Below are 72,089 nucleotides of genomic sequence, written 5' to 3'. Positions count from 1 at the left end.
GAATACTAAAACAAGTTCCCCTTTTTGGTAAGGTTTGGCGTCCTATGCAATGGATGCTTGTGTTTTGGATAACAGACCTACTTTTTTCTGAAATGTGTAACTCAAACAAAACAAATACACCAAAACACAAATGTACAGTAACCTGATCACTATCCTAACCTACTTGGACACTGAATGAAATGTATCATTTGATTTCTAACCTGTGCTTTACCTGCTTTTCACAGGATATAGTCTGATAGAGCAGTGTTTTTCAACCACACTAGTGTGCCGTGAGATACTGTCTGGTGTGCCGTGGGAGATTATCTAATTTCACCTATTTGGGTTAAAAATATTTTTTGCAAACCAGTAATTATAGTCTGCAAGTGTTGTTGTTGAGTGTCCGTGCTGTCGGGGGCTCGGCAGAGTAACCGTGTAATACTCTTCAATATCAGTTGGTGGCAGCCGGTAGCTAATTGCTTTGTAGATGTCGGAAACAGCGGGAGGCAGCGTGCAGGTAAAAAGGTATCTAATGCTTAAACCAAAAATAAACAAAAGGTGAGTGCCCCTAAGAAAAGGCATTGAAGCGTAGGGAAACTAACGAAACTAAAACTGAACTGGCTACAAAGTAAACAAAAACAGAATGCTGGACGACAGCAAAGACTTACTGAGGAGCAAAGACGGCGTCCACAATGTGATGACAATCACATGACAAAGAAGGATAAAAACAACTGAAATATTCTTGATTGCTAAAACAAAGTAGATGCAGGAAATATCGCTCAAAGGAATTACATGAAACTGCTACAGGAAAATACCTAAAAAAGAGAAAAAGCCACCAAAATAGGAGCGCAAGACAAGAACTAAAACACTACACACAGGAAAACAGCAAAAACCTAAAAATAAGTCAGGGAGTGATGATACAGGTGGTGACAGTACACCTACTTTGAGAGAAGAGCTATATTGATGCATGGTTGGTTATGGTTTAAAGTCATATCCAACAATTGCGAGAACGACTTTTTACTGTCAACTGAGTTTCGTTTTTTAATGATTTCTGCTGGTGGTGTGCCTCCGCATTTTTTCAACGCAAAAAATGTGCCTTGGCTCCAAAAAGGTTGAACAACACTGTGATAGAGAACATTACAACGTTGTTGTTTGTTTTTCCTGACTAGAATATTTGTCGGACTAGTTCCTTTTGTTACCCAGCGTTACTCAGTCAAGCAGAAGAATACTGTTGTTGTTTTTTTGTATTTTAGCTGATACGCTTGTTCAGTTTATGACAACATGTTTTATTATTGAACGTACCACGTTTCACTACGTCAAGCACTCGTATTTTTCTCCCATCAGAGAGTGATGAGATTATTCCCCTAACAAGGCAGCACATTCAGGCTGATCTGTTCCGCATCAGGTTGTCCGATGACTCCAGTGCTGTCGTTTAAGCCCCCTGAGTTATTATTAGCTTCCTCAGTACTCCTTTTTAAGGCACAGTTTTAAGGAATAAGGCCATTTACAGAGCAGAGTGGGATCAAGGGTTACTGTAGGGTTACTTTTTTCCACTTTGGTAAACCCTATTGCTGTTGAGCAGAGTAATCTCTGTGCCTAATTAGAGGATTTATCAGACATGTGACTGAAAACAGACTCTCCTTGCTGGAGACGATGAACACCTTCAGTTAGTCAGGATAATAAATAGAAACATTTGATTGAATACATTCATTTTACAGAAACAGTCAAAGTCGGATGATTGTACAAATTGATATTGTAGATCTTTAATCTTTTTGAATATCCTTAGAACAACCAATGAATGTAAATTTAACTTCTTCCTTTAGATTGATCAGTTTATAAAATAACTTCACCTAAATGTACCACAGAGTCCTGGATTTGTGCTTTAGTCTCAGGTAAGCACTGGACTGTAGAAACCTGGGACGAGAGTCTCTTTCCATTAGGAGGTAAACATGTTTCTGGGCCTCATCGAAGCATGTTAGACTTGGTTTGTCCAAGGATTCCTTGATCTCCTCTCTGATGCGATGGTCAACATTGATCTGTGTAGGAAATGAGAGATCATTTATTTCTAATGATGACAAAATACTGTTGCAACGCTGCATAAACGAGCATCAAAACATTGCACATTTGCATAATTGATTGCAATAGAAGAGAGGAATAACGTTGTAGAAGAGATACAAATTGAGGTTTTTTTAAAGGTAGGTATGATTAGAACTGCAAATGAACTTTCTTTTTTTAATTCTTAGTTAAGTACGGATTTTCATAGTCCGATCAGAATTTTGCCCATAGTCGACTATCAGTTGAATTTTTAAGAGAGACATAAACAGATTGTGAGGATTGTAGTGAATACTCACTGGTCCCCAGGTGTCAGTATAACATCACATTATGTAAATCTAGTCGCTATAAGGGAATTTCTCTCAGAAACTCAAAAATAATACGGTCTTTCATCAAAGTCAGAGATCCTATTTGCCACATTTTTCAGTTAAAAAAGGCTAAACCACATTTCCAAGGTTTCTCGCTGTTCCCATTGGGTTGAGTTTTTTCTTGCCCTGATGTGGGATCTGAGCCGAGGATGTTGTTGTGGATTGAGCAGCCCTTTGAGACATTTGTCATTAAGGGGTATATAAGAAAACTTTGATTGATTGATAAATAAACAAGGTAGAACATGGATTGTTGCTGTAGAAGCACTTAAGTCCCATCTTAAAACTAATTTGTATACTCTAGCCTTTAAATAGACCCCCTTTTTAGACCAGTTGATCTGCCGCTTCTTTTCTTTTCTGCTCTGCACCCCTCTCCCTTGTGGTCCGGTGGCCATGGATGAAGTGCTGGCTGTCCAGAGTCGGGACCCGGGGTGGACCGCTCGCCTGTGCATCGGTTGGGGACATCTCTGCTCTGCTGACCCTTCTCCGCTCGGGATGGTCTCCTGCTGGCCCAACTATGGACTGGACTCTCACTATTATGTTAGATCCACTATGGACTGGACTTTCACAATACTATGCTAGACCCACTCGACGTCCATTGCACCGGTCTCCCCTAGAGGGGGGGTCGGGTGGGGGGGGCACCCACATCTGCGGTCCTCTCCGAGGTTTCTCATTGTCATCCCACTGGGTTGAGTTTTTCCTTGCCCTGATGTGGGGTCTGAACAGAGGATGTCGTTGTGGCTTGTGCAGCCCTTTGAGACACTTGTGATTTGGGCTATATAAGTAAACATTGATTGATTGATTGTTTTGTGCGATCTCCGGCTCTAGCGTTGCGCCTATAAGACATCAATCAATCAATCAACCAACCAATCAATCAATCAATGTTTACTTATATAGCCCTAAATCACGAGTGTCTCAAAGGGCTGCACAAGCCACAACGACATCTTTGGCTCAGATCCCACATAAGAGCAAGGAAAAACTCAACCCAATGGGATAACAATGAGAAACCTTGGAGGGGACCGCAGATGTGGGGGACCCCCCACCCCCCTCCATGGGCGACTGGTGCAATGGACGTCGAATGGATCTAGCATAATATTGTGAGAGTCTAGTCCATAGTGGATCTAACATAATAGTGAGAGTCCAAGCCATAGTGGGGCCAGCAGGAGACCATCCCGAGCGGAGACATCAAACTTGACTAAATAAAGAAAGTGATAGTCGAAACAAAATTTCTGTATGTGAACATGCGGAAAGATCAATCATTACCTTTATAGCAGAGAGCGACACCTGCAGGCACCCGCAGTGTCCTATTTCTTGTGAGTTCCACCGATGCCTCCCAGCCACAGGCGCAATATGGCACTGAGCGTAGAGATGTCCGATAATGGCTTTTTTGCCGATATCTGATATTCCGATATTGTCCAACTCTTAATTACCGATTCCGATATCAACCGATACCGATATATACAGTCGTGGAATTAACACATTATTATGCCTAATTTTGTTGTGATGCCCCGCTGGATGCATTAAACAATGTAACAAGGTTTTCCAAAATAAATCAACTCAAGTTATGGAAAAAAATGCCAACATGGCACTGCCATATTTATTATTGAAGTCACAAAGTGCATTATTTTTTTTAACATGCCTCAAAACAGCAGCTTGGAATTTGGGACATGCTCTCCCTGAGAGAGCATGAGGAGGTTGAGGAGGGCGGGGTTGAGGTGGGGGTCGGGGGGGGGGGCGGGGGTAGCGGGCGTGTATATTGTAGCTTCCCGGTAGAGATAGTGCTGCAAGGGGTTCTGGGTATTTGTGCTGTTGTGTTTATGTTGTGTTACGGTGCCGATGCTGGTGTGGGTTCACAGTGTGGCGCATATTTGTAACAGTGTTAAAGTTGTTTATATGTCCACCCTCAGTGTGACCTGTATGGCTGTTGACCAAGTATGCCTTGCATTCACTTGTGTGTGTGAAAAGCCGTAGATATTATGTGATTGGGCCGGCACGCAAAGGCAGTACTTTTAAGGCACGCCCCCAATATTGTTGTCTGGGTGGAAATCGGGAGAAATTCGGAGAATGGTTGCCCCGGGAGATTTTCGGGAGGTGCACTGAAATTTGGGAGTCTCCCGGGAAAATCGTGAGGGTTGGCAAGTATGACTGGGAGATGCAACTGCTCTGTACTTCTCCCTACGTCCGTGTACCACTCCGTACAGCGGCGTTTTTAAAAGTCATACATTTTACTTTTTGAAACCGATACCGATAATTTCCGATATTACATTTTAAAGCATTCATTGGCCGATAATATCGGTAGTCCGATATTATCGGACATCTCTAGTTGCAATCAATATAATATTGAACAAAATCGATCAATCCTCCCAACACATGCTGAACGTGAGGGGCCTCAGGCAGGGAGGTTTCTTGTTTGACAATTCGACTGCGAGTTTGATAGTCGAATCAGGCTTCTCCGAATCAAATTGTCGAATTTTGGACTATTTGAAGACATCCCTATTGTTTTCTTTAAATTTGAATTAATTTTGTTTGGCATTAATAAATGCCAGAGTATCACGTTTAATTAAAAATACTAAAGGGTTGTGACCATCACTAACATACCAAATCTGTTGCCTGGCTCCTTAGCATTAATGATGGGGTTGTCCTGCCACGTGTCCTGGGCACGACGTTAAAGTGCATCCGGCAGTGGAGGCTCCTCTACGGGGTCTTGGGGCACTTGGAGGTTAACCCCTTTACTACTGTTACCCCAGGTGGCCCTTGGCAAAGGCCTAGTACCTGACTGCCCCCTAGCCAGGGATACGGTGAAGACCTCAATGGCGGAACAGGCGGAAGACGGTAGATTTAAGAGGTTAACCCCTTTACTACTGTTACCCCAGGTGGCCCTTGCCAAAGGCTTAGTACCTGACTGCCCCCGAGCCAGGGATACGGTGAAGACCTCAACGGCGGAGCAGGCGGAAGACGGTAGATTTAAGAACTACCACAGCGGCTGCAATGGCGGATGAAGGCTGCAGCAGAAAAGGGTCCCCAGTCGTCTTGGACTCCATGCCACTGGACCCTGACCCGAATCTGTCAAGGATCGTGTGGTGACTGTCTGTGCACCAATCTCCCCACGTTAAACAAAGTCACCCACAGGCAGGAGGATCGTCATACTCGTTCGAGTGACCGCCGATGATGATGATGGGGTTGGGACGTTGCACAGATTTATTTTTAGCTTAACAGTGAGGAAATATTTCTATCTCGTTCTGTAAACCAGCGGCAGCTTTCCGTATTTGCAGTCTGGACTCGAAGGTTTGTGGGTCTCCTCTCTGCTATGACTGACTACTTACTTACCGTTCTGCAAGCTTCTGGTCAGAGGCTTGCAGAACGGTTCTTCTGGTCGAGCTCACTGTCCCATGGGAGGGGGGGTTAGAGGCTGCTTATGAGCGGAAGCGAGCCAAGTACTCTGACCTGGCAGCAGAGTGCAGGGAGGCTGGCTGGAAAGCGGTCATCTGCCCTGTGGAAGTGGGGTGTAGGGGGTTCCTCAAGTGCCCGCCTACTCCGAGACATTGGATTGGATGCACAGGAAAGCCATGAAAGAGCTGGCCGAGGAGGCGGACAAAGGCAGCTTTTGGCTGTGACTAAGGAGGAAGCATAAGAGTTGGGGGGCAAACACCTAGGACATCAGCAGGGGGTGGCAGGGAGACATCCCTGCCATCGCTCCGCCACCATGAGACGTTCTGGGGTTAAAGGAGCGAAACGTTAATGAATGGTGGTCCCCAGTTGATGACCCGTTTATGCCCACAGAGGTGTTCGGTGAGGTGTCACAGCACACCTGTCAAAAGGCACTGGAGGAGGTGCGTCAGGCAGCAATGCCCAGCAGGAATTCCAACACCTGTATCTTGATATGAACCCGACCACCAAACTGACCTCTTTGCAGGCTGTCGGTTGGATGAACTCCTTGTAGATCTCCCTGACTTTCCACTGCAGGTTATCCGACGAGGCAGTTGCCCTGAAGTTCTCACAAGCGAGCCAGAAGTCAATGTTTTCGTCACTGAACTCAGACTGTAGATATGAACGGAAGGCTGCTAAATACACTGCAAGGAGAAAATATTGAATCAATATTCATATATGCTGTACATAAACACATAAATGTGTGTTTTCATCATGTGATATTACTTTACCTTTATCTTGGAGCAAATTTTCAAGGGTTGGCTGACATTTATGATCAGGCTGCGAGCTATGGTAAAGAGTACATTTAAAAAAACATTCACTTCAAATATATGGGTCAGCTGCACCTACAGTACCTTTTTTTTGCAGAGTATTTTTCACGACTCATCTTCAGGTACTGGGTGTACTTCTTACGCCATTTATGCTTCGGAACAACATCAGTCCTACGAAGAAAATTACATTTAAAAATGATGTACAGTCGTGGTCAAAAGTTTACATACACTTGTAAAGAACATAATGTCATGGCTGTCCTGAGTTTCCAATAATTTCTACAACTTTTATTTTTTTGTGATAGAGTTATTGGAGCACATACTTGTTCGTCACAAAAAAAAACATTCATGAAGTTTGGTTCTTTTATGAATTTATTATGGGTCGACTGAAAATGTGAGCAAATCTGCTGGGTCAAAAGTATACATACAGCAATGTTAATATTTGCTTACATGTCCCTTGGCAAGTTTCACTGCAATAAGGCGATTTTGGTCGCCATCCACAAGCTTCTGCTTGAATTTTTGACTACTCCTCTTGACAACATTGGTGCAGTTCAGCTAAATATGTTGGTTTTCTGACATGGACTTGTTTCTTCAGCATTGTCCACACGTTTAAGTCAGGACTTTGGGAAGGCCATACTAAAACCTTAATTCTAGCCTGATTTAGCCATTCCTTTTGTTACGTGTGGGTCGCGTCTTACTGCAGGGTTTGTTCCCTCGGGATGCAGACGGACCACTCCGGACAAAGGGTGCAGGTAAGAAGATGATTTATTTTCCATTAATCAGTCAAAACAAGAATAAACAGAAAAGCGGGCCGACAGCATGGTAAGCTATGGCGAAGCTTAGCGCAGGAACAAGAATCAAGAATCACAGGAATAACCAAACGTAAATTGTTGCATAAAGCAAAGAATGAAGCCAGACCGAGTGTGGCGAGCGACGTGAATAAATACCTCTCTGATTAGTGGTCGACAGCAGGTGAGCGTGCCGACCACTAACCAGAGGCAGGTGAACCCAGTTAATCCCCATGGAAACCAAAACAATCCCAGCGGTGCACAAAACAGTAACTAAGGAAGTCCAAAACTAACAGAACATTACTAAACAAAACATGATCCGGGCCACGGATCATGACACCTTTACCACTTTTGTTTGGGGTAATTGTCCTGTTGGAACACCCGACTGTGCCCAAGACCTAACCTCCGGGCTGATGATTGTAGGTTGTCCTGAAGAATTTCCATTGTCCCATTTACTCTCTGTAAAGCACCAGTTCCATTAGCAGCAAAACAGATCCAGAGCAGAATACTACCACCACCATGCTTGACGGTAGGTATGGTGTTCCTGGGATTAAAGGCCTCACCTTATCTGCTCCAAACGTATTGCTGGGTATTGTGGCCAAACAGCTCAATTTTCATTTCATCTGACTACATAACTTTCCTCCAGAAGGTCTTATCTTTGTCCATGTGATGTCAGATGAAACAAAAATGTAGCTGTTTGGCCACAAAACCCAGCAATATGTTTGGAGGAGAAAAGGTGAGGCCTTTAATCCCAGGAACACCATTCCTACTCCTGCTGCCAAAGGAACTGGTGCTTTACAGAGAGTAAATGGGACAATGAAAAAGGAGGATTACCTCCAAATTCTTCAAGACAACCTAAAATCATCAGCCCGGAGGTTGGGTCTTGGGCACAGTTGGGTGTTCCAACAGGACAATGACCCCAAACACACGTCAAAAGTGGTAAAGGAAAGGCTAAATCAGGCTAGAATTAAGGTTTTAGAATGGCCTTCCCAAAGTCCTGACTTAAATGTGTGGACAATGCTAGTCCATGTCAGAAAACCAACAAATTTAGCTGAACTGCACCAATTTTGTCAAGAGGAGTGGTCAAAAAAAATTCCACCAGAAGGTTGTGGATGGCTACCAAAAGCGCCTTGTTGCAGTGAAACTTGCCAAGGGACATGTAAGCAAATATTAACATTGCTTATGTATACTTTTGACCCAGCACATTTGCTCACATTTTCAGTAGACCCATAATAAATTCATAAAAGAACCAAACTTCATGAAAGTATGTGCACCAATCACTCTATCACAAAAAAAAAGAGTTGTACAAATGATTGGAAACTCAAGACAGCCATGACATTATGTCCTTCACAAGTGTATGTAAACTTTTGACCACGACTGTATACTCATGAGTAATGTAATTTTCTTTTAGTGGAATACACCATTAAAGAATAATGCTCAAAATGATTATATTTGCTGTCTTACCTTCTTGACCGCTTTAACTGTCCTAATAGATCCTTTATCTGTAAGAGATCAATCTTGAGGACTTTTGAACGTCTTAACATCCTCAGTGTAGTGTCAAGACTTCCCCTGTTTGGCTGTGTTCTTCAAACAGAACAGACCACTTGTATGCCTGCCTTTAAACCTGTGTGAATGTTATTGCAACTATAGGAAGGTGAGACAACGGTGACGGGAAGGGCGTGCTGACACAGGTTTACACATGCCTTTTGGATAAGCAACTGCCTACTGCCTGACATATTAGAGTTGTCTCACTTCTGTAGAACTCCCGTGTGATGTAAGTTAGTTTTTGATTTTCTTGTTTAAGAACTATACACAGTATACTCATAGACGCACATGTATACATAAAATATATGACATTTTTCAATGAGACATAAGTGACACTGAATGACGGAACAAGATAACAATGGTTAAAAGGGGTCTTGTTACACAACAATCCCTAGAAAAAAATATGGAATAACCATACTTGGAGGATGTTCATTCAGTTGTTTAATTATGTTGAAACAAACATAACAGACATGACACAAAACTATGTCTCAGAATCCTGCTCGGAAATCCCAGGTTTAGTAGTGCCAGCAAGCTTTTTTGTGATTTAGGGATAAACACTTTCCACGCCACCCTGAGAAAACTGATGTTTAAATGTATATGTAGACTGCAGGGGTCCAAGAGTGATCTTATTATACAGATAACCAATCCTAAGTGTAGTTCTGTTAGGTACCAATTGTATATATGGAAACACTGGTATCTGTGCCTTTAATAGAATGTGTAGACGCATTTATTAAAGTATATATATATATATATATATATATATATATATATATATATATATATATATATATATATATATATATATATATATATATATATATATATATATATATATATATATATATATATGTTAGATCAGGAAAAAACAGAAGAGGCTATATCATCCCTACAAGCCTGTTTTGCAGTTTTATTAGATTTTATAAAAATCCCCTGACGAGCAGGGAAACCTGTGAAACAGGCTTGTAGGGATGATATAGCCGCTTGTGTTTTTTCTTGACCTACGTATATTCCGCTCTCTCTCTCTCTCTCTATATATATATATATATATATATATATATATATATATATATATAGTCGAGGTTTCTGTGGTTTATCTGTTGTACAGTGCTCAATACGCGGAATATACGTTGGGTCGGGAAAAAACACAAGCAGCTATATCATCCCTACAAGCCTGTTTCGCAGGTTTCCCTGCTCGTCAGGGGATTTTTATAAAATCAAATACAACTGCAAAACAGGCTTGTAGGGATGATATAGCCGCTTGTGTTTTTTCTTGACCTACGTATATTCCGCTCTCTCTCTCTATATATATGTATATATATATATATATATATATATATATATATATATATATATATATATATATATATATATATATATATATATATATATATATAGTCAAGGTTTCTGTGGTTTATCCGTTATACAGTGCTCAATACGCGGAATATACGTTAGGTCGGGAAAAAATACAAGCAGCTATATCATCCCTACAAGCCGGTTTCGCAGGTTTCCCTGCTCGTCAGGGGATTTTTATAAAATCAAATACAACTGCAAAACAGGCTTGTAGGGATGATATAGCCGCTTGTGTTTTTTCTTGACCTACGTATATTCCGCTCTCTCTCTCTATATATATGTATATATATATGTATATATATATATATATATATATATATATATATATATATATATATATATATATATATATATATATATATATATATATATATAGTCAAGGTTTCTGTGGTTTATCCGTTATACAGTGCTCAATACGCGGAATATACGTTAGATCGGGAAAAAATACAAGCAGCTATATCATCCCTACAAGCCTGTTTTGCAGGTTTCCCTGCTCGTCAGGGGATTTTTATAAAATCAAATACAACTGCAAAACAGGCTTGTAGGGATGATATAGCTGCTTGTGTTTTTTCCTGACCTAACGTATATATATATATATATATATATATATATATATATACATATATATATATATATATATATATATATATATATATATATATATATATATATATATATATATATATATATATGTATATATATATATATATATATATATATATATACAAACCCCGTTTCCATATGAGTTGGGAAATTGTGTTAGATGTAAATATAAACGGAATACACTGATTTGCAAATCCTTTTCAACCCATATTCAGTTGAATGCACTACAAAGACAAGATATTTGATGTTCAAACTCATAAACTTTTTTTTTTTTTTGCAAATAATAATGAACTTAGAATTTCATGGCTGCAACACGTGCCAAAGTAGTTGGGAAAGGGCATGTTCACCACTGTGTTACATGGCATTTCCTTTTAACAACACACAGTAAACGTTTGGGAACTGAGGAGACACATTTTTTAAGCTTCTCAGGTGGAATTCTTTCCCATTCTTGCTTGATGTACAGCTTAAGTTGTTCAACAGTCCGGGGGTCTCCGTTGTGCTATTTTAGGCTTCATAATGCGCCACACATTTTCAATGGGAGACAGGTCTGGACTACAGGCAGGCCAGTCTAGTACCCGCACTCTTTTACTATGAAGCCACGTTGATGTAACACGTGGCTTGACATTGTCTTGCTGAAATAAGCAGGGGCGTCCATGATAACGTTGCTTGGATGGCAACATATGTTGCTCCAAAACCTGTATGTACCTTTCAGCATTAATGGCGCCTTCACAGATGTGTAAGTTACCCGTGTCTTTGGCACTAATACACCCCCATACCATCACACATGCTGGCTTTTCAATTTTGCGCCTTTTACAATCCGGATGGTTCTTTTCCTCTTTGGTCCGGAGGACACGACGTCCACAGTTTTCAAAAACAATTTGAAATGTGGACTTGTCAGACCACAGAACACTTTTCCACTTTGTATCAGTCCTTCTTAGATGAGCTCAGGCCCTGCGAAGCCGACGGCGTTTCTGGGTGTTGTTGATAAACGGTTTTCGCCTTGCATAGGAGAGTTTTAACTTGCACTTACAGATGTAGCGACCAACTGTAGTTACTGACAGTGGGTTTCTGAAGTGTTCCTGAGCCCATGTGGTGATATCCTTTACACACTGATGTCGCTTGTTGATGCAGTACAGCCTGAAGGTCACGGGCTTAGCTGCTTACGTGCAGTGATTTCTCCAGATTCTCTGAACCTTTTGATGATATTACGGACCGTAGATGGTGAAATCCCTAAATTCCTCGCAATAGCTGGTTGAGAAAGGTTTTTCTTAAACTGTTCAACAATTTGCTCACGCATTTTTTGTCAAAGTGGTGACCCTCGCCCCATCCTTGTTTGTGAATGACTGAGCATTTCATGGAATCTACTTTTATTCCCAAGCATGGCACCCACCTGTTCCCAATTTGCCTGTTCACCTGTGGGATGTTCCAAATAAGTGTTTGATGAGCATTCCTCAACTTTATCAGTATTTATTGCCACCTTTCCCAACTTCTTTGTCACGTGTTGCTGGCATCAAATTCTAAAGTTAATGATTATTTGCACAAAAAAAATGTTTATCAGTTTGAACATCAAATATGTTGTCTTTGTAGCATATTCAACTGAATATGGGTTGAAAATGATTTGCAAATCATTGTATTCCGTTTATATTTACATCTAACACAATTTCCCAACTCATATGGAAACGGGGTTTGTATATATATATATATATATATATATATATATATATATATATATATATATATATATATATATATATATATATATATTTTATTTTTTTTATTTTTTTTTTGTCTTTATTGCTGCTTTTATTTATTAGATGCCTTATACTGAATATGCTCAAGCACTGTTTTTTAATATTATGTGATAATGCCTTTTATACTGTATTTTGTTTGTTTTATGTACTGTATGTGATTGTATGTCTACTTGGACATTGGAGTCTGCAATAAAGCTTGATTGCCTATACTCATTTCAAATGGTAACTTTCTGGCGGTGGCGTGGCTCGGGTGGAAGAGCGGCCGTACCAGAAACTTGAGGGTTCCAGGTTTTATCTCCGTTTCCACCATCCCAGTCACTGCCGTTGTGTACTTGGGCAAGACACTTTATCCACCTGCTCCCAGTGCCGCCCACACTGGTTTAAATGTAAACTTAGATGACTTAGATATTGGGTTTCACTATGTAAAGTGCTTTGAGTCACTAGAGAAAAGCGCTATATAAATATAATTCATTTTACTTCACTTTAAGAAACACTAAACAATGTGGTAGTCAGTAACAGTTAAATTTTTAGATCAAGCAGAGTGACAAAAAAATGATGGAATCACTCAATTTTGAGGAAAAAATTGCACCTAGTGATTACACTAGGTCACCTACTCAGTGGCCTAGTGGTTAGAGTGTCCGCCCTGACATCGGTAGGTTGTGAGTTCAAACCCCGGCCGAGTCATACCAAAGACTATAAAAATGGGACCCACTACCTCCCAGCATCAAGGGTTGGAATTAAGGGTTAAATCACCAAAAAATATTTCCGGGCGCAGCCACCGCAGCTGCCCACTGCTCCCCTCACCTCCCAGGGGGTGAACAAGGGGATGGGTCAAATGCAGAGGACACATTTCACCACATCTATTTTGTGTGTGACTATCATTAGTACTTTAACTTTAACTTAATTTCCAAAGATAACACCTGCTTCATTAGTCTGCAGTTAAAAATGAGTGTTCACACGTTGGAGAGCTGTTGTACCAGGTGGATTGACATTCAATCGATCAATGAAAGTTTATTTACATAACCCTTAATCACAAATGCGTCAAAGGGCTTCAAAAACCACATCGACATCCTCGACTATGATCTCACATCCCAGCAAGAAAACACTCAACCAAATGGGAACAATGAGAAATAGAACGCATAAATAATTATCTCAGCATCACTGGTGGACAAAATGGGACATATTTTAGCGATATGAGTAGTTAGGGTGAAAGCCGTCCCTCCTCAGCAAGCAGTTTTCCCCAGAAAGAGCGCCAATTATCAATAAACGTTAGTCCCTGTGTTGTACAACATTTGCCAGCCACCTGTTAAGCGAGACTCATCTGCTATATCACTCATCATTGCCTCTTGCAGGCAGGGGGCCCGAGACAACTACTTGATGCCGAGCCATCTTTCTGGCGAGATTACAAGTCCTTGCTATGTTCCTTTTAGTAATCTCTGACCGTCTCATCCCAGTGTCATTAGAGCCGACGTGTACAACTATGTTCGAGTAGCTAGTAGTGCGATTAGCCTGTTGTACCTGTTTGCAAGGCCTATTGTGAGTCAGCTCCATAGGATTAGCTTCAATGTCGGGTGCTCCGGCCCAGGGAATACACTTAATTGTAGCTGGTTTGCTAAGCTGCATGTTCCAGGTGATGGAGTCCACTATATCTAAGGTGTGGTGTCCGGTTGACTGGGGTGTAGGACTAGCTAAAGAACTAAATGTATTATCTGTCCTAACCGGTTCACAGACGCTAGCTAGCTGAAAGTGAAGCAGTGAAACAGAGAGAGTGGGTGCTTTGTAAGTTTGATAAGACTACTAAATGTGTTAGAGAAGGAATAAGAAAGCTGAAAAACAATTAGAAGCACACATATAGAAATATAGTATTAAGCTTTGAATGGCTACAACACATGAAATGGCAATTGAAACAAAGGAGAGGATGCTCATACTTCATCAAGAAGGTAAATCATTATGCAATGTTGCAAAAGATGTTGATTGTTCACAGCCAGTTGTTTAAAAAAATCTGGACCAAGTACAAAAACAAGGTGAGGTTGTAAAAGGAAAGGATACTGGTAGACCAAGGAAAACATCAACGCGTCAAGACTGACATATGTCTTGAAAACAAAAAATGCAGAGCAAAACATCTGTGACCGACCAGTAAGGAACCACCAAACGGAAATGGTATTTAAATACAGAAAAGCTAAATGAAAGGCGTCATTAACGCAAAGTGATGACGCTGGAACTTTTGATCGGTGCTGTTCCAATTAGATTTTTGAAGACAATTGCCTTAAGAAAACATGCTAATTTCCACTGATTTCCACAGTCATTGATGATGTGGGGCTCAGGATCTTTTTGTATGGAGTTTGCATGTTCTCCCCGGGACTGCGTGGGTTCTCTCCGGGTGCTGCGGGTTCCTCCCACCTCCAAAGACATGCACCTGGGGATAGGTTGATTGGCAACACTAAATTAGCCCTAGTGTGTGAATGTGGGTGTGAATGTTGTCTGTCTATCTGTGTTGGCCCTGTGATGAGGTGGCGACTTATCCAGGATATACCCCGCCTTCCGCCCGAATACAGCACCCCCCACATCCCCGAAAGGGACAAGTGGTAGAAAATGGATGGATAGATAGATAGATAGATAGATAGATAGATAGATAGATAGATAGATATTGTGACGTATGGGCCCAAACCCACCTCCCAGGGACAGTTCTGTTAAGTTTCAGACACAGTTTTCAGTTCTGAAAACAGGTAAACTTAAATTCCTCCCGATTGGGGCTTCCCTTTAAACAAATGATCTAATTTTTCGTGCCTTGATCAGGTCTCGTAAATTGCCTGCAACACAGAGCAGCGAAATCTCTGATCAGCACAAAGTTCAATAAATCCCAGCATTCAATGAATCCAACATATTACACCTTTAGCAGACTAATCTACATTTCAGTGGCGCAACACACTAACCGCCCAATGACAATGATGGGCGCAGACCTTTCTCAGCAGGGAGCCAGCCACACAATGAGTCATACACTGAGGTGCTATTTAAGCCAACACAGTGATTGCCAACCTGACACAGCTGCCTTGGGGCAGGTGGCCACACCTCAACCTGATTGAGAAGAGAATTAGGGATGTATTTGCCTTCAATGACCAGACCCAGAGGTTGGCGTAGTTTGACCGCCTGGTGCATACTCTCACTGTGATGGCTGGCCCTCTGCCACATTGGTATTGCTGGGTATTGTGGCCTAACAGCTCAATTTGTGTTTCATCTGACATCACATGGACAAAGATAAGTCCTTCTGGAGGAAAGTCATGTGGTCAGATGAGACCAAAAGTGAGCTGTTTGGCCACAATACCCAGCAATATGTTTGGAGGAGAAAAGGTGAGGCCTTTAATCACATGAACACCACACCTACCGTCAAGCATGGTGGTGGTAGTATTATGCTCTGGGCCTGTTTTCCTGCCAAAGGAACTGGTGCTTTACAGAGAGTAAATTGGACAATTAAAAAGGAGGATTGCCTCCAAATTCTTCAGGACAAGCTAAAATCATCAGCCCGGAAGTTGGGTCTTGGTCACAGTTGGGTGTTCCAACAGGACAATGACCCCAAAGACACGTCAAAAGTGTTAAAGGAATGGCTAAATCGGGCTAGAATTCATGTTTTAGAACGGCCTTCCCAAAGTCGTGACCTACACGTGTGAACAATGCCGAAGAGACAAGTCCATGTCAGAAAACAAACAAATTTAGCTGAATTGCACCAATTTTGTCAAGAGGAGTGGTCAAAAATTCAACCAGAAGCTTGTGGATGGCTACCAAAAGTGCCTTATTGCAGTGAAACTTGCCAAGGGACATGTAACCAAATATTAACATTGCTGTATGTATACTTTTGACCCAGCAGATTTGGTCACATTTTCAGTAGACCCATAATAAATTCATAAAAGAAGCAAACTTCATGAATGTTTTTTGTGACCAACAAGTATGTGCTCCAATCACTCTAAAACAAAAAAATAAGAGTTGTAGAAATTACTGGAAACTCAAGACAGCCATGATGTTCTTTACAAGTGTATGTGGGACGGCGTGGCGAAGTTGGTAGAGTGGCTTTGCCAGCAATCAGAGTGTTGCTGGTTACTGGGGTTCAATTCCCACCTTCTACCTTCCTAGTCACGTCCGTTGTGTCCTTGGGCAAGACACTTCACCCTTTGCCTCTGATGGCTGCTGGTTAGCTCCTTGCATGGCAGCTCCTGCCATCAGTGTGTGAATGGGTAAATGTGGAAATACTGTCAAAGCGCTTTGAGTACCTTGAAGGTAGAAAAGTGCTATACAAGTATAACCCATTTATCATTTATGTAAAGTTCTGACCGCGACTGTGTATATATATATATATATATATATATATATATATATATATATATATATATATATATATATACACATATGTATACATATATATAAACATACATATAAATATATATACATATATATATATATATATTTATGTGTATATATATATATATATACATACACATATATATATATATATATACACACATATATAAATAAATAAATATATTTACAGTATATATATGTGTGTATATAAATATATATATTAGTGTGTGTGTATATATATATATTGAGCAACCTGACCTAATACAACAGTATAGAATGTAGAGGACAGTTTTAGTCTACTTAGAAAATAAAAAATATCCAAATAGCCCCTGAATCCTTAGATTTTCCAATATGTGTTCTGCTGCGAAAAAAGTTTGGACACCCCTCATCTACTGTGTTTAATATCAGCAAGCCCTTTTGTGACATTAGGATTACATAACCCTTGCAAATCAGGACCTATGTTATCAGTTTATGACTTAATGAAAAAACAAAAGGCAAACTTTGCCTACGCCCTGAGAAGGATACTCTGCACATATCAATTCAGACAAATTGTGCTCTCTCCTCATAAATGCTGGTAATAAAACACAATTAAGCTTGTCACAATATTTGCCCTATCCTACAGTTGACAAGTTTAAGGTACTGTAGCAATAAATCATACATTGAATAAAGTAGTGTTTTAATTATTTCATGGATAGGAGGCACTACACTTTCATTAATTAATTGATTGAGTGTAAAGGTGACTTTTTGTTATATAATATGTATATTGTTTAAAGAAATGAACATTGTTTGGGTCTGTAACTGTCTTATAAAAGTATGTATTTGTCTCCATCTAGTGGGCATCATTGCACACTGGCACAGCCTTGTGCAGAAACATGACATGAAAATTGATGATGATATGATGATACATCATAGATAAAAGCATCTTGAGCAACAATATTACTAGCCCCCATTACTGGACAGGACAAGTTTAAAAAATATATATAATTATGAGGCATTGCTGTAAGAGTGCCATTTTTAAGTAGCAATCACAGACTCGGAGTAGAGGAATGCATACATTCTATATGTAAAAAAAAGTTACACATGACAGAATTAAGTAAAATCGGTGCATTTATAAATAGCAACTTTAGGCAAAATAAAAATAGAAGAATAAAAAATGTAACCCAATTATTTGGTCTCTCACCAACTTCGGCGGCCGTGGGTTAAAGGCAGGTTACAGTTGAGTTGTTAAGAAGATGAGCAACACTTCACACGTCTCACTCTCATGTTTCCTTATCTTTCTCTCTTCACCCCCGTCCGTTCCCTATTCGGCCACACGGAAACAACAGGTAGGAATCAAAATGAAATACAATAAATTACAATACAACAAATGTGTTACTTGAAAATAACAGTCATGTGCCCCACTAATATGTAAATAAAAATTAATGCCTAACATAAATTACTTTCCATACACAAATAACAATATACCCAATCAAATGTTACAAAAGTTTTTGTTGTGTACGTGGGGAGTAGACGGCACAGACCACAAGGGGGCATAGTTTAGCTCTATGTTTTATTATATATATACAATGTACATATATAATAACAAATTGAATAATCTTAGTATTAATCAACAAGGGAATAGAGTGTGACAAAAATCCAAGAGTGTGTGTGTGTGTAAGACTATGTGTGAAGATTAGCTGTTGAGTGTTACCGTAATGTTGAGCAAGAGGCAAGTCCAAATGGGGCAGAGCAGGCTTATAGATCCGTGAGAAGCAGGAAGTCGAGGGGTTACAGAGAGGCGTCGAAGGTCTGTGTCCAAGCGGGAGGTTGAGGATAGAGGGAAGCCGTCCGTAATCCAGAGGGGAACAACAATGAAGACGAGATGCAAAGCTCGTCACGAGGAACGAAGGCAGATGTACGGGAACAGATGATTATGTTCTGGCCCGGAACGCAGGTCTTCACTGGCTTAAGAAGCCCAGGAAGCTCATCAATCACCGGAGTGCAGATTGATTGCAGCTGCTTGCTTCCGCCGGAGTGACGCACGCAGGAGATGAGTGGCCGGGGGCGTGTCCTTGGTGCGTTCCGCGGGACTCATAGATGAATGCGCATTGGCATGCGCCCGGGCCGTGACAGTTTTACTTATAACGCGCTGAAGTGTAATGTCAGTGTTACCCTTTTCCTTTTTACCTATTCATTGAGGAAGGGCGAATAAAAGACAACTCTCCCAATCTAAATAGTCGTCAGATTTCTGATCAGTTGATATTTTGGACACAGCTACTTGCCATTGCCATCATTGTCATCATCGTCATCATTACCCTGTGGTGGCATTTCTGACCTTTTGAACCATATTTTATGTCTGTCGAAGCCCGGAGAGAGAGCGAGGTCAAAAAGCATTAAGAATGTCTCCTCGTTTCTTTTTTTCTATTCTGAACCATTGAAGGAGTATATGTGGGTTATAGTTGAACGAGTGGTCGGCCTGACCATTCTACAAAATGTTTTGATTGTTTGTTATGGCTAAAGGAATCAAGGAGGTTGCAGAATAAACAGGTCCAAAACAACGGGACCTTGACACATGAGGAAAACACATAAATGGCCAAGTAGACCAAGTCTATGTATGATTCGCATGATTCTCGATTCATCCAACGTCTCCGGAGGACGTTGTCTGTTTGCATGACAATTCAATCCAACCTTGTACTATTTGATTATGGGTAAATAAAACTTTTGTACTAAATTCACTTCTGTTGCTGTTTAAGATTCGGACCTTCCACCACAACCCTTAATGCCTGTGGGAGCCGTTCAATTCTGCCTATCGAGCCCCTAAAAAAACATCCAAACACCTCCATTAGGGTTTTTAATACATGATGTAAGTATATATGTGACGTAGTAACAGGCACATTTATAATAACATTTAATATTTACACATTTTCATCATTTTAAGCATACGCAGTGCATTAATTTAAAAAACGCATCACATTGTTTACATATTTCCTTGCCACTACATCATGGATTTCTACTCACTGCAGACTTCATGAGAACCAAAAAACATGATAAAACATCCCTTACTGTGTAACGTCAGCTGTCAGTCGGATGCCAACTGCTGGGAGGTTCATATATTCCCATTTAGGTGAAGAATGTCTCATAATCCTCGCAAAGAAACGGGGTGAGGGGGCGGGCGGGAAGAAGCGCTTTTCGTGTCGTCCTCGCCAGTTCCAGGTCCTACATTGGCTGTCAAAGCTTCCCAACTTGTCGGATTACCCACTCAAGACGTCTCATGTCCCGGTGAGATGCATGATTTATGATCTACAACAAACTTACAGGGAGCAAGGAAGCAAGGAAGCAAGGAAACAGCAGACCATGCGATGTCAACATAGGGAGAAAAATAAGTGATTACGTCGCCACTATACAAAGTTTGTCTATGTTAGCGCTTATAATAACAATATCACTAATACTTGGTTAATACTCAACTCACAAATTGTTAATTGAGCATTGTTGGTGCTTTATGAATGGTTATTTATCTGATAAAATGGGCGGGATAGTGAAGCTCCCATTGGCTCCGCTGTAAGCTGACTTTTATTAAGTTAAAAGTTAAAGTTAAAGTACCAATGATTGTCACACACACTAAGTGTGGTGAAATTTGTCCTCTGCATTTGACCCATCCCCTTTTTCACCCCCTGGGAGGTGAGGATAGCAGTGGGCAGCAGCGGTGGTCGCGCCTGGGAATCATTTTTGGTGATTTAACCCCCAAATCCAACCCTTGATGCTGAGTGTTAAGCAGGGAGGTAATGGGTCCCATTTTTAAAGTCTTTGGTATGACTCGGCCGGTGTTTGAACTCACAACCTACCGATCTCAGGGCGGACACTCTATCCATCATCATCATCGGCGGTCACTCGAAACGAGTATGACGATCCTCCTGGTAGGGGGGTATCCCTTTATGGAGGATGCCTGTACGTGACTTTGTTTAACGTGGGGAGACTGGTGCACAGACCACACGATCCTTGACAGATCCGGGTCAGGGTCCAGTGGCATGGAGTCCAAGACGACTGGGGACCCTTTTCTGCTGCAGCCTTCATCCGTCATCCCAGCCGTTGTGACGCTCCGTAGGGTTAGCAATCATCCTCCGCCTGTTCCAAAGTTGAGGTCTTGGGTGGTTATTTCCCCATAACTGGGCCCACATGGATGTGGGGGTGCCTTCTTCCGCCATCGCAGCCGTTGTGGTAGTTATTACATCTACCGTCTTCCGCCTGCTCCGCCGTTGAGGTCTTCACCGTATCCCTGGCGAGGGGGCAGTCAGGTACTAGGCCTTTGCCAAGGACCACCTGGGGTAACAGTAGTAAAGGGGTTAACCTCCTAGTGCCCCAAGACCCCATAGAGGAGCCTCCACTGCCGGATGCACTTTAACGTCATGCCCAGGACACACACTCTAACCCAGTGGTTATTAACCTGGGTTCGATCGAACCCTAGGGGTTCGGTGAGTTGGGCTCAGGGGTTCGGCGTAGATCATTACACACCCGACTCATCGTGTAAATAAAAACTTCTCCCTATCGGCGTATTACTGATACGGCAACAGCAGAAGTCACACTGATTTGCAGGTGTGTAATTTGTTGTGAGTTTATGCACTATGTTGGTTTTGTTGTTTGAACAAGGTGATGTTCATGCATGGATCATTTTGTGCACCAGTAATAAAACATGGTAACGCTTTAGTATGGGGAACATATTCACCATTAATTAGTTGCTTATTAACATGCAAATTAGTAACATATTGGCTCTTAACTAGTCATTATTAAGTACGTATTAATGCCTTATCATAACCCTAACCCTCTAACCTTGGCCCTAACCCTCTAACCCTAACCCTAACCAAATAACTCTAAATTAAGTCTTTGTTACTTAGAATATGTTCCCCATACTAAAGCGTTACCAAAAACATATAACTTTGTCTTGAATTTGAAAAAAAACAACATTTTAGTTTTCACTAAAGAAGGGTTCGGTGAATGCGCATATGAAACTGGTGGGGTTCGGTACCTCCAACAAGGTTAAGAACCACTGCTCTAACCACTAGGCCACTGAGTAGGTTATTCACGTTTATTTAATATTTAGAATACATTGAAAAAAAAGTCCATCCGTCGTCATGACTTTCATAATGGTTGTGAACGATAGGCAAAGTTCCCAAAAAAGTGCAGTTCCCCTTTAACAGAGGACATAGTATCACCCCAATTGGTCTAACAAATAATGTCCCCAAAACGGTCTTGACCTCTGCTACATTTTTGCATAGTGTGACATTGATGCAGACATGTCATACCAAAGGTGGACTAAACTGACACTGTTTGGGTAGAAGTCATGTAGTTTTCATCATTCCCCGAGCCTCCTGTAAATTTACATTTTTCAGAAATCTGCCACAGGGCGACATAATCTCTAGGAGTTTGGGGTTGAGACAGTGTTGGGTTTTCTCCTGGTGTTGGTGGCAGTCAGCAGAAACCTGGCTGCCTTATCTTCACACCCACTGGGAGCTGTGGCACTTGTGCTGGCCAAGCCCACAGTCCTGTGGCATTATCTCTGCTGCTGCTGCTCACATTACGGCAACCTGCTGGGGCTTTGCTGCCTCCAAGCCCTCCCTTGGCGCCGTCCTGTCCGTCTATCCTTCCTCTGTCCCCTAGCTCACTTTGCTGCATTGCTGGTTCTGTCATTCACTTCTCCATCCTTGCCACCCTCCTGTCTTTCTTACCTCACACTAACTTAATTTCACTCTTACTTACCGCCACTGTTGCTGTCTCCCGTAATACTGTCACCTTCCTCACCCTTCAGCGTTTTTCCATTTCAATGTCCCGCAGTACAAATCCCTTCCCTCTTGTTATTAATTTACCTGACTCTTTTGTTTTGCATTTGCCTCTCCCGGTCACATCTCTGGTTCTGTCTTACCCAGGCTGTCCAGAAGACATTTATACTTTTTAATTACACTGTCCTTGCATTCCTCATTTCCTTCTTACTTTTTGACCTTCTTCACTGAATTCTTTGTATCCCCTCCTATCCTAAAAATCCTATCCTGTCTCATCCCCAGAAGCCTGAGCTGACTTCCAGCAGGGTCACAAATGCAATCAGATATGACCGAACCTCCAGCTGGGTAGACTTAGTTCTCTGCAGAAATTTTTTCACAGTCCATCTGCATACTGTAAAACGTTTGTCATTGTACATTCATTGCAAATTACTGCCTAATAATTGCACCACTTCCACATTAACATCTACAGTAATTTACAGTGAAATATATTTACGGCAATTTACTGCAACAGCAGAGCTGGGATTTTACCGTTAATGTCAAAAAAGTTACAAGTAACTAAATGCTGCAACTTCACAACTGTAAATGGATTATACTTCTATAGGGGGGGAGCTGCCATGCAAGGCGCTAACCATGACTTATCAGGAGCAAGGGTGAAGTGTCTTGCTCAAGGACACAACGGCCGTGACTAGGTTGGTAGAAGCTGGGGATCGAACCAGGAACCGTCAGGTTGCTGGCACGGCCACTCTCCCAACCGCGCCACGCCGTCCCCATTGTAATTTTTATTGTTGATTAGTCTCTCGGTTTAACAGCATACACCGCCACCAACTGTACAAGACTGTGCAACGTAGTCTATGGTAGTGTTTTTCAACCTTTTTTGAGTCAAGGCACATTTTTTTCATTGGAAAAATCCAGAGGCACACCACTAGCAGAAAACATTAAAAAAATGAAACTCAGTAGCCGATATTGACAGTAATGAGTCGTTCTCGCAATTGTTGGATATAAATTCAAACCATAACCAAGCATGCATCACTATAGCTCTTGTCTCAAAGTAGGTGTACTGTCACGACCTGTCACATCACGCCCTGACTTAGTTTGAGTTTTTTTGTTATCCTATGTGTAGTGTTCTCTATTTTGTTGTTGATTGTCATGTCATGTACGGATGTACTTTGTGGACACCGTCTGCTGCTCCACCTTAGTTTGAGTTTTTTTGTTATCCTATGTGTAGTGTTCTCTATTTTGTTGTTGATTGTCATGTCATGTACGGATGTACTTTGTGGACACCGTCTGCTGCTCCACACGCTGTAAGTCTTTGCTGTCGTCCAGCATTCTGTTTTTGTTTACTTTGCAGCCAGTTCAGTTTTAGATTCGTTCTGCATAGCCATCCCTAAGCTTCAATGCCTTTTTTTAGCGGCACTCGCCTTTTGTTTATTTTTGGTTTAAGCATTAGATACCTTTTTACCTGCACACTTCCTCCCGCTGTCGTCTGCACATTGTGATCACGACAAACCATGTTCCCGACATCCGCAAAGCAATTAGCTACCTGCTGCCACCTACTGATATGGAAGAGCATTACACGGTTACTCTGCCGAGCTCTAGACAGCAAAGACACGGCACATTATTTGCAGATTATAAATTACTGGTTTGCTAAAAATATTTTTAACCCATATATGTGAAATGACATCATCTCCCACGGCACACCAGACAATATCTCACGGCCGCGGCACAGTGGTTGAAAAACACTGGTCTATGGAACCACTTAAGAGACAAATCATTTTCAGAGGACTATGATTACAGTACCGTATTTGTTGTACCATAAGGCGATCTGGATTATAAGGTGGACTATCATTGAACAGGTCTATTCAGGTTTATATTCATACAAGAGGCGAACCAGATTATAAGGCGCATTAAAGGGGCCTTATTATGATTTTTTTCTCTACATTTAAACTACTTCCTTGCGGTCTACATATCATGTGGTTCTTTGGTCAAAATGTTGCATAGGTCATATTTACAGAGCATTTTCAAGCCGCTTTCTGATGCACCGCTTGTGGGTGGTCTTATTTATGTGACTCCACTTCGACAGCGTCTTCTCCCTGTCATCATTAGACCCTTTTCAGGAACCGAGGTTCCTGTAGGAGTGTGTGGTTTGTGTTTCCACCGCATTTCACAGTTCAGGGTAGTTTATACAAATCAGGCTGATGACGTATGGAGGGGTGGTTTAGTATATTTCTATACTGATACTATGTAAATAAACAGAGAATATTAGGTCACAGTTCTTTTACTGAAGTCTAACTAAGTGAAATACAAACCCATCATATGCAAAACGATATTATTTATAAAATAAAGTGTACAGAATTGTTCATAAAAAGTCAGGCTTTAGTCTGCAATGTCCAACAGTCAGAAAGTCGTCCTCTTGGTAAATGATGAATTAATGAGGGTCAGGCGATTCCTTTTGATCCATTTCAGCTGTAAGTAACAATATATGAATAATAAATGTCAGTCAATAAATTAACTTACTATGTTCACTACATGCTGTACATATCCTACGAAGTCAGACCTACACTGTTTCAATGTCCATTTCTCAGATGATGCAATTGTTGATGACTGAAGTGCTGATATCAACCAAACCTAACCCCCACGGCCCCCTCTCCACATCCCACCCCCCGGATTGTAAATAATTCAATGTATATACTCTGATGATTAACTTGTGTGATGACTGTATTATGATTATGATGATAGTATATATTTGTACCATGAATTGATTTACGAATAAAACAAGTTGAAAACTTATTCGGGTGTTACCATTTAGTGGTCAATTGTACGGAATATGTACTGTACTGTGCAATCTACGAATAAAAGTTTCAATCAATCAATCAAAAAGTCTTTATCTTACGCCGAAAACACAAACACATCGGCTTTAGCGTTAGCTTGTTAGCATTAGCATTCTGTTTACTCGGGTTGAGTCTAATAACTACACAAATGGAGTGTCATTGACTACTTTTACAGCATGTAATAAAGTAAATGGTTAATATTTGATGTTTTTTACCTCTGATACAATCATGTGCTGCCTCCTTTTTTCCCACATACATCCAATTGAGTCAGAGTAGTAAGCAGCTGAGGTCTCTGCTTCGAGTCTGGCTTCATACTCCTCCGTTTAAAACAGTTTGTCCACTTTTCGTAGCTTCGCGTATCGAAATAAAGTTTGTAAAAATAAAAATATAAACAAAAATGAAAATGCATATAGTTTAAAGACTACGGCTAAGTAAAAACACACCAAAATAATTCCACTGATCAGCTTTCTTCAGCACACAGATGCCCCACAAAAGTTCCCCTTTTTGTTCTTCTTTTTCTCCGTTGTCAAGTGAAAATACACAAGAAATTAGAAATAAACAGTCTCCGCGTATATTCCAATGGCGGTCGTGTGTTTGAAAGAGAAGTTTTAGAAAAGTCCCCGACTGTGTTCGACCAATCAGCATTCAACAGCACAGCCCGCCCCCGAAAAGGTTCCTGGTCGCTTGGAAAAGTCCCACCTACCGAGGAGAAACTCCGAAGAGTTCCTAAAGAGCTAAATCTATCCGTGTAGTTTTTGGTGGAAACACAGGGGGAACTTTAATTACCTGGGTAAGTGGGGAAGTTCCTGAAAAAGTTCCTGCAGCGGAAAAATGCATTTTGTTGTAGTTTCTAGCGCTTCCATAGCGAGTCTACTGACAGATATAAGTTAGAACTGTACGCCACTTTGTATTACAAATGGCAACAGCAGAGGATGAATGTCACGCAACAAGAGGATAGAGAAAAAAAAGAGCTTATTATCTACAGTGTGGACTACAATGGCGGATGCAAGCAAATTTTCGGGACTTATACAGATCCCAAATACACAACAGCAAGTACCAATAAGTAAGAAAATATGGTTTTGCATAATATTGTGAAACAAAACGCCAGATAATATTTTTCCTAAAAGGTGTCATTTTGGGGTCCTCATACACACACTAAAATAATACCCGTATGTTGAAGCAGAGTACGTCTGACTACAGTAGCCGCAGTGTTCTGACAATTCATCGGCTTGGTAGCTTACCAAAGTCGTACTAACACATTTTGACACATTTTTGAGCGCTGTCTGTAATGTTCTATATCAGGGGTACCCAAACTTTTTGACCCAAATTTATATATATATATATATATAAATATAAATATATATATATATATATATATATATATATATATATATATATATATATATATATATATATATATATATATATATATATATATATATATATATATATATATATATATATAAATGTAAATATATATATATATATATATATATATATATATATATATATATATATATATATATATATATATATATATATATATATATATATATATATATATGTATATATAAGTGTGTATAAATATACATATATATATATATATATATATATATATATGTATATATATAAGTGTGTATATATATATACATATATATATATATATATATATATATATATATATATATATTTGCATATATATATACAGTATATATATACAGTATATACATATATATATATATATATATATACATATATATATATATATATATATGTATATATACTGTATATATATACTGTATATATATATATGCAAATATATATATATATATGTATATATATATATATATATGTATATATATATATGTATATATATATACACACTTATATATATACATATATATATATATATATATATATATATATATATATATATATATATATATATATATATATATATATATATATATATATATATATATATATATATATATATATATATATATATATACATATATATATATATTTGTATATACAGTATATATGGGGCGGTATGGCGTAGTGGGTAGAGCAGCCGTGCCAGAAACCTGAGGGTTGCAGGTTCGCTCCCCGCCTCTTGACATCCAAATCGCTGCCGTTGTGTCCTTGGGCAGGACACTTCACCCTTGCCCCCTGTGCCGCTCACACTGGTGAATGAATGATGAATGAATGATAGGTGGTGGTCGGGGGGGCTGTAGGCGCAAACTGGCAGCCTCACTTCCGTCAGTCTACCCCAGGGCAGCTGTGGCTACAAATGTAGCTTACCACCACCAGGTGTGAAACAATGATGGGTTCCCCCTTTTCTGTGAGCGCTTTAAATACCATATTTTTCGGAATATAAATCGCAGTTTTTTTCATAGTTTGGCCGTGGGTGCGACATATACTCCGGAGCGACTTATGTGTGAAATTATTAACACATTATCGTAAAATATCAAATAATATTATTTATCTCATTCCCGTAAGAGACGAGGCGAATGTCAGCAATCGTCACTCACACGTCAACCAATAAGAATTCGGCGGGGGAGGGTCATGGCAGAAGTGCATTGTGGGTCATGGTATGCTAACTGCTATATGCTATATGCTACTGTCGTAGCTATTAAAATGGATAATTTCAACATTGGCAGTAACTTATAAAAACTGAGAAGGGCTGAACTAAAATGGCACAGAAAAGGGAATCATATACTGCAGATTACAAGCTGGACGTAGTGAAATATGCAGCAGAGAATGGCAATCGAGCAGCAGAAAGAAAGGACATACCAGAGGTGACACCGGGGAGGAATATTTCATCAGATTTAGCGATCGGGAGTGACAGATTGTTTGGTAAACGTATAGCATGTTCTATATGTTATAGTTATGTGAATGACTCTTACCATAATATGTTACGTTAACATACCAGGCACATTCTCAGTTGGTTATTTATGCCTCATATGACGTACACTTATTCAGCCTGTTGTTCACTATTCTTTATTTATTTTAAATTGCCTTTCAAATGTCTATTCTTGGTGTTGGGTTTTATCAAATAAATTTCCCCCAAAAATGCGACTTATATATGTTTTTTTCCTTCTTTATTGTGCATTTTCGGCCGGTGCGACTTATACTCCGGAGCGACTTATAGTCCGAAAAATACGGTATCTAATAATAGAAAAGCGCGATATAAAATCTAATCCATTATTATATATATATATGAATTTTTAGACAATATGACTTGCCTGAGAGGCTAGGAGACCCTGAGAGTAACAAGCGGTAGAAAATGGATTGATGGATGGGCGAGAAAGGACAGATTAAAAATTAAAAATTAAAATAATTAGCGACTTCCCGTGGGCTGTAGTTTGGGGAGCCCTGTTCTATATTGTCATTTTTTTACTGTTGCTTTCTTACCGGTACTTGCTAGCGTCATTTATTGAACAGGCGTCAACCTGCAGTCAACATGTATCTCTTATGTATGACTGCCTTCATGGTCACACTATTCATTACACCTTGTGCCAAATAAAATAGCTTTGAGGTCGGTAAGCACAACCATAGTTGACACCTACATTAGGGGCACCGGGGTATAAGGTGCACCGTCGATTTTTGATAAAATTAAAGGATTTTAAGTGCCACTTATAGTCCGAAAAATACAGTATATTACTGTTATCAATATTAATTTTTTATGAAATATTGTGCCATCAGCAGCCAGCCTCTGGGCGTGTCATCCCCACATACGTAAATGCACTCACAGTTTTAGCATTAACCATGTTTGTCCACTAGGAGTCTTAGTACTGTAATACAGTGGTATGCAGAGGTGGGTAGTAGCACATTTACATCTACTCTGTTACGTTTACTTGAGTAACTTTTTGTACACATTTCTAATGGAATTATTTTCTTCATTCATTTTTTAAATTAAAACAATTACTCTCGGTCATCAATTATGCCGTAATATTATTATTTTTTTAATCTATGACAGGACATATACTTAGGTATTTGTGAGAATTCTTCCCCAAACTGATCGACGGAAATCACGAGCCCCTTCCCCCTCCTGCTAACAGAAGCGCCAGCACAGACAGCTGCAGCCCTACGGTATGTCTCCTCTGACATGCAGCCTCAGACAGAAAGATAATAATGTTTGTGAAATCACCTGATGTTGTTTGGTGCATAATTAACTACACTAGCTACAGCTGAACAAAACCAAAAAACAACCCATAGCCTTGTCCAGCTGTTTGCTGATGTTTGTCTTGTTTAATAAAGGGAGATAACATACCTGAAATTTGCCAAGAAAATATAAGGGATTTTCAGTTTCATTACAAACTGACCAAGGCTTGAACCGAGGTCCCTTATTTCTAAAGGATGCATCCTAATGACTGAGCTATTTATTCTGAAAGGAAAAGTCAGAATCAGGCACAGAAATGTGACAATTTGAACAACAGAAACTAAGCCACCAAGTATGTCACGTAAACTGACAGAGAGGGGTCAGCGGATGCTGAAGCGAATAGTGCAAAGACTTTCTGCACAGTCAGTTGCTACAGAGCTCCAAACTTCATGTGACCTTCCAATTAGCCCACGTACAGTACACAGAGAGCTTCAGGGAATGGGTTTCCATGGCCGAACAGCTGCATCTAAGCCATACATCACAAAGTCCAATGCAAAGCATTAGATGCAGTGGTGTAAAGCACGTCACTACTGGACTCTAGAGCAGTGGAGACGCCTTCTCTGGAGTGATGAAACACACTTTTCCATCTGGCAATTTGATGGACGCGTCTGGGTTTGGAGGTTGCCAGGAGAACGCTACATTTCGGACTGCATTGTGCCGAGTGTAAAATTTGGTGGAGGAGGAATTATGGTGTGGGGTTGTTTTTCAGGAGTTGGGCTTGGCCCCTTATTTCCAGTGAAAGGAACTTTGAATGCTCCAGGATACCAAAACATTTTGGACAATTCCATGCCCCCAACCTTGTGGGAACAGTTTGGAGCGGGCCCCTTCCTCTTTCAACATGACTGTGCACCAGTGCACAAAGCAAGGTCCATAAAGACATGGATGGCAGAGTCTGGTGTGGAAGAACTTGATTGGCTTGCACCCAATAGAACACCTTTGGGCATACTTGCCAACCTTGAGACCTCCGATACCGGGAGGTGGGGGGTGGGGTGTGTGGTCGGGGGGGGGGGGGGGGGGTGCGTGGTTGGGTGCGTGGTTAAGAGGGGAATATATTTAAGCAAGAATTCACCAACTCAAGTATTTCATATATATATATGTATACGTATGAAATACTTGACTTTCAGTGAATTCTAGCTATATATATATATATATATATATATATATATATATATATATATATATATATATATATATATATATATATATATATATATATATATATATATATATATTTATTTATTTTATTATACATATAAATACAATACATACTTGAATTTCAGTGTTCTGGAGGCTATCCAGTAGATGGCAGTATTGTCCTGTTTAAGAGTGTCACAACATTGCTGTTTACGGCAGACGAACTGCTTTACGGTAGACTAAACGTGACTGCTGTTGTTGTGTGTTGTTACCGCGCTGGGATGACGTTAATGAAACTGCCTAACAATAAACCCACATAAGAAACCAAGAACTCGCCCTCGATCATTCTACGGTTACGACTCATTGGGCAGGCAAGCTGTTTATATTGTGGGAAAGCGGACGTGAGAACAGGCTGTCCCCACTCAGGTCCGCATTGAGCTGGAGGGGGCGTGGCCTCCAGCTCCGGCTGAATACCGGGAGTTTGTCGGGAGAAAATGTCTGCCGGGAGGTTATCGGGAGAGGCGCTGAATACCGGGAGTCTCCCGCTAAAAACGTGAGGGTTGGCAAGTATGCCTTTGGGATGAATTAGAACAGAGACTGAGAGCCAGGCCTTCTCGACCAACATCAGTGTGTGACCTCACCAATGCGCTTTTGGAAGAATGGTCGAAAATTCCTGTAAACGCACTCCGCAACCTTGTGGACAGCCTTCCCAGAAGAGTTGAAGCTGTAATAGCTGCAAAAGGTGGACCGACATCATATTGAACCCTATGGGTTAGGAATGGGATGGCACTTCAAGTTCATATGTGAGTCAAGGCAGGTGGCCGAATACTTTTGGCAATATAGTGTATGTTAATTAGGTCTTCAAATAATTATGCAATTTGTTATTCTTATAGCCGCCACACGACAACCTCTGAGGAAGGCAACAGCTGTAGCCGAAACCGAAATAAACACACAGGTCTGGCTATAAGAATAAGAAATTGCATGGTTAGATCTAGTCTAGCGGCTGGTGCCAAAACCCCAAATAGTTTTTGGAGTATAAATATTTATACTGAGATAACTGTGACCTGGATGAATGAGAACATTCATAGACATAGAGAAGTGATGTTTCATGCAGTACTGGCTCAGCAGGGGAAACAGCCAGATGTATGCGTCACAATGAGGCAGCAGTAAAAGAAGACTGGCTTGCAGTTAAACAAGTATGGTGACTAGTAGAGGCGGGTAGTAACGTGCTACATTTACACCGTTACATTTACTTCGGTAACTTTTTGAATATGTTGTACTTGTCGGAGTAGATTTAATGTAATATACTTTTTACTTTTTCTGGAGTATTTTTGAGAAGAAGAAACACTACTTTTTCTACTACTTTTTGAACAGTTTCCCTTGTGGATCAATAAAGTTTGTCCAAGTCTAAGTTACATTGATTTCCATTACGATCGTTCCATATATTTATATCACAACTATTTATAAATATCGATTAAGGCTTGCAAAGATGTATTCTTATCTCAGCAACGCTGCTTCCGACAGGCACTGTCACGACTCTGTTTCACCAATCCAATGTAAGCAGATGTTTGAATCCATTACACCAGCCGCATCGGGTTAAAACAATTTGACCAGTGGCCGGGCTGTATATATATTATCCAAAAATAAAATAAAAATAAAAAAATAAAATAAATAAATAGTGCTCGATACCGTGGTAGAGCGTAATATGTATGTGTGGGAAAAATCACAAGACTATTTCATCTCTACAGGCCTGTTTCATGAGGGGTTTCCCTCAATCATCAGGAGATTTTAATAGAAGCATCCACATACCATGGTTTATATAGGGCACAGAACGGGTAGGTACAGGCAGGCGTAGGGGCGTGGTGATTGGCTTTTGTGTTACCTAGGAGGTGTTTCCTTCTGTGACGGCATGCTGATACTTACATACAGTGCTTACAACCATCAGTCGTTTACCAAGCAAAGGTAACACGCAAGGACATTAACACATTCGACACACATGTAAGATTAACTGAGGGAGAATTCAAAACCAGATGGAACAATCGCAAGGCTTCTTTCAGAAGCAAAAGCCTGCGGGACACCACAGAACTCAGCAAACACATTTGGAATCTCAAAGACAATAATGTTGAATATTCAATAACATGGCAAATTCTTGCATCCAGCACACCTTACAACAGTGGTAATAAAAGATGCAACCTATGCTTAAAAGAGAAACTGTTTATTATATACCGTCCAGACTTGTCATCCCTCAACAAGCGCAGCGAAATTGTATCAGCATGCCGTCACAGAAGGAAACACCTCCTAGGTAACACATGAGCCAATCACCACGCCCCTACGCCTGCCTGTACCTACCCGTTCTGTGCCCTATATAAACCATGGTATGTGAATGCTTCTATTAAAATCTCCTGATGATTGAGGGAAACCCCTCATGAAACAGGCCTGTAGAGATGAAATAGTCTTATATATATATATATATATATATTGTAGCTGAGATAGGCTCCAGCGCCCCCCGCGACCCCGAAGGGAATAAGCGGTAGAAAATGGATGGATGGATATATATATATACATACATTATATATATATATACATATACATGGACATATATATATATATATATATATATATATATATACAAATACATGTATATATATATATATATATATATATATATATATATATATATATATATATATACACTGTATATATATATATATATATATATATATATATATATATATATATATATATATATATATATATATATATATATATATATATATATATATATATATATATATATATATATATATATATATATATATATATATATATATATATATATATATATATACACCCACACAATACAGGCCAACATTTTGGACACACCTTCTCATTCGATGGGTTTTCTTTTATTTCATGACTATTTACCAGAGGTGGGACGAAGTCATTGCTTTGCAAGTCACAAGTAAGTCTCAAGTCTTTGCCCTCAAGTCTCGAGTCAAGTCCCGAGTCAAGACAAGCAAGTCCCGAGTCAAGTCCAAAGTCAAGACTAGAAAGTCTCAAGTCAAGTCCCAAGTCCTGCATTTTGAGTTTCGAGTCCTTTGAAGTCCTTTTAACCACAGATTAATATTTTTACACAGATTGTGTATGCTTTTAAAACGCTGTATTTATTTATTAAAACAAGTGCATTTGAAATAGCAAGAAAAAAAATAGTACTGACATTGCAATTCATAATAGCACTATTAACCAGTCATTTTAATAGTTTAAACAATTTTAAACATTTAACTCATTCCTTTACAGAATAAACACATTTTCAAAAACAAGTGCAGCTGTACTTATTTGTACAAAAGTGTTAACATTGTATTTCCATGGCATATTGCATTGTAACTAGTTCCACAGCAGTTTCTATTCTGTTCTTACCTTATCTCATTGATCTCATCTCATACTGTATGTGTGTTTATGTGTGCGTACACATGGAAAACATAACAAATACATGAACATAACAATGAACAGAGTTGTACTTTTTAGATGTCAGGGCCCTATGCAATATGTACACATATTCTTAATATAGTATACATTTTAACTGACCTTTATTTGACTATGTTTGTCTTTTTGTAGGTGGCTAAAATATGTGGTGCTGGTGACCGCCGTCTAACGTTATGTTACTGTGTGTGATACATTGACTAACGTAACGTTAAGTATAGGTACCTCATGCAACCCTGCTTAAAAAAAATCACTTGATAAAAAGTATGAATAAGGTAGCAAACTGCAGTGGACGCAACATATTGCCGTGTTTGCAATGACGTTATAACCATAGATATCTTATAAGTAGACGCAGTATTGGTTGCTGTGACGCGAGCAATTTGCATCTTGAAGTGGTGATGAGGAGCCGGCGAGCAGCCTAAACTGACAGTTGACAGGTAGAAAACAAAGATGGTGTTCAGCGTTTTCCTGCTCAAGTGAGCGGACTGTTGAAAATAGGAATCGGGAGATTACTTTTCCCAAGTAAGATTTAACATTAATGTACTATTGGTACTATTGGTTGTATTTTATGAAAATAACATTACCACAGAGTTGAGAAGGAGCAAAGATCTTCAATATTTGTATGTGAAAATCACAAATAAATCTTCTGGGGGAGGATGACGCCCCTACAGGGGTTTGGTTTACAAACTTTCAGCCCCACCTAAAACAAAATTCACCAGCCGCCACAGATTATGATGCATTCTCATTTTAGGCAAAATATAAGACAATACTTTCTTAACAGTATAACTGTAACCAGGAATAAGTCTTCAAGTAACAATATTCAAATACTAACATTGTTGGGTAAAACAGCATTTGGTTTTATTCTGAATCCAGTGAAACAGATTGGTGGTTTTAGCTGATATAAAGACTTTCAGGTGTTTATATATGTTCAAGTGTTTGGCAGACGCTTTTATCCAAAGCGACATAAATAAAAAATACATATATAACAATCAGTGTAAACATGATCTTTTAAGGGAAGAATGTAATACAAAATATCAATACAAAGTGTCAAGACAGAATAAACTCTCTGCTGCTGCAGCAACAGAGATACAGTCTATAAGATATATAGATATCTAATGTATTCATACATTGTTTATGTAGGATATACGCATGTATATATAACGTAATCATATTGTTTCTTCAACTTAAAAATAGCTGACCGTTTTTTTCCCCCTTCTCTGGGATTATATTCCCAGTTTTGATCTCGGACGTCTGGTCACTTATAGCATATAAGAATATTATATTACTGTTAAGCAAACTATGAATAATAAAACATGTGTCCGTTATCATAGCTACACGTATGACAAAAAAGCGCGTGAAAATGAGTGGTATTCAGTGAGGTAAGATGAATTAAATGCACTGACAGTTCATTGCTCCTGACAAATGAATTGCACTGAGTGGAGCGGATCACCACTCCAAGATGGCGGCCCCGCGTCTCGTCTGCGCCAGTAAGCAGTAGCCCTCGATGCTGCGTCTACTTATAAGATGTCTATGGTTATAACGTTAGCAGTGAGTTTACAGCCTCACTGATTTAACTACACAGCAAATAAAAGTCATGTTACTTAGCCAATAAACGTTATCTTACATTCAAAACTTACCCTTCTTTGTGCAACTTCAAATGTCGAACGAAGTTGGAAGTTGTTGCGTCTCCGTCTGTAATATTCAAACTGCGTGATTTGCATACGGCAATTCGTTTTTTGTTGACCAAGTCGTAGTTTTTATACCCGAACGAAACCAACTTTGGTATAAATCTTTCTCACTGGCGCGTTGTTTGACAACTCTTGTTCATTGGTTGTCCTGCAATTTGATTGGCTGAATGCTGTGTGATGAAAACAATGTAGATGTAATTTGATTGGCTGTTGGACTGACAGGCAGCACACACGCTGACACGCAGCACACACGCTGATAGACACACATGTACACAATGAAAGCTACGGAGTGCTCCCAAATAACTTTTTAAGCTTTAGGTTTTGGGGAAAGTAGCAAGTCATGTCAAGTCAAAAGGCTCAAGTCCAAGTGAAGTCACAAGTCATTGATGTTAAAGTCTAAGTCGAGTTGCAAGTCTCTTTACATTTTGTCAAGTCGAGTCTAAAGTCATCAAATTCATGACTCGAGTCTGACTCGAGTCCAAGTCATGTGACTCGAGTCCACACCTCTGCTATTTACATTGTAGATTTTCACTGAAGGCATCAAAACTGTAAATGAACACATGTGGAGTTATGTACTTAACTAGAAAAAGGTGAAATAACTGAAAACATGTTTTATATTCTAGTTCCTTCAAAATAGCCACCCTTTCATCCGATTACTGCTTTGCACACTCTTGGCATTCTCTCGATGCGCTTCAAGAGGTAGTCACCTGAAAGGGTTTTCACTTCACAGGTGTCATAGTTTTGATCCCTTCAGTGACAATCTACAATGTAAATAGTCATGAAAATAAAGAAAACGCATTGAAACGAGGTGTGTCCTAACATTTGGCCTGTACTGTATATATGTTTATAAATTCCTTGCGCACTAATTGACCGAAAGAGTTGGACTTTATATCCCGTTATTGATGGAAACATGCATTTTTAGACCATATGATTTGCCTGAGCGGCTAGGAGACACCAAGAGTAACAGGCGGTAGAAAATGGATTAGAAAAGACAGATTTAAAAAAATATATAATTTTTAAACTTGGGACTTCCCGTGGGCCGGATTTTGGACCGGATTTGGGCCCGCGGGCCATAGTTTGGGGACCAGTGCATTACACCAATCAAACAAGCATAAAGTACAGCTATAGGAAGCTAAAATAGGTCAGTATTTTTTTTAAGTATATGATAAAATAGAGACATACTTGTTTAATAAGTATCAGAATAAAACACTTTTTTTACGTGACATGATCCCAGCACATCCCTGTTTGAGAGAACTGCTGAACAGTAAACAGAAACCTCCTAAAACCTTCTAAATTGACTAAAATAGCGATCTTTTAGTATGTCTCTGTTGATCCTAATAACGACAAGAGTCCTTTAAACACATTAAAACATTACCAACAACATCAAAAAGCAGTGGAAAGTTGTACTTATCTGTTAGACCCGTAGCTTTAAAGCAACTACCGATAGCTTATTAGCATGTAGCATCATCTTCTTCTATGTATTTGCATCTAACATAGATAAACAAACTGAAATGATCACCGTCGCCCCCTGGTGTACGAGAGGCACACTGCGTATGGTCAACAGTCACATTAGAGATAATAGCGTGGAAACTACAACTTCACATGTACATGTGAACATTGAAAAAACTGAATTATTTGACAACTCAGACTAATATAGTGCATAGAAACATAATGACTGACTGTTCCTTTTGACTGTAAATGCATAATGTATTTATATTATTCACATGATGTGAATAATGCTGTATAATAGACTGTATTTATGTTATTCACATGTGTATACTGCTGTATAATAGACTGTATTTATATTATTCACATGTGAATAATGCTGTATAATAGACTGTATTCATGTTATTCACATGTGAATAATGCTGTATAATAGACTGCATTTTTATTATTCGCATGTGAATAATGCTGTATAATAGACTGTATTTATATTATTCACATGTGAATAATGCTGTATAATAGACTGTATTTATGTTATTCACATGTAAATAATGCTGTATAATAGACTGTATTTTTATTATTCGCATGTGAATAATGCTGTATAATAGACTGTATTTGTATTATTCACATGTGAATAATGCTGTATAATAGACTGTATTTATATTATTCACATGTAAAAAATACCTAAGTGTTTATTGTCTATTGTGAGCTAACTGTGGGGCTGAATTTCCCCCAGGGATCAATAAAGTGCTTTCTATTCTATTCTATTTTATTCTAAAAAGTGACATGAAGCCAGACAAGGCAGCAAAAAAATATTGAATGATTACTTTTAAACTCGTAAAAAAACATGATGTCATGTGATGTCGTGTGCCTGTAGAAATGTTCACATTTCAGTTTACAGGAATTCTACTTCCAACTAGAGAAAACATGTTGAAGTAAATTGTAAATTAATTTGATGTTATTGCACACACTCATACACACACACCCTCACACCAACTACAACTGTAGTCCAAGTACCATTAAAAAATAGCTACTAAATAAATCAGAAGTTACTCACAAGTTACTCAATACTTGAGTCATTTTTTTTTTTACTGAATACATACTTACTCAAGTAATTATTTACTTTTCTGAGTACTCTACCCACCTCTGGTTCAGTTCAGTTCAGTTTTAGTTTATTTCGAACATGCATACGATACACTGTAATGCATCACACAATTAAGGTTGTTTAATTACAGCACGTCCAAAAAGGAGTAGGAAGAAGCAGAGCTTTTCATACCATAACGTTTTTTTCTAATTTCCTTGTTCTCTGTAACAGAACAGTGAACAAATAAATAATAAATAATATACCATAGTCAGCAAACAAATATTAAATATTAAAATAATATTCCTCTCAATAAAAAGGGAAAAAAGGGTTCAAGATGTTCATCATAATTCTTGTTGTGTGTACTTTGTGAATACTTGTAGTTTGAACAGTCTCTTAAACTGAACCATATTGGTACTTTGTTTGATTTCTTTGGTAAATCCGTTCCATAATTTAATTCCACATACTGATAAACTAAAGGTTTTAAGTGTTGTACGTGCATACAAATGTTTTAAATTACATTTTCCTCTAAGGTTATATTTGTTGTTTTGTTTCGAATAATTGTTATTCATTCTTGGGTTGCAGGTTATAGTTTGCTTTATACATAATTTTAGTTGTTTGCAAATGCACCAAATCGTTGAATTTCAATAATTGTGATTGAATAAATAAAGGGTGAAAATTTAGTTTTAACAGCAGTTGAACTGCAAAATATGCATGTAGCAAAAATGCAGTTGGGGAAGCCGGTCCGTTGACTTTGTGGAAGGAAGAAAAAAACAGCAGAATGTGGGTTTCAATCTGATAACAAGTACATTACACGGCTACTATCGCCAACACTGATACTTTTTACTTGAAATGTCAACTTGACAAGCAGATATTTATGTGTTTATTCTTGATAAACAAATAAAATTGCTTGGAATATCTCGTTGAGAAGTTATGCAGTAGAGGTGCTAAAAAATATATAGATTCGCATCTGAATCGCGAGTTGAACTTATTCCGATTTAAATCATTTCGTAATTTTCGAGAATCGATTAAAATATATGTTGTTTTTGTCTGGCAAATTTTGTATAATTTTTTTGGATAAAAAACATTAAATGACTATTGTTGTTGTCATTAGTATTATTGTTACTAAGTATTGTAAAGCTGGGATTGTGTTGGTGTTGGAGTTCCTCCATTTACATTAATTGGATTGATTAACATTCTGTGATTTTTGTAAATAAAATAAATACAAATTAAAGACGTTTTTTTTAGGTCAACACTGCGCGTATAAGTCAACAACCAAGAAGAGCTTGGCTGTGGACTTATATAAATCGTTTTATTATAATTTATACACCAAATAATATATTACGAGAATCGTGTTCAATCGAGAATCAATTCTGAATCGAATTGTCATCCCAAGAATCAGAATCGAATCGTGAGATGGCCAAATTAAAATAATACTTGGACTTACACTTAGACTTAGACTTCCTTTCTATTGTCATTCAAATTTGAACTTTACAGTACAGATAAGAACGAAATTGTGTTGCATTAGCTCATGGTAGTGCAGGATAAAAAAGGTGCAGATATAAATAAATAGATTACTGTACAGATAAATATATTGCACTTTTGCATATGCATCCAGGTTTATGGATGTATGTTATATTGTCTTTATATTCCAGTGAGTTCATCCGTTATTGGGGGGAATTTGAGGGGATTATTATGATGCGTTCAAGAGTCTTACGGCCTGAGGGAAGAAGCTGTTACAGAACCTGGAAGTTCTGCTTTGGAGGCTGCGGAACCTCTTTCTAGAAGTCACAAATGTAATGACAATTTTGCCCTCGGCCATCAGGCACATGAACAATAACAAGATCTGATAGCTCAGTTACAGCTCTTTTTATTACCTATTCTGTGTTATATGTGTTTTATGTTGCACGATTGCACCAAGATAAATTCCTAGTTTGTGAACCCGTTCTCGCGGTCAGCTCTGTCTAAGTTGTGTTACTCGAATCGCTTGGGGTGATGTCAAGCTTGTCCCTAATAAGGTCTAGGAGGGAACCCCAAGTTTTATGGAAAGATGACACAGATCCTTTCTGCGAGAACCGAAGCTTCTCTAATTGCAGACACCGCAAGACATCTTGTATCCAATTGTTATGGCTCGGCGGAGACGCAAGTTTCCATTTAAAAATAATTGTACACCTAGCCAGCAGAGTCGTTAACGCAATGATATGACGAGCGGTTGCAGGTAAACCGTCCACCTGCGGAACGCCAAAAAGGGCAGTCAGCGGGCGGGGTGTTATTGTCCTATCAAGGGCCTGCCCGACAGTGTCAAAAATAGCCGACTAAAAACCTGAGAGTTTTGGGCACGTCCAGAACATATGCAAATGGTCAGCTGGGGATTGTCTACAGCGGTTACAAGCGTCACTATGGTTGGGGTATATTTTAGCCAGTCTAGCATTGGTGAAATGTGCTTTATGTAGTATCTTACATTGTATTAGGCCATGCCTAGCGCATACAGATGATGAATGTACCAGCCTCAAAGCCTCTCTCCACCGCCCGTCAGGTATAGGTGCCCCAAGGTCATGCTCCCAGGATTCTATGGCAGGTGAAGTGTTAAGTGGGTTCAGAAGGCCGATTTCATTATATATAACAGATATCAAACGTCGTTGGTCAGAGTCAAAGGAGAGAAACCGATCAATTTCTGCTTCTGGGGGGCGGTTGGGAAAATGAAGAAATTGTTTTTTAATAAAATGCCTTGTTTGGAGGTATCGAAAGAAATTAGTATTAGGCAGATGGTATCTTGTTGACAGAGAAGTGAATGAAGAGAACACTCCATCGTGGTACAGGCCATTGAGAATTTTAAGGCCGTTAGTCGACCAAGCGCGAAACGCAGAATCAGAGCAGGCAGGGAGAAAGGCGGGATTGTTCAAAATCGGAGCACCGCTGGAAGCCCTGTGCAAGCCGTGATGTTTCCTATATTGAGTCCACATTTTAATGGTATTTTTAACAACTGGGTTTAGGGAGGTCCCCAATGAACATAAGGGTAGCTGTGAGCAAATCACCGTGTGCAGGGAACCATTAGACGATGCCACCTCTATGTGAGCCCAAGGTGGACAGGCGGCTGGGGAGTCGCAGCGGACCCAGTACAGAAGTTTATTAATATTGCAGGCCCAGAAATAATTTCTAAAGTTTGGAAGTGCTAGACCACCCTCCGCCTTAGGGAGCTGTTGAGTGACTTTCCTAAGGCGGGCTGGCCTGTTTTGCCAAATGAAAGCAAGAAGTTGTTGATCAAGGCCAACAAAAAATGATTTGTTGAGACATATAGGGAAGTGCTGAAAGAGATATAACAATTTCGGAAGTAAAATAATTTTTATGAGGTTAATGCGGCCAACCAGGGATAGGGGGAGGGCAGCCCACCTGGACAAGTCCGATTTACATTTGTCCAACAGTGCCTGAAAGTTTTTATGGAACAGCTCTGTGGGAGAATTTGAGACGAACACACCCAGATATTTAAATCCGTCCTCTGAGATCTTAAAGGGGAATTGTGAGCGCGGGAGTGACCTTGCCAAATTATTCACAACAAATAGTTCACTTTTCTGAATATTCAGTTTGTACCCTGACAAACGACCGAACTGATCCAGAATCGATAGTATATGGGGAAGCGAGGACAATGGGTCCGAAACGAACAACAGAAGATCATCGGCATATAGCTTATGAACCCGACCGAAACGAGTGATACCCTTAAATTCCTCCCAATTCTTAAGCCAAATAGCAAGCAGTTCAATGGCTATGTTAAACAGCAAGGGTGAAAGCGGACATCCCTGCCGGGTCCCACGCTGGAGAGGGAAGTAAGCTGAACGGATGCCGTTGGTATGTACGGAGGCAAGCGGAGTCTCGTACAGGACTCTAACCCAAGAAATACATTTAGGATCAAAACCAAATTTCTCCATAATAAAAAATAAGTAGCCTCACTCCACCCTATCGAACGCCTTCTCCGCATCCAGAGCCACCACAACCTCCGCAGTATCAGATGGCGGAGAGAGAACTATATTCAACAATCAAAGATGCTATTTTAATCCATTTCTAATGGATAAAGCTTTGGCCTGGACAAGAGGTCATCAGGTGGTCCCCAACGTTCACCGAGTGTTTAGACCCTTAACCACAACACTCTCCGGTTGGTGGGTCAGCAGTGATTGGCCAGATCACTGCCCCTCTCATCCAGGCTTTCAGCTATTGTCCTCTCTTTTATGCCAGAGCCAACAGGAGGCTCTCTCTGCCGCTTCTCCCAGCCTACGAACGGCTGTTTTCCTCAAGTGACCTCTCAATCCGACCTTCGTCATCAGATTCCACACAGATTGAGCAGGGAATCCTCGACATCCAACTTCCACTGTCATCAGCCATGCTGTCCACCCCTTGTCCCGGCAGTCCTGGACAAGTTGTTGGTACTTTGCTTCCTCACATCCCTCCTCCCATGGGACAGTAAGTTCCACCAGGATGATTTTCTAAAAACAGGACTTATAAACATAAAAGGAGCCCAATTTTAAACTGCACTACAACATTGTACTGTTAGGACAAATTAAGACCCTCTCCTTTTTTCATACAAACAACTTTGATATGGACATCATACTGATCACTAATCACTCTAATGTTACAAGAAGGTTCCACCAAGACTTGAACTTGGATCACCGGATTCAGAGTCCAGAGTGCTAACCATTACACCATGGAACCCGAAAATGTCCATGTAAAACATGTGATCCTACAGTACACAGGGTGTGATTTGATTTGATAGATTGTCATTGATCCCTTGTGTGTGTGATGTCTGAAAAAAACGGTTAATATCAAGTCTCAAGTCACTAATGTAAAGACAACTTTGTGTAAGAGGGAAAAATTTGCGACTAAAAACAGGACTAATAAACATGTAAATATCATAATTTGAAAATGGACTACAACATTGTACTTTTAAGTCCAATTTGGATTCACTGTCATTTTCATGTAAAAATATTCAAAGGGAAGTCATACCGAACACTAACCACTCTAATGTCTCAAGAAGGTTCCACCAAGACTTGAACTTGGATCACTGGATTCAGAGTCCAGAGTGCTAACCATTACACCATAGAACCTGTAAACATGCATGTAAAAGAAAGAGATCCAACAGTACACATTGATGAAATGTGATTCTCATTGACACCTTGAGTGTAAGTTGTCAGGAAAATGGAGGGAAACGTTTAAATCAAGTCTAAAGTAAAAAAGACAAGACTTGTGAGTGTGTGTACGAGGGGAAAAGTCATGACTGAAAACAGGAATTTTAAACATAGAGGGGACGCAAATTGATATTGGAGTACAAAACTGCACGTTTAACCCAAATTTGGATACACTGCATTTTCATGAATTTTTGATCACATGGAGGTCATACTGAGCACTAACGACTCTAATGTTTCAAGAAGGTTCCACCAAGACTTGAACTTGGATCACTGGATTCAGAGTCCAGAGTGCTAACCATTACACCATGGAACCTGTAAATGTACATGTAAAACAATGTGATCCTACAGTAAACAGTATTGATGAAATTTGATTAAATCTCATTGACACCTTGAGTGTAAGTTGTCAGGTAAATGGAGGGAAACGTTTAAATCAAGTCTAAAGAAAAAAAATGACTGAAAACAAGAATTATAAACACAAGTGCTTGTCCAAGTTCAACAAATCTAATGAAATGTGAGATTTTAATAAGGGACACGATCTGACATCGTGTCACACTTTTAACCAACATTTTTTTAATTCCTTTTGATTAATTCATGCATGAAAAAAGCAGTGAATCCAAATTTGGGTTAGAAGTGCAAAGTTTTAACCCAGTTTCTGATTGTGTCCCCTATTCAAATCTCACATTTTATTTGAGATTTGTTCGGCAATCCTGTTGCAGGGTTTGTTGGTCTCGGACAAGTCCTTGTGTTAAAATTATAATTCCTGTTTTTAGTCATGACTTTTCCCCTCGTACACACAGTCACAAGTCTTGTCTTTTTTTTTTTTTTTTTACTTTAGACTTGATTTAAACGTTTCCCTCCATTTCCCTGACAACTTACACGCAATGTGTCAATGAATATCTATTACATTTCATAAATACTGTTTACTGTTGGATCGCTTTCTTTTACCTGTGTATATACAGGTTCCATGGTGTAATGGTTAGCACTCTGGACTTTGAATCCAGTGATCCAAGTTCAAGTCTTGGTGGAACCTTCTTGCAGTTAGCAACTTATTTAGTAATTTGATACATATTTATGGATCCCTTGAGTGTGTGATGTTAATAAAAAAAGGATCAAAATCAAGTCAAAAGTTACAAATGTAACAACAGCTGTGTGTACGAGGGGAAAAACATGTGATTGAAAATAAGACTTATAAACATAAGTGTTTGTCCGTTAATTTAATCCAGGGTCCCTCACACACAAAGTTTGAATCAAACTATTAAACCAGAAAGCCCTGAACTTTTTTTTTTGGCAAGAATCTTAAAAACCCCCAAAACATTTTAATAGGAGACACAATCTGAAAATGCACTTTTAACACATATCCAAATTTAAATGATCTCCCTTTTTCATGCTAAAAGTATTGAAAGGGAGGTCATACTGAACACTATTATGTTACAAGAAGGTTCCACCAAGACTTGAACTTGGATCACTGGATTCAGAGTCCAGAGTGCTAACCATTACACCATGGAACCTACAGACTTACATGTAAAACAATGTGATCCTACAGTACACAGGGTTTGATTTGATTTGATAGATTGTCATTGATCCCTTGAGTGTGTGCCGTCAGAAAAAAATAGGTCAACGTTTAAAATCAAGTTTTAGGTCAAAAGTAGAAAGACTTATAACTATGTGTGTACAAGGTACAAAGTAATGACTGAAAACAGGACTTAAAAACTTTAGAGCTTGTCCAGGATTTGAAACCATGGTCTCTCACACTTTATGCGAAAATAAAGGAGTGGACCAACAAGACCTGGAACAAGTTTTTCCAGCAAATCTCATGAAATGTGAGATTTTAATAGGGGACACAATCTAAAACTTGGTTATTTTATTGCACTTTTAACACATATTTACATTCACTGACATGTTTATACATAGATGAACTAAGGGTTACCAGCTCAGTTCTAGAACCAACTGTGGTCATACATTTAGGTACCACTGTATTTGATTTGGTATATTTTTATTGATTCATTTGGTCCGTGAAGTCAATAAAAAAATAATCAAAATCAATTCTAAAGTGAAAATAGGACTTACAAATATAAGGGTTTATCCGGGAATCGAACACCTCTGACACCCGAAGCGAGAATCATACGACTCGACCAACAAGCCATTAAAAATACTTTGGCAAAAATCTTAGATGAAAAAAGAAACAAAAACAGCTTTTAACAGGAGTCACAATCTGAAACTGTACTTACATCACATTTAGATCTAAACTTTCTTGTCTTTACACAAAGTCATACTGGACACTAATGTTTCAAGAAGGTTCCACCAAGACTTGAACTTGGATCACTGGATTCAAAGTCCAGAGTGCTAACCATTACACCATGGAACCTGCACATGTACATGTAAAACAATGTGATCCTACAGTAAACAGTATTGATGCAATTTAATTAAATCTCATTGACACCTTGAGTGTAAGTTGTCAGGTAAATGGAGGGAAACGTTTAAATCAAGTCTAAAGAAAAAAAATGACTGAAAACAAGAATTATAAACACAAGTGCTCGTCCAAGTTCAACAAATCTAATGAAATGTGAGATTTTAATAAGGGACACGATCTGACATCGTGTCAGACTTTTAACCAACATTTTTTAAATTCCTTTTGATTAATTCATGCATGAAAAAAGCAGTGAATCCAAATTTGGGTTAGAAGTGCAACGTTTTAACCCAGTTTCTGATTGTGTCCCCTATTCAAATCTCACATTTTATTTGAGATTTGTTCGGCAATCCTGTTGCAAGCTTTGATGGTCTCGGACAAGTCCTTGTGTTAAAATTATAATTCCTGTTTTCAGTCATGACTTTTCCCCTCGTACACACAGTCACAAGTCTTGTCTTTTTTTTTTTTTTTACTTTAGACTTGATTTAAACGTTTCCCTCCATTTCCCTGACAACTTACACGCAATGTGTCAATGAATATCTATTACATTTCATAAATACTGTTTACTGTTGGATCGCTTTCCTTTACCTGTGTATATACAGGTTCCATGGTGTAATGGTTAGCACTCTGGACTTTGAATCCAGTGATCCAAGTTCAAGTCTTGGTGGAACCTTCTTGCAGTTAGCAACTTATTTAGTAATTTGATACATATTTATGGATCCCGTGAGTGTGTGATGTTAATAAAAAAATGATCAAAATCAAGTCAAAAGTTACAAATATAACAACAGCTGTGTGTACGAGGGGAAAAACGTGATTGAAAATAAGACTTATAAACATAAGTGTTTGTCCGTTAATTGAATCCAGGGTCCCTCACACACAAAGTTTGAATCCAACTATTAAACCAGAAAGCCCTGGACTTTTTTTTTGGCAAGAATCTTAAAAACCCCCAAAAAATTTTAATAGGAGACACAATCTGAAAAGGCACTTTTAACACATATCCAAATTTAAATGATCTCCCTTTTTCATGCTAAAAGTATTGGAAGGGAGGTCATACTGAACCCTATTATGTTACAAGAAGGTTCCACCGAGACTTGAACTTGGATCACTGGATTCAGAATCCAGAGTGCGAACCATTACACCATGGAACCTGTAGACTTACATGTAAAACATGTGATCCTACAGTACACAGGGTTTGATTTGATTTGATAGATTGTCATTGATCCCTTGAGTGTGTGCCGTCAGAAAAAAATAGGTCAACGTTTAAAATCAAGTTTTAGGTCAAAAGTAGAAAGACATATAACTATGTGTGTACGAGGTACAAAGTAATGACTGAAAACAGGACTTAAAAACTTTAGAGCTTGTCCAGGATTTGAAACCATGGTCTCTCACACATTATGCGAAAATAAAGGAGTGGACCAACAAGACCTGGAACAAGTTTTTCCAGCAAATCTCATGAAATGTGAGATTTTAATAGGGGACACAATCTAAAACTTGGTTATTTTATTGCACTTTTAACACATATTTACATTCACTGACATTTTTATACATAGATGAACTAAGGGTTACCAGCTCAGTTCTAGAACCAACTGTGGTCATAAATTTAGGTACCACTGTATTTGATTTGGTATATTTTTATTGATTCATTTGGTCCATGAAGTCAATAAAAAAATAATCAAAATCAATTCTAAAGTGAAAATAGGACTTACAAATATAAGGGTTTATCCGGGAATCGAACACCTCTGACACCCGAAGCGAGAATCATACGACTCGACCAACAAGCCATTAAAAATACTTTGGCAAAAATCTTAGATGAAAAAAGAAACAAAAACAGCTTTTAATAGGAGTCACAATCTGAAACTGTACTTACATCACATTTAAATCTAAACTTTCTTGTTTTTACACGAAGTCATACTGGACACTAACGTTTCAAGAAGGTTCCACCAAGACTTGAACTTGGATCACTGGATTCAGAGTCCAGAGTGCTAACCATTACACCATGGAACCTGTAAATGTACACATGGTAAAAGAAAGTGATCCAACAGTAAACAGTATTGATGAAATTTGATTAAATCTCATTGACACCTTGAGTGTAAGTTGTCAGGTAAATGAAGGGAAACGTTTAAATCAAGTCTAAAGTAAAAAAAGACAAGACTTGTGAGTGTGTGTACGAGGGGAAAAGTCATGACTGAAAACAGGAATTTTAAACAAAGAGGGGACACAAACTGATATTGGACTACAAAACTGCACATTTAACCCAAATTTGGATACACTGCATTTTTCATGAATTTTTTGATGACATGGAGGTCATACTGAACTCTAATCCCTCTAATGTTGCAAGTAGGTTCCACCAAGACTTGAACTTGGATCACTGGATTCAGAGTCCAGAGTGCTAACCATTACACCATGGAACCTGTAAATGTACATGTAAAACAATGTGATCAAAAAGTAAACAGTATTGATGAAATTGGATTAAATCTCATTGACACCTTGAGTGTAAGTTGTCAGGTAAATGGAGGGAAACGTTTAAATCAAGTCTAAAGAAAAAAAATGACTGAAAACAAGAATTATAAACACAAGTGCTCGTCCAAGTTCAACAAATCTCATGAAATGTGAGATTTTAATAAGGGACACGATTTGACATCGTGTCACACTTTTAACCAACATTTTTGAATTCCTTTTGATTAATTCATACATGAAAAAAGCAGTGAATCCAAATTCGGGTTAAAAGTGCAAAGTTTTAACCCATTTTCTGATTGTGTCCCCTATTAAAATCTCACATTTTATTTGAGATTTGTTCGGCAATCCTGTTGCAGGGTTTGTTGGTCTTGGACAAGTCCTTGTGTTAAAATTATAATTCCTGTTTTCAGTCATGACTTTTCCCCTCGTACACACAGTCACAAGTCTTGTCTCTCTTTTTTTTTACTTTAGACTTGATTTAAATGTTTCTCTCCATTTTCCTGACAACTTACACTCAATGTGTCAATGAATATTTATTACATTTAATAAATACTGTTTACTGTTGGATCACTTTCTTTGACCTGTGAGTATATACAGGTTCCATGGTGTAATGGTTAGCACTCTGGACTTTGAATCCAGTGATCCAAGTTCAAGTCTTGGTGGAACCTTCTTGTAGTTAGCAACCTCTTTAGTAATTTGATACATAATTATGGATCCCGTGAGTGTGTGATGTTACAGTAATAAAACAATGATCAAAATCAAGTCAAAAGTCACAAATATAACAACAACTGTGTGTACCAGGGAGAAACATGTGATTGAAAATAAGACTTACAAACATAAGTGTTTGTCCGTAAATTGAATCCAGGGTCCCTCACACACAAAGTTTGAATCAAACTATTAAACATGAAAGCCCTGACATTTTTTTGGGCAAGAATCTTAAAAAACCCCAAAACATTTTAATAGGAGACACAATCTGAAAATGCACTTTTAACACATATCCACATTTAAATGATCTCCCTTTTTCATGCTAAAAATATTTAAAGGTAGGTCATACTGAAAACTAACCACTCTTACGTTACAAGAAGGTTCCACCAAGACTTGAACTTGGATCACTGGATTCAGAGTCCAGAGTGCGAACAATTACACCATGGAACCTGTAAATGCACATGTAAAACAATGTGATCCTACAGTACACAGGGTTTGATTTGATTTGATAGATTGTCATTGATCCCTTGAGTGTGTGCCGTCAGAAAAAAATAGGTCAACGTTTAAAATCAAGTTTTAGGTCAAAAGTAGGAAGACATATAACTATGTGTGTACGAGGTACAAAGTAATGACTGAAAACAGGACTTAAAAACTTTAGAGCTTGTCCAGGATTTGAAACCATGGTCTCTCACACATTATGCGAAAATAAAGGAGTGGACCAACAAGACCTGGAACAAGTTTTTCCAGCAAATCTCATGAAATGTGAGATTTTAATAGGGGACACAATCTAAAACTTGGTTATTTTATTGCACTTTTAACACATATTTACATTCACTGACATTTTTATACATAGATGAACTAAGGGTTACCAGCTCAGTTCTAGAACCAACTGTGGTCATAAATTTAGGTACCACTGTATTTGATTTGGTATATTTTTATTGATTCATTTGGTCCATGAAGTCAATAAAAAAATAATCAAAATCAATTCTAAAGTGAAAATAGGACTTACAAATATAAGGGTTTATCCGGGAATCGAACACCTCTGACACCCGAAGCGAGAATCATACGACTCGACCAACAAGCCATTAAAAATACTTTGGCAAAAATCTTAGATGAAAAAAGAAACAAAAACAGCTTTTAATAGGAGTCACAATCTGAAACTGTACTTACATCACATTTAAATCTAAACTTTCTTGTTTTTACACGAAGTCATACTGGACACTAACGTTTCAAGAAGGTTCCACCAAGACTTGAACTTGGATCACTGGATTCAGAGTCCAGAGTGCTAACCATTACACCATGGAACCTGTAAATGTACACATGGTAAAAGAAAGTGATCCAACAGTAAACAGTATTGATGAAATTTGATTAAATCTCATTGACACCTTGAGTGTAAGTTGTCAGGTAAATGAAGGGAAACGTTTAAATCAAGTCTAAAGTAAAAAAAGACAAGACTTGTGAGTGTGTGTACGAGGGGAAAAGTCATGACTGAAAACAGGAATTTTAAACAAAGAGGGGACACAAACTGATATTGGACTACAAAACTGCACATTTAACCCAAATTTGGATACACTGCATTTTTCATGAATTTTTTGATGACATGGAGGTCATACTGAACTCTAATCCCTCTAATGTTGCAAGTAGGTTCCACCAAGACTTGAACTTGGATCACTGGATTCAGAGTCCAGAGTGCTAACCATTACACCATGGAACCTGTAAATGTACATGTAAAACAATGTGATCAAAAAGTAAACAGTATTGATGAAATTGGATTAAATCTCATTGACACCTTGAGTGTAAGTTGTCAGGTAAATGGAGGGAAACGTTTAAATCAAGTCTAAAGAAAAAAAATGACTGAAAACAAGAATTATAAACACAAGTGCTCGTCCAAGTTCAACAAATCTCATGAAATGTGAGATTTTAATAAGGGACACGATTTGACATCGTGTCACACTTTTAACCAACATTTTTGAATTCCTTTTGATTAATTCATACATGAAAAAAGCAGTGAATCCAAATTCGGGTTAAAAGTGCAAAGTTTTAACCCATTTTCTGATTGTGTCCCCTATTAAAATCTCACATTTTATTTGAGATTTGTTCGGCAATCCTGTTGCAGGGTTTGTTGGTCTTGGACAAGTCCTTGTGTTAAAATTATAATTCCTGTTTTCAGTCATGACTTTTCCCCTCGTACACACAGTCACAAGTCTTGTCTCTCTTTTTTTTTACTTTAGACTTGATTTAAATGTTTCTCTCCATTTTCCTGACAACTTACACTCAATGTGTCAATGAATATTTATTACATTTAATAAATACTGTTTACTGTTGGATCACTTTCTTTGACCTGTGAGTATATACAGGTTCCATGGTGTAATGGTTAGCACTCTGGACTTTGAATCCAGTGATCCAAGTTCAAGTCTTGGTGGAACCTTCTTGTAGTTAGCAACCTCTTTAGTAATTTGATACATAATTATGGATCCCGTGAGTGTGTGATGTTACAGTAATAAAACAATGATCAAAATCAAGTCAAAAGTCACAAATATAACAACAACTGTGTGTACCAGGGAGAAACATGTGATTGAAAATAAGACTTACAAACATAAGTGTTTGTCCGTAAATTGAATCCAGGGTCCCTCACACACAAAGTTTGAATCAAACTATTAAACATGAAAGCCCTGACATTTTTTTGGGCAAGAATCTTAAAAAACCCCAAAACATTTTAATAGGAGACACAATCTGAAAATGCACTTTTAACACATATCCACATTTAAATGATCTCCCTTTTTCATGCTAAAAATATTTAAAGGTAGGTCATACTGAAAACTAACCACTCTTACGTTACAAGAAGGTTCCACCAAGACTTGAACTTGGATCACTGGATTCAGAGTCCAGAGTGCGAACAATTACACCATGGAACCTGTAAATGCACATGTAAAACAATGTGATCCTACAGTACACAGGGTTTGATTTGATTTGATAGATTGTCATTGATCCCTTGAGTGTGTGCCGTCAGAAAAAAATAGGTCAACGTTTAAAATCAAGTTTTAGGTCAAAAGTAGGAAGACATATAACTATGTGTGTACGAGGTACAAAGTAATGACTGAAAACAGGACTTCAAAGCTTTAGAGCTTGTCCAGGATTTGAAACCAGGGTCTCTCACACCTTAAACGAAAATACAGGAGTGGACCAACAAGACGTGGAACAAGTTTTTCCAGCAAATCTCATGACATGTGAAAATTTAATAGGGGACACAATCTGAAACTCAGTTATTTTATTGCACTTTTAACACATTATTAGATTCACTGACATTTTCATACATAGATGAACTAAGGGTTACCAGCTCAGTCCGAGAACAAACTGTGGTCATAAGTTTAGGTACCACTGTTGTTTGATTTTTGTAGTGTGTGATGTCAATAAAAAATGATCAAAATCAAGTCTAAAGTCACAAATGTAACAACAACCGTGTGTATGAGGAAAAAAGTTATGATTGAAAATAGGACTTATAAACATAAAGGTTTATCCGGGAATCGAAGACCTCTGACACCTGAAGCGAGAATCATACGACTCAACCAAAAAGCCATTAAAAATACTTTGCCAAAAATCTTCGATGAAAAAAGAAACAAAAACAGCTTTTAATAGGAGACACAATCTGAAACTGTACTTATAACACATTTAAATATAAACTTTCTTGCTTTTTCATGAAGTCATACTGGACACTAACGTCTCAAGAAGGTTCCACCTAGACTTGAACTTGGATCACTGGATTCAAAGTCCAGAGTACTAACCATTACACCATGGAACCTGCACATGTACATGGTAAAAGAAAGTGATGCAACAGTAAACAGTATTGATGCAATTTGATTAAATCTCATTGACAGCTTGAGTGTAAGTTGTCAGGAAAATGGAGGGAAACGTTTAAATCAAGTCTAAAGTAAAAAAAAAAAAAAGACAAGACTTGTGAGTGTGTGTACGAGGGGAAAAGTCATGACTGAAAACAGGAATTATAAACAACGAGGGGACACAAATTGATATTGGACTACAAAACTGCACGTTTAACCCACATTTTGATACACTGCATTTTTCATGAATCCAGTGATCCAAGTTCAAGTTTTGGTGGAACCTTCTTGTAGTTAGCAACTTCTTTAGTAATTTGATACATATTTATGGGTCCCGTGAGTGTGTGATGTTAATAAAAAAATGATGAAAATCAAGTCAAAAGTCACAATTGTAACAACAACTGTGTGATTGAAAATAAGACTTATACACATACGTGTTTGCTCGTTAATTGAATCCAGGGTCCCTCACACACAAAGTTTGAATCAAACTATTAAACCAGAAAGCCCTGAATTTTTTTTGGGCAAGAATCTTAAAAAAACCCAAAACATTTTAATAGGAGACACAATCTGAAAATGCACTTTTAACACATATCCAAATTTAAATGATCTCCCTTTTTCATGCTAAAAATATTGAACAGGAGGTCATACTGAACACTAAACATTCTTATGTTACAAGAATGTTCCACCAAGACTTGAACTTGGATCACTGGATTCAGAGTCCAGAGTGCTAACCATTACACCATGGAACCTGTAAATGCACATGTAAAACAATGTGATCCTACAGTACACAGGGTTTGATTTGATTTGATAGATTGTCATTGATCCCTTGAGTGTGTGCCGTCAGAAAAAAATAGGTCAACGTTTAAAATCAAGTTTTAGGTCAAAAGTAGAAAGACATATAACTATGTGTGTACGAGGTACAAAGTAATGACTGAAAACAGGACTTCAAAGCTTTAGAGCTTGTCCAGGATTTGAAACCAGGGTCTCTCACACCCTAAGCGAAAATACAGGAGTGGACCAACAAGACCTGGAACAAGTCTCTCCAGCAAATCTCATGAAATGTGAGATTTTAAAAGGGGACACAATCTGAAACTTGGTTATTTTATTGCACTTTTAACACATATTTACATTCACTGACATTTTCATACTTAGATGAACTAAGGGTTACCAGCTCAGTCCTAGAACAAACTGTGGTCATAAATTTAGGTACAGCTGTTTTTGATTTGATAGATTTTTATTGATTCCTTTAGTCCGTGAAGTCAATAAAAAATCATCAAAATCAAAACAGCTTTTAATAGGAGACACAATCTGAAACTGTACTTTTAACACATCCAAATCTAAACATGCTTGCTTATGCATGAAGTCATACTGGACACTAACGCTATAAGAAGGTTCCACCAAGACTTGAACTTGGATCACTGGATTCAAAGTCCAGAGTGCTTACCATTACACCATGGAACCTGCATACCCAACATACAACAAATCAAGTCTAAAGTAAAAAAAGACAAGACTTGTGACTGTGTGTACGAGGGGAAAAGTCATGACTGAAAACAAGGAATTATAAACACAAATGCTCGTCAAAGTTCAACAATTCCTGCAAACATGTTTGCCCAACAAGTCTCATGAAATGTGAGATTTTAATAGAGGACACAAACTGAAATTTTGTGAAACTTTTAACCAAACTGTTGAATGCCCTTTGATTAATTCATGCATGAAACAAGCAGTGAATCTAAATTTGGGTTACAAGTGCAAAGTTTTAACCCAGTTTTAGATTGTGTCCCCTATATGTTCATAAGTCCTGTTTTCAATCATGGATCTGTCCCTCGTACACACAGTTGTTGTTACATTGGTGACTTTAGACTTCATTTTAAACTTTTATGTCACTTTTCCAGAGGGCACATAATCAAGGGATCAATGACAATCTACAAAATCAAATACAGTTGTTTCTTAATTTACGAGCTCTATTTGTTCTAGGACTGATCTTGTACACCCTTATTTCATTTGTGCGAGACAATGGCAGTGAATTAAATTTTTGGTTTAAAGTGTAACACCATTTCAGATTGTGTCCCTTCTTGCATGACTTTTCCCCTCACTTTAGACTTTATTTTAAACGTTTCTCTCCATTTTCCTCAAGGTGTCGTAGAAAATCAAAATAATCCAATCAAGTACTGTGTACTGCAGGATAATTTGCATATATGTGCAGGTTCCATGGTGTAATGGTTAGCACTCTGGACTTTGAATCCAGTGATCCAAGTTCAAGTCTTGGTGGAACCACCTCGCAGTATTGAAGTGGCAAATTATTCAGTAATACCACTGTGTTTGGATTTATATATTTTTATAGATCCCTTGAGTGTGTGATGTCTGAAAAAATGGTCTAAATGAAGTCTAAAGTCACAAATATAACGACAACTGTGTGTACGAGGAAAAAAGTTATGATTGAAAATAGGACTTATAAACATAAGGGTTTATCCGGGAATCGAACACCTCTGACACTGAAGCGAGAATCATACAACTCGACTAACAAGCCATTAAAATGACTTTGGCAAAAATCTTAGATGAAAAAAGAAACAAAAACAGCTTTTAATAGGAGACACAATCTGAAACTGTACTTTTAAAACATCCAAATCTAAAAATGCTTGCTTATTCATGAAGTCATACTGGACACTAACGCTACAAGTAGGTTCCACCAAGACTTGAACTTGGATCACTGGATTCAAAGTCCAGAGTGCTAACAATTACACCATGGAACCTGCACATGTACATGGTAAAAGAAAGTGATCCAACAGTAAACAGTATTGATGCAATTTGATTTAATCTCATTGACACCTTGAGTGTAAGTTGTCAGGAAAATGGAGGGAAACGTTTAAATCAAGTCTAAAGTTAAAAAAAAAAAGACAAGACTTGTGAGTGTGTGTACGAGGGGAAAAGTCATGACTGAAAACAGAAATTATAAACAAACCGATATTGGACTACAAAACTGCACGTTTCACCCAAATTTGGATACACTGCATTTTTCATGAATCCAGTGATCCAAGTTCAAGTCTTGGTGGAACCTTCTTGTAGTTAGCAACTTCTTTAGTAATTTGATACATATTTATGGGTCCCGTGAGTGTGTGATGTTAATAAAAAAATGATCAAAATCAAGTCAAAAGTCACAATTGTAACAACAACTGTGTGATTGAAAATAAGACTTATAAACATAAGTGTTTGCCCGTTAATTTAATCCAGGGTCCCTCACACATAAAGTTTGAATCAAACTATTAAACTAGAAAGCCCTGAATTTTTTTTGGGCAAGAATCTTAAAAAACCCCAAAACATTTTAATAGGAGACACAATCTGAAAATGCACTTTTAACACATATCCAAATTTAAATGATCTCCCTTTTTTATGCTAAAAGTATTGAAAGGGAGGTCATACTGAACACTCTTATGTTACAAGAAGGCTCCACCAAGACTTGAACTTGGATCACTGGATTCAGAGTCCAGAGTGCTAACCATTACACCATAGAACCTGTCACAAGTCTTCTCATTTTTCACTTTAGAGTTGATTTTAAACGTTTCTCTCCATTTTCCTGAAGGCATACGCTCAAGGTGTTATAGAAAATCAAATAAATCAAATCAAGTACTGTGTACTGCAGGATAATTTGCATGTATATACAGGTTCCATGGTGTAATGGTTAGCACTCTGGACTTTGAATCTAGTGATCCAAGTTCAAGTCTTGGTAGAACCAACTTGCAGTATTGAAGTGGCAAATTATTCAGTAATACCACTGTGCTTGGATTTATAGATTTTTATGGATCCCTTAAGTGTGTGATGTCTGAAAAAATGGTCTAAATGTGTCAGGTTCAAACACTGATGACATCTATTAATCAGACAAGAAGCAAGGAATCATGCAGAGACAGAGTTCAATTTAGCTCATGAGGAGAACACATGGAGGTGCACACTTAGTCACAGTCTCGCCCTACGCTCTAAGGTTCAGCTCCTGCGTCCCTCTATTTATTCTGGAGTTCCACAGTCAACATCACTAAGGCCGCCTCTAAAAGGAGTGGTCACATATATTATGCAAAGTAGGTCCAGGACGCACAATACGTGACAGAATGTGCTGTGGGCCTTGTGATTTCGCTTTGTATCCGCTTCGTCTGTGTGTTGTCATCTTATCTTCGTTGAGGTCCTTGAAGTCTCTGCTTCGTCTGCGTGTTGTCATCTTATCTTCGTTGAGGTCCTTGAAGTCTCTGCTTCGTCTGCGTGTTGTCATCTTATCTTCGTTGAGGTCCTTGAAGTCCTTGGCTGTTAGCGGGCTAAAACAAAAATAACATCTGCGGCTGAGACCACCCCTCAGACAAGAACTTTTTGTCCTTGCACAAATCGAAAAGTCTAACTTGAGCACAATAAATAATAACTAAAGCAACAGACTTTAAGCATACTAAAGTTGTGTGATAATATATATACATGATTATTCTAACAAAATGAAGTCTAAAGTCACAAATGTAACAACAACTGTGTGAACGAGGAACAAAGTTTGATTGAGTGCACCGCTAGCAGAGGAGCAACACAGCTTCTTTGCTCGCTTCAAGACACCACAGCAGCACTCATCCGTTCCAGCCCTGCCCGCACCCCCACCACCCTACTGACTTGTACAGGAGCATGATGTCAGAGGGGTCCTCCTAGCAGTGAACCCAAGGGGCGGTATAGCTCGGTTGGTAGAGCGGCCGTGCCAGCAACTTGAGGGTTGCAGGTTCGATCCCCGCTTCCACCATCCTAGTCACTGCCGTTGTGTCCTTGGGCAAGACACTTTAACCACCTGCTCCCAGTGCCACCCACACTGATTTGAATGTAACTTAGATATTGAGTTTCACTATGTAAAGCGCTTTGAGTCACTTGAGAAAAAGCGCTATATAAATGTAATTCACTTCACTTCACAAAGCTGCTGGCCCAGACAGAGTTCCTGGCAGAGTGCTCAGAGTGTGCGCCCACCAGCTCACCTCCACCTTTACCAGGATCTTCAATCCCTCCCTGGCCCAGGCAGTCATCCCGTCCTCCCTGAAATCGGCTATAATAATCCCGGTGCCAAAGAAGTCTCCCATCACCACCCTGAATGATTACCGCCCGGTGGCCCTCACCCCGGTAATCATGAAGTGCTTCGAGACGCTGGTTCCACAGCACAATAAAGACTATCTCCCCCAAGATTTCGACCCCTACCAGTTCGCATGTCGGGCAAACAGATACAATCCCTCCCTGGCCCAGGCAGTCATCCCGTCCTCCCTGAACTCGGCTATAATAATCCCGGTGCCGAAGAAGTCTCCCATCACCACCCTGAATGATTACCGTCCGGTGGCCCTCACCCCGGTAATCATGAAGTGCTTCGAGACGCTGGTTCTACAGCACATTAAGGACTATCTCCCCCAAGATTTGGACCCCTACCAGTTCCCATATCGGGCGAACAGATCCACTAAGAATGTCGTCACTGTGGCTCTCCACTTTGCTTTACACCACCTGGAGCAACAGCAGAGCTACGTCCGGATGCTCCTTGTGGATTACAATTCTGCCTTTAATACAATAATACCGGACATCCTCATTACAAAACTGAACACTCCCTCAGTTGTGCCTGGATTAAGGACTTTCTCTCCAACCGGCCCCAGACTGTGCGACTCGTCCCCCACCTCGCCTCCACCCGCACGTTGAATACCCGCTCCCCACAGGGCTGTGTGCCGAGCCCTCTCCTGTACTGCCTCTACATCTACGACTGTAGTCCGACCCACAAACACAACCTCATAGTGAAGCGGGGTGTGTGTGTGAGGAAGACAAGTATACCCTCGGGGTGTGTGTGTGGGGGGAAGACAAGTATACCCTCGGGGGTGTGTATGGGGGGAAGACAAGTATACCCTCAGGGGGTGTGTATGGGGGGAAAACAAGTATACCCACGGGGGGGGTGTGTGTGTGTGGGGGGGAAGACAAGTATACCCTCGGGGGGTTTGTGTGGGAGGAAGACAAGTACACCCTCGGGGGGTGTGTATGGGGGGAAAACAAGTATACCCACGGAGGGTGTGTGTGGGGGGAAGACAAGTATACCCTCAGGGGGCGCGTGTGGGAGGAAGACAAGTATACCCTCGGGGTTGTTTGTGGGGGGAAGACAAGTATACCCATGGGGGGTGTATGTGGGGGGATAGACAAGTATACCCTTGGGATGTGTGTGTGGGGGGAAGACAAGTATACACTCGAGGGTGTGTGTGGGAGGAAAACAAGTATACCCTCGGGGGGTGTGTGTGGGAGGAAGACAAGTATACCCTTGGGGGTGTGTGTGGGGGGAAGACAAGTATACCCATGGGGGGGGGGGGGGGGGCGTGTGTGGGGGGTAGACAAGTATACCCTCGGGGGTGTGTGTGGGAGGAAAACAAGTATACCCTCGGGGTGTGTGTGTGGGGGAAGACAAGTATACCCTCGGGGGTGTGTGTGGGCGGAAAACAAGTATACCCTCGGGGGGGTGTCTGGGGGAAGACAAGTATACCCTCGGGGGTGTGTGTGGGAGGAAGACAAGTATACCCTTGGGGGGTTTTGTGGGAGGAAGACAAGTATACCCTTGGGGGCGTGTGTGGGGGGGGGGGGGAAGTATACCCATGCGGTCCTCTCCAAGGTTTCTCATAGTCATTCACATCGACGTCCCACTGGGGTGAGTTTTTCCTTGCCCGTATGTGGGCTCTGTACAGAGGATGTCGTTGTGGCTTGTGCAGCCCTTTGAGACACTTGTAATTTAGGGCTATATAAATAAACATTGATTGATTGATTGAAGTGTCGCAAAAGTCATGTGTAAGTGGACAGCCTATCGAGGGTTCTTTCTGAGTAGGGTGTTAGAATAATTATGCATATATTATCATCATAACTTTATGCTTAAGGTCCGTTGATATAAGTTATTGTCAATTGTGCTGAAGTGGTATTTTTGTATCTGTGCAAGCTGGCAATCCAAAAGATTGCCAGGTGTCCTTATCAGTGTTGTGTCCAGACTCGGCCTGCTGACGGCCAAGGCCGAACACCGCTGTGACGCAGACAGAGCAGAGACAAGGCCGAACACCGCCGTGACGCAGACAGAGCAGAGACAAGGCGATATGATCTGCGTCAACTAATTTTCATTTATTCTATAATCATATATTGTGTCTAACTGGAGTTGTCGAGATTGCCCCCTTCCCTCAGCAACACCTTCAGTGATGTACTAGGGCCCTTCCTAATAAATAGAGGAGACGCGCGGGCTTGACTTTTAGAACGTAGTTTGGATCTGTAACTAGAATACAGCCCAAAACACGTGTCTCCTCGAGCTAAATTGAACTCTGTCTCTGCATGATTCCTTGCTTCCTGTCTGATTATTAGATGTCATCAGCGTTTGAACCTGACACAGGGACAGACCGACAACTTAAAACACAGGTACGTGGATCTGAATACACACACTCGGATTGATATACAGACACACAAATTAGTACACACGCATGCAAATTGGATTACACACGCACAGATTGAGATACATGTTTGCAAATGATTTTGCCACAATAAGACTTCCATAATAAGGAACTAGTTTAAACATTGTGTTCATATCGTTAAACTGTCAATTGCGCTCACCATAAATAATATGAACATTTAAAGTTAATATATGTGATCCGTTTTGGCCGATTTAACCCTTAGATGATTGGAATTTTGGCACCATAAAGCCCTGATTGGAACATCCCTAAAAATCAGAACAACTTGAAATGGTTATTCACAAAGTCAGGGAAATTGCAGTAAAAACATCAGAAGAACAGTGATGGATTATGGATTATGATGGGGCATTTAATTGGTAATTCTAGCATAAAAAAGGTTTTAAGAACTTCAAATGCTCCTAATTCTAATTATGCTTAAAGTTAAGACAGCTTAACGAGCTGCTTTGAACTGTGTTTGCTTTGAAGTAATCTCTTGGAACCGGGGACACACAAGACTACGTCTTAATTTAGGCACTCGTCTTTTGTGTTGCGTCATGTGCAACAGAGAAAACATACAGCTCAAAGAAGTCCCACGTTTCTTTTTCATCTTTTTCATATTGTCGCGGAAAGGAATAAAGGATGGGGAAGAGAGCTGGAGGCAAAGCAGAATCACAAAGGGAGAACATTTCAAGTAACAACATCACAGATCACAGCAGAAGCACCGCCTAACAGACTCCCCACAAAGAGACAAGCATCCACAAAACACATCCCACTTCTGTTCCAGTGTCATGCATTCGAGTTTGGCACAATCTGCGAGTCAGTTGTTGTCTAAACAACACTGCAAAATGTAAGGTAAGTCAAAACATTTGAAACTCAAGTTAGGAAGCTAACGTGAATGACATCAATGGAGCTGTAATGTCCCCGTAACTGCACCAGACTTGTGCAAACTCAAAGGAAATGTTTCATAAAAGGGTTCTAGCTGGCTGTTCATCTGTTCTGCATAGAAACAATGAGGGGGGGAAAGGCTCGGGGGTTGGAAAAAAAACAGTCGGTTCCACATTTTCAACTCTGCAAAATGACTAGTGATAGGTACCTTTTTACATGTGAATTGATATGGTACCAGTTCTTGTTACCTGGGAATGGACCTTACACTCGACACCCAATGGTACCAATTTTCTATACTTCTGTGTGTTTGTGTTAATAAATGTTAAATCTTTTAACAATGAGCTGTTTGTATTTGTTCGGGTACGTTCTGAGGATAGACATGTTTGGATGCGTGGATGGGGTGGTGTAGCTTTTGTGTGCCCGGGCCGTGTTTGGTGTTTCCTCTGCTGGGGCAGTACAATGTGTGACTTTCTATTTTGGTTGTTAGGAGAAGTGCAGCTTGGTGTGTGTATGGGTAGTTTTTGGGCCATGATTGTTTTGGTTGTGGGGACTTTGTTTGGCCATTTTTTGTTCTGGTTGGGCCTGTTTTGTTGCTTTTGGTTGTGTTTTTTGTTCCTGGGTTGTGGGGGCTGGCCTCCTGGCCGGATATCTCGGTTGCATGCTGCACAGGCTGGGGGGAGCTTTGGGGGCTGTGTGTGGGCTCTCCGCTCCTCCTACTTACCATACTTGCCAACCCTCCCGATTTTCCCGGGAAACTCCTGAATTTCAGTGCCCCTCCCGAAAATCTCCCGGGGCAACCATTCTCCCGAATTTCTCCCGATTCCCGCCCGGACAACAATATTGGAGGCGTGCCTTAAAGGCACTGCCTTTAGCGTGTTCTACAACCTGTCATCACGTCCGCTTTTTCCTCCATACAAACAGCGTGCCGGCACCGTTACATAATAGGCATACTTGATCAACAGCCATACAGGTCACACTGAGGGTGACCGTATAAACAACTTTAACACTGTTACAAATATGCGCCATACTGTGAACCCACACCAAACAAGAATGCCAAACTAATTTCAGGAGAGCATCCGCACCGTAACACACCATAAACACAACAGAATAAATACCCAGAACCCCAAAATCTTCCAGGACGCTACAATATACACCCCCGTTACCAGCAAAATCCGCCCCCCGCCCCCACCTCAAATATTATATGTACATTACACTTAAGTTAGCATCACAGGTTTGATTAATCACATATGCTTTGCAGTGTAATCTTGGTTTTAGCAGCTCTCTTTATGCATGGCTACATTTTGGGCTGCAGCCATCGATTAATGTGTTTAATTTATTGTGTAATCGAATAAAACACTTTCTAACCTAACTGCATCTTTTACAGAAAATAGTTTAAATAAACAATGATGACCTTTATTCGTTTTTTCCTGCTATATAAAACCAGGGAAAAAAATGATGAATAAAGAACAAAACTAAACAAAATATTAAGATGTGTGACAATCTATTTAACGATATAACACATACACGTTTAAAAAAGGTATTAGTTGGAAGAGTGGTGTTTCATTTTTGGACAAACAACTTTAAAATTAAAATTCAAACTGTAAATGCTAACATGTCCTCACGTGTGTCATAGTCAGGTTGAGCATTGCGTCGGCATGACCCCAAGGATGCAGAGAACGTCAGGCGGAATGCAAGTAAAACAATGTATTACTCACAAAGAGACGTGGAACTTAAAACAGCACACGAAGCGTACCCCTCAAGGGAAAGATCCCAGAAGTCCCCAAAGAGGCCAACGGACAACAGGGATGGGTGGGACGGAGCTAGAAAAGAGGCAAATCATCTGTTTGATTCGGCCATTAGTGCCAAAATCTTGTTAGAAATCTCCGCGGGGTCACTCGCTGGTTGGATCATTTCTGTCATGGTCAGGTTGAGCCTTTATTCAGCGTGACCCCAAGGAGGCAGAGAACGGCCGCCGGAATGCAAGTAAAACAATTTATTACTCACAAAGAGGCGTGGAACCCAAAACAGCACACGAAGCATCCCCCTCAAGGGACGGATCCCAGAAATCCCCAAAGAGGCCTACGAACGACAGGGATGGGTGGGACGGAGCTTGAAAAGAGGAAAAACATCTCTTTAAAACGGCCATCAGTGCCAAAATCTTGTTACGCCTCTCTGCCATAGAAATCTCCGCGGGGTCACGCACTGGTTGGATAATTTCTGTCAAGGTCAGGTTGAGCGTTGCTTTGGCATGACCCCAAGGATGCAGAGAACGGCATGCGGAATGCAAGTAAAACAATGCATTACTCACAAAGAGGCTTGGAACCCAAAACAGGGACGGATCCCAGAAGTCCCCATAGAGGCCAACGGATGACAGTAATGGGTTGGACGGAGTTTGAAAAGAGGCAAAACATCTCTTCGATACGGCCATCAGTGCCAAAATCTTGTTAAGCCTCTCTGCCATAGAAATCTCCGCAGGGTCACTCACTGGTTGGATCATTTCTGTCATGGTCAGGTTGAGCGTTGCTTCGGCGTGACCCCAAGGATGCAGAGAACGGCAGGCGGAATGCAAGTAAAATAATGTATTACTCACAAAGAGGCGTGGAACCTAAAACAGCCCACGAAGCGTACCCCTCAAGGGAAAGATCCCAGAAGTCCCCAAAGAGGCCAACGGACGACAGGGATGGGTGGGACGGAGCTAGAAAAGAGGCAAATCATCTGTTTGATTCGGCCATTAGTGCCAAAATCTTGTTAGAAATCTCCGCGGGGTCACTCGCTGGTTGGATCATTTCTGTCATGGTCAGGTTGAGCCTTTATTCAGCGTGACCCCAAGGAGGCAGAGAACGGCCACCGGAATGCAAGTAAAACAATTTATTACTCACAAACAGGCGTGGAACCCAAAACAGCACACGAAGCATCCCCCTCAAGGGACGGATCCCAGAAATCCCCAAAGAGGCCTACGAACGACAGGGATGGGTGGGACGGAGCTTGAAAAGAGGAAAAACATCTCTTTAAAACGGCCATCAGTGCCAAAATCTTGTTACGCCTCTCTGCCATAGAAATCTCCGCGGGGTCACGCACTGGTTGGATAATTTCTGTCAAGGTCAGGTTGAGCGTTGCTTTGGCGTGACCCCAAGGATGCAGAGAACGGCATGCGGAATGCAAGTAAAACAATGCATTACTCACAAAGAGGCGTGGAACCCAAAACAGGGACGGATCCCAGAAGTCCCCATAGAGGCCAACGGATGACAGTAATGGGTTGGACGGAGCTTGAAAAGAGGCAAAACATCTCTTTGATACGGCCATCAGTGCCAAAATCTTGTTAAGCCTCTCTGCCATAGAAATCTCCGCAGGGTCACTCACTGGTTGGATCATTTCTGTCATGGTCAGGTTGAGCGTTGCTTCGGCGTGACCCCAAGGATGCAGAGAACGGCAGGCGGAATGCAAGTAAAACAATGGATTACTCACAAAGAGGCGTGGAACCCAAAACAGGGACGGATCCCAAAAGTCCCCAAAGAGGCCAATGGACTACAGGGATGGGTTGGACGGAGCTTGAAAAGAGGCAAAACATTTCTTTGATACGGCCATCAGTGCCGAAATCTTGTTAAGCCTCTCTGCCATAGAAATCTCCACGGGGTCACTCACTGGTTGGATCATTTCTGTCATGGTCAGGTTGAGCGTTGCTTCGGCGTGGCCCCATGGATGCAGAGAACGTCAGGCGGAATGCAAGTAAAACAATGTATTACTCACAAAGAGGTGTAGAACCCAAAACAGGGACAGATCCCAGAAGTCCCCAAAGAGGCCAACGGACAACAGGGATGGGTTGGACGGAGCTTGAAAAGAGGCAAAACATCTCTTTGATACGGCCATCAGTGCCAAAATCTTGTTACGCCTCTCTGCCATAGAAATCTCCGCGGGGTCACTCACTGGTTGGATCATTTTTGTCATGGTCAGGTTGAGCGTTGCTTCGGCGTGACCCCAAGGATGCAGAGAACGACAGGTGGAATGCAAGTAAAACAATGTATTACTCACAAAGAGGCGTGGAACCCAAAACAGGGACGGATCCCAGAAGTCCCCAAAGAGGCCAACGGATGACAGGGATGTGTGGGACGGAGCTTGAAAAGAGGAAAAACATCTCTTTGATTTGCCCATCAGTGCCAAAATCTTGTTAAGCCTCTCTGCCATAGAAATCTCCGCGGGGTCACTCACTGGTTGGATCATTTCTGTCATGGTCAGGTTGAGCGTTGCTTCAGCGTGGCCCCAAGGATGCAAAGAACGGCAGGCGGAATGCAAGTAAAACAATGTATTACTCACAAAGAGGCGTGGAACCCAAAACAGGGACGGATCCCAGAAGTCCCCAAAGAGGCCAACGGATGACAGGGATGTGTGGGACGGAGCTTGAAAAGAGGCAAAACATCTCTTTGATTTGCCCATCAGTGCCAAAATCTTGTTAAGCCTCTCTGCCATAGAAATCTCCGCGGGGTCACTCACTGGTTGGATCATTTCTGTCATGGTCAGGTTGAGCGTTGCTTCAGCGTGGCCCCAAGGATGCAAAGAACGGCAGGCGGAATGCAAGTAAAACAATGTATTACTCACAAAGAGGCGTGGAACCCAAAACAGGGATGGATCCCAGAAGTCCCCAAAGAGGCCAACGGACGACAGGGATGTGTGGGACAAAGCTTGAAAAGAGGCAAAACATCTCTTTGATTTGGCCATCAGTGCCAAAATCTTGTTAAGCCTCTCTGCCATAGAAATCTCCGCGGGGTCACTCACTGGTTGGATCATTTCTGTCATGGTCAGGTTGAGCGTTGCTTTGGCGTGGCCCCAAGGATGCAAAGAACGGCAGGCGGAATGCAAGTAAAACAATGTATTACTCACAAAGATGCGTGGAACCCAAAACAGCACACGCAGCGTCTCAAAAGGAAGAGCAAGAATGATCCAACACTGAAGGAGGGACCCAGGTGGAACTAAATAGAAGTAATTAAACGAGGAACAGGTGTGCTGACAGGACATGGAACAGAAAGTAAAGGTGCTGCAAAACACAGAGACCAAACAGGAAACACTGACAAAACAGGAGCACCAGGACAGGAAGTGATTCTAAACACGGGAAAACACAAACACAACCAAACTATCAGTAGCAAGCCTAACAACGGGTTTGAATAACAATTGGCTATGCAAGTCAAACATACAAGATGGCGATAGCTAATGAAGTGTATTAATGAACTCATGTTATGTTCTACACATGGTGAATGTTCATGTTCATCTTGGAGAAACCAAACCTTCAAGTTTGAGTAGAGAGTACTCAAATCTTCAAGTACAGAGTACTTAGTTTGATATTCGCAGGTGAATTGGTTCACTTCTCGTAGGAAGGAGGCCCTCATTGGGACTTCGGAATGCAAAAGTGATAGCCATGTCCTTGAAAAGAGACTACCTGTCTAGTTCAAACACCAACCTTTAAGTTTTGATTTAAAGCAGTTGTTTTCCAGACACTTACACACGAACATCTCCTTTTATGGTCAGGTGGTGCTATTTTGACTTAGCTCACACCCAGACAGACAAAGACGGAATATATAAACTGATGGTTTGGCTCCTCCAAAGCAGGAATCCTTCATTATTGACTAAGATTCCTCCAGATACTGCAGACCTGTTTAAATGACGCTCGCTTGTAATAAAGCAACTTTTGGTCCGACGTCTCTTTTGATCCAACTACGCAGCCACGTCATCCCTCGGCCCGGGAGGGGACGGCAAGACCAGAATTACACTTCACTATCAAAATAGATACATATTTACCTTGTTTCTGCTTGTTTTGCTGCTCTTTAAATATGCAGGATTCTTCCTGGTATCGGGCTGCATCATTGATGTAGTGCTATTGTGAACCGTCAGCTCCATTTGACAGTGCAAAAATTTCCCCGCAATGTCTGTCTTTTTCAGTTTGAAATGATTGCAAAACCTTTGACAGTTTCCCTCGTCTTCTTTGGCCCTTTGCTCTCTTTACCCCTTCATCTTTGAGCCATCTCTCTCGGCGCTCCATTGTTTCCACCACACACACACACACACACACAGGCCACGCCACCCGCAGCACGACTTGCATCACTAATAGGTGCACTGCTCTCAGGTGCGCTCTATGGAGTCTTGCGAAAGAAATGTCTGCATATTTTAAGTTTCGGGCAGTCAATGAGGTCTGGATTTGTAATTTTTTTAATTAATTAAACAAATCATCGTGGCATCAAAATACAAATTAAATTGTTTTCCTAATTAATTTAATCAATTAATCCTATGTATAATGTATTGACGGTGTGGCCAGGTTTTAGGTAGTTCAGCGGGTCGTTTTCGAAATTTAGAGCCTGGTTTACGAAAGGTTTGCGTGAACCGTATTTTCCAGACCATAGGGAGCACCAGATTATAAAGCGCACTGCAAATGAATGGTCTATTTTTTATCTTTTTTCATATATAAAGCGGTGCGGATTATACGGCGCATTAAAGGAGTCATATTAGTTATTTATTTTTCTAAATGTAAAACACTTCCTTGTGGTCTACATAACATGCAATGGTGGTTCTTTGGTCAAAATGTTGAATAGATTATGTTTCACAGATGATCTTCAAGCCGCTTTCTGACAGTCGCTTCCGGATGCGCCTGTGGAGGAGGGCGTGGTCAGCGCACCTCCTGCAGTAATGGGGTGTGTATGGCCCGGCCTCGAAGCCAGCGGCAGGTGAGTAGATTGCCCAGCTGGGGCTGATTATCTAATCACCTGTCGCCCTTATTAGCAGCAGCCGGTCCGAGACACGTGGTTGGAGTTGGAGCCAGAGAAAGACACACGCACAGAGACAGAACGAGGAAGAGCAAAGACACGCCGGACTGGAAAGTCCAAAATATATTGCTGGAAAGCAATCCATACTTGTGTGTATGACAATAAAAACTTGCTCAAACCCTGTACACCGGGCTCGAAGACAGATCTATCGGACTCAGGAGAAACCTCCACAAGCAGAGACCGTTTTGTGGGCGGTCTTATTTACGTGGCTCACCTTCGGCAGCGTCTTCTCCCCGTCATCTTTGTTGTAGCGGTGTAGCGTGCAAGGACGGGCGTGGAAGAAGTGTTAAAAGATGGAGCTAACTGTTTTAATGACATTCAGACTTTACTTCAATCAATAACGGAGCAGCATCTCCTCATCCGGAAACAACAACACCGGAAATGTGTCCCGTGAAAATCCGTCCGACCGGAACTCTAATAACTAAAGTTCTTTGGGTGAATAATGTATACTCACTACACCGGTATGTTTTAGCGCTTTCATGGCGAGTTTACTGACAGATATAAGTAAGAACTTTACACTACTTTATATTAGAAATGGCAACAGCGGAGGATGAATGTCCCATAACAAGAAGATAGAGAAAAAGAAGGTTAAGCCGCGAACGTGCGCAATTTTTCAGGACTTATGCAGATCCCAAATACAGATCAGCAGGTACCAGAAGGTAAGAAAAGTTGCCTTTGCATAATATTGCGAAACAAAACGCCAGATAATATGTCTTACCTTATACACAGACCATAATAATACTTGTATGTTTAATGCGCCGACAATCCTTCAAGCGGTGCGGCTTCATAGCTTACCAAAGTCGTACTAAAACATTTTGATGGATTTTTGAGCGCCGTGTGTAATGTTCTATATTTTCAATGGAACATTTAAAGTTTTGGTATTGTTTGCTTCGGACCCATCAAAGTGCAGGCTAGGCCGCCTACTCAGTGGCCTAGTGGTTAGAGTGTCCGCCCTGAGATCGGTAGGTTGTGAGTTTAAACCCCGGCTGAGTCATACCAAAGACTATAAAAATGGGACCCGTTACCTCCCTGCTTGGCACTCAGCATCAAGGGATGGAATTGGGGGTTAAATCACCAGAAATGTTTCCCGGGCGCGGCCACCGCTGCTGATCACTGCTCCCCTCACCTCCCAGGGGGTGATCAAGGGTGATGGTTTAAATGCAGAGAATAATTTCGCCACACCTAGTGTGTGTGTGACAATCATTGGTACTTTAACTTTATATTTGACTGCCATCTACTAGTCACACTTATCATTACACCATTATGAGAGTCTTTGCTCGTGGAGGGTTCTCCTGAGTCCGATAGATCTTCCTTAAGCCCGGTGTACAGGGTTGAGCAAGTTTTTATTGACATAAACAGGTTCGAATTGCTTTCCAGCAGTCTCTGTCTCGTACTCGTGTGTCTCTCGCTCTCTCTGGCTCCAACTCCAACAACGTGTCTCGTTCCGGTTGCTGCTAATAAGGGCGACAGGTGATTAGATAAATAACCCCAGCTGGGTAATCTACTCACCTGCCGTTGACTTCGAGGCCGGGCCATTTATCTATCTATCTACACACCCCATTCCTGCAGGTGGCGCGCCGACCACGCCCTCCCCCACAACCATGTACCAAATAAAATAGCTTTCGAGGTGGGTACGCTCAACCAAACATATTATTTAAATTAGGCGCACTTTTGAGTTTTGGGACAAAAAAAGGATTTTAAGTGCGCCTTACAGTCCGGAAATTACGGTACTAAAACAAATGAGCAGTATAGGGCATGCAATCCCTTTGCCGTCTCTATCTTCATTAATATGCAGAATATATGCTGATTAGCGAAACACCTACAATACTGGGTGGAGACGATGCAATAATATTATAGAGCATGCGCAATGTGATTTATCGACAGTCATCAATTTTCACTGTGGGAGTGTCACAAAGCCTATTTTGATGCGTCTTTTTTGTCAACGTTGAGTGAAAATAGCAGCATGTTTACATTCAAACATACAGTAAGTCATCTTATAGTGTGTTTAAAGGCCTACTTAAATGAATTTTTTTTATTTAAACGGGGATAGCAGATCTATTCTGTGTCATACTTGATCATTTCGCGATATTGCCATATTTTTGCTGAAAGGATTTAGTATAGAACAACGACGATAAAGATTGCAACTTTTGGTATCTGATAAAAAAAAGGCTTGCCCCTACCGGAAGTAGCGTGACGTAGTCAGTTGAACATATACGCAAAGTTCCCTATTGTTTACAATGATGGCCGCATGAAGTGAGAGAGATTCGGACCGAGAAAGCGACAATTTCCCCATTAATTTGAGCGAGGATGAAAGATTTGTGGATGAGTAAAGTGCAAGTGAAGGACTAGTGGGGAGTTGAAGCTATTCAGATAGGGAAGATGCTGTGAGAGCCGGGGGTGACCTGATATTCAGCTGGGAATGACTACAACAGTAAATAAACACAAGACATATATATACTCTATTAGCCACAACACAACCAGGCTTATATTTAATATGCCACAAATTAATCCTGCATAAAAACACCTGCGTGTTTGTTACGCTAGCTCCTAGCTCCTCTGCTAGCTCCTAGCTCCATAGAACACGCCAATACAATTCAAACACCTGATCAACACACACAATCACCCAGCCCAAAAGACCGTTCACCTAACCCAAGGTTCATAAAGCTTATATATTTTTAAAAAGTTACGTACGTGACGCGCACATACGGTCAAGCTATCAAATGTTTAGCAGCCAAGGCTGCATACTCACGGTACCTGATATTCAGCTGGGAATGACTACAACAGTAAATTAACACAAGACATATATATACTCTATTAGCCACAACACAACCAGGCTTATATTTAATATGCCACAAATTAATCCTGCATAAAAACACCTGCGTGTTTGTTATGCTAGCTCCTAGCTCCTATGCTAGCTCCTAGCTCCATAGAACACGCCAATACAATTCAAACACCTGATCAACACACACAATCACTCAGCCCAAAAGACCGTTCACCTAACCCAAGGTTCATAAAGCTTATATATTTAAAAAAAGTTACGTACATACGCAAAAAAAAGTTGCGCACATACGGTCAAGCGATCAAATGTTTAGAAGCCAAAGCTGCATACTCACAGTAGCACGTCTGCGTCTTTGTCATCCAAATCAAAGTAATCCTGGTAAGAGTCTGTGTTGTCCCAGTTCTCTACAGGCGTCTGTGTATCGAAGTCAAAAGTCCTCCTGGTTAGAGTCTCTGTTATCCGAGTTCTTCCATCTTGACTGCATCTTTCGGGAATGTAAACAAAGAAGCGCCGGCTGTGTACTGTTGTGGCTGACTACGTTCGAAAAATACGTCCATTTCGCACCGACAACTTTCTTCTTTGCTTGCTCAGCTTCCTTCTCCATAATGCAATGAACATGATTGCAACAGATTCACGAACACAGATGTCCAGAATACTGTGGAATTATGAAATGAAAACAGAGCTTTTTCGTATTGGCTTCAATGTGGAAGGCATACCCGTGTTCGCCGGGCTACGTCACGCGCATACGTCATCCTCAGAGGCGTTTCGAACCGGAAGTTTAGCGGCAAATTTAAAATGTCACTTTATAAGTTAACCCGGCCGTATTGGCATGTGTTATAATGTTAAGATTTCATCATTGATATATAAACTATCAGACTGCGTGGTCGGTAGTAGTGGGTTTCAGTAGGCCTTTAAGTAAGTAATCAAAAACATCTGAAAGTGATGCTTGCACCCCCCAAACGCCGTTTTTTGGTTTATATCGATACTTTTTTCAGAAAAGTGATGCCAAATGAGTAGCGTGTGAGTATCGATATATCCATACCACAGGATCGATACGCA

General features: G+C 40.1%; 1 protein-coding gene and 15 non-coding genes across 16 annotated transcripts in view; 6 read left to right on the top strand and 10 right to left on the bottom strand.

The window, feature by feature from the left end:
- LOC133635373 (regulator of G-protein signaling 21-like) overlaps positions 1-9,473 on the bottom strand; it is a 10,531-nt gene extending 1,058 nt beyond the window's left edge. Inside the window, exons 1-5 of the mRNA XM_062028514.1 lie at positions 8,839-9,473; positions 6,674-6,760; positions 6,551-6,606; positions 6,297-6,463; positions 1,827-2,012 (exon numbers count right to left, since the gene is read on the bottom strand). Of these exons, the coding sequence (XP_061884498.1) occupies positions 1,827-2,012; positions 6,297-6,463; positions 6,551-6,606; positions 6,674-6,760; positions 8,839-8,918 (576 nt within the window). The 5' untranslated portion in view covers positions 8,919-9,473. The remainder of the gene's footprint in view (positions 1-1,826; positions 2,013-6,296; positions 6,464-6,550; positions 6,607-6,673; positions 6,761-8,838) is intronic.
- Positions 9,474-43,957: 34,484 nt separating this feature from the next.
- On the bottom strand, positions 43,958-44,029 carry trnaq-cug (transfer RNA glutamine (anticodon CUG)). The gene has a single exon. It is a non-coding gene; the product is annotated as a tRNA-Gln (tRNA).
- Positions 44,030-44,674: 645 nt separating this feature from the next.
- Positions 44,675-44,746, top strand: trnaq-uug (transfer RNA glutamine (anticodon UUG)). Its single transcript has one exon. It is a non-coding gene; the product is annotated as a tRNA-Gln (tRNA).
- Positions 44,747-45,152: 406 nt separating this feature from the next.
- On the bottom strand, positions 45,153-45,224 carry trnaq-cug (transfer RNA glutamine (anticodon CUG)). Its single transcript has one exon. It is a non-coding gene; the product is annotated as a tRNA-Gln (tRNA).
- A 785-nt stretch (positions 45,225-46,009) lies between these two features.
- trnaq-uug (transfer RNA glutamine (anticodon UUG)) lies at positions 46,010-46,081 on the bottom strand. Its single transcript has one exon. It is a non-coding gene; the product is annotated as a tRNA-Gln (tRNA).
- Positions 46,082-46,724: 643 nt separating this feature from the next.
- Positions 46,725-46,796, top strand: trnaq-uug (transfer RNA glutamine (anticodon UUG)). Its single transcript has one exon. It is a non-coding gene; the product is annotated as a tRNA-Gln (tRNA).
- A 1,259-nt stretch (positions 46,797-48,055) lies between these two features.
- On the bottom strand, positions 48,056-48,127 carry trnaq-cug (transfer RNA glutamine (anticodon CUG)). The gene has a single exon. It is a non-coding gene; the product is annotated as a tRNA-Gln (tRNA).
- A 335-nt stretch (positions 48,128-48,462) lies between these two features.
- trnaq-cug (transfer RNA glutamine (anticodon CUG)) lies at positions 48,463-48,534 on the bottom strand. Its single transcript has one exon. It is a non-coding gene; the product is annotated as a tRNA-Gln (tRNA).
- A 642-nt stretch (positions 48,535-49,176) lies between these two features.
- trnaq-uug (transfer RNA glutamine (anticodon UUG)) lies at positions 49,177-49,248 on the top strand. Its single transcript has one exon. It is a non-coding gene; the product is annotated as a tRNA-Gln (tRNA).
- Positions 49,249-50,520: 1,272 nt separating this feature from the next.
- Positions 50,521-50,592, bottom strand: trnaq-cug (transfer RNA glutamine (anticodon CUG)). The gene has a single exon. It is a non-coding gene; the product is annotated as a tRNA-Gln (tRNA).
- A 335-nt stretch (positions 50,593-50,927) lies between these two features.
- On the bottom strand, positions 50,928-50,999 carry trnaq-cug (transfer RNA glutamine (anticodon CUG)). The gene has a single exon. It is a non-coding gene; the product is annotated as a tRNA-Gln (tRNA).
- Positions 51,000-51,641: 642 nt separating this feature from the next.
- On the top strand, positions 51,642-51,713 carry trnaq-uug (transfer RNA glutamine (anticodon UUG)). The gene has a single exon. It is a non-coding gene; the product is annotated as a tRNA-Gln (tRNA).
- A 2,794-nt stretch (positions 51,714-54,507) lies between these two features.
- On the bottom strand, positions 54,508-54,579 carry trnaq-uug (transfer RNA glutamine (anticodon UUG)). The gene has a single exon. It is a non-coding gene; the product is annotated as a tRNA-Gln (tRNA).
- A 741-nt stretch (positions 54,580-55,320) lies between these two features.
- trnaq-uug (transfer RNA glutamine (anticodon UUG)) lies at positions 55,321-55,392 on the top strand. Its single transcript has one exon. It is a non-coding gene; the product is annotated as a tRNA-Gln (tRNA).
- A 404-nt stretch (positions 55,393-55,796) lies between these two features.
- On the bottom strand, positions 55,797-55,868 carry trnaq-uug (transfer RNA glutamine (anticodon UUG)). Its single transcript has one exon. It is a non-coding gene; the product is annotated as a tRNA-Gln (tRNA).
- A 908-nt stretch (positions 55,869-56,776) lies between these two features.
- trnaq-uug (transfer RNA glutamine (anticodon UUG)) lies at positions 56,777-56,848 on the top strand. The gene has a single exon. It is a non-coding gene; the product is annotated as a tRNA-Gln (tRNA).
- The last annotated feature ends 15,241 nt before the right edge of the window (positions 56,849-72,089 follow it).

Source organism: Entelurus aequoreus, linkage group LG19 (genome assembly GCF_033978785.1).
Source record: "Entelurus aequoreus isolate RoL-2023_Sb linkage group LG19, RoL_Eaeq_v1.1, whole genome shotgun sequence".
NCBI lineage: Eukaryota > Metazoa > Chordata > Actinopteri > Syngnathiformes > Syngnathidae > Entelurus > Entelurus aequoreus.
Note: the sequence above shows the minus strand (reverse complement) of the source record. Positions and strands in the feature narration are given on the sequence as shown.